The 72,089-nt window shown below is 44.4% G+C and overlaps 2 long non-coding RNA genes across 2 annotated transcripts; one reads left to right on the top strand and one right to left on the bottom strand.

Annotated features, from left to right (window-relative positions):
• Window positions 1–28,599: 28,599 nt before the first annotated feature.
• On the bottom strand, window positions 28,600–31,262 carry LOC119866137. The gene is made up of 3 exons (XR_005379103.1): window positions 31,164–31,262; window positions 30,339–30,411; window positions 28,600–28,946 (listed from the first exon to the last, which is right to left on the bottom strand). It is a non-coding gene; the product is annotated as an uncharacterized LOC119866137 (long non-coding RNA).
• A 16,575-nt stretch (window positions 31,263–47,837) lies between these two features.
• Window positions 47,838–61,101, top strand: LOC119866138. Its single transcript, XR_005379104.1, has 2 exons — window positions 47,838–47,932; window positions 60,238–61,101. It is a non-coding gene; the product is annotated as an uncharacterized LOC119866138 (long non-coding RNA).
• Window positions 61,102–72,089: the final 10,988 nt, after the last annotated feature.

Here is a 72,089-nt window from a genome sequence, read left to right as displayed (position 1 = left end):
GACACATGAGTCAAGCAGAGTTTTATGCCCATCGAACCATTCTGGAAAGGGCCATGGGTGCTGCTTATGTCCCAGGGACAGAAGAGCTCCAGGGGCAACAAGCTGGCCTCCGTCCATGACCCTAGAGGAGGAAGTTTGTCTGGGTATGAAGGGGAGGCAGAGCGTGCAGGCTTTTCAGTGTCCTCTGGGAGCGGGTTGCACCTTGGGGATTCTCAACACATGGCTGAGGGATATAAATGTGGGACAATGTCAGAGATGCTTTTCAAGGTGCTGGTTTCTCTCCTGGTAGCATCTGAAGGACCTCATCTCCTGGTGACTCCTTCATTGTAAGACTGAAGAGAGATGGATAGGTCCCTGTGTAGTTAAATTGGGTTTGAACCTTTGTGATTTTATGTCATGAACGTGGAAGTGATGTGGCTCCCGTGGTGGATCTCAAGTTTTTGACAAGTGAATGCAAGGAAATGATAAGCAACCCTTTATTGTCATGCCCCTTCTCCTAGCTCTGTAGCTCCTGGGGTCCAAGGGAAACCAGCTAAGCCTAGGCAAGGGGTGTGGTCCATGACAAGCAACATGTTGGGGGTGTCTATGTCCTAGAGCAGCATTCTGTGGAGTGGACTGAAAGCCAGTTGGTGGAGGGAAGCAGAAGGAAAACACACAAACTCCTGTTGCTGTATTTTGTATCATATCATTATGAAATTTTAATTTTTCATGTGCTTGTAGGACACATGATATATGCCATAGCAGCCCATGTGTTGTATATATACACACACAGAGAGACACATAGACAGTCAGATACACACACAGAGACGTATGCACACACAGATAAACACAGACACACAGACATACACACAGACACACATGGACAGACACACACAGATACACACACATAGATACACAGCACAGATATACAGATGTACACATACGCAGAAACACACAGACACACAGACACGCAGACACACACACACACACACACCCCGCGATGGTAGAGGCGGGCGCTCAGAACTCCCTTTAAGAAAGCCCATGTTCGGCTGCCAGGAGGACAGGGATCTGACACCTTCCATCTGTAATATGTGCCTTGAGGTTCATCCCAGTGTCAGAGCAGAGGCAGCCTACATCCAATGGTGAGCATGTCAGGGACACAGGGCCTGGCCGTCTCTACCTGGCATGGGACCTCCTGGCGGAGGGGGCAGCAGGGGAATTGGCAGGGGCCTCCCATCTGCATGGGAGCTTGTGCTCTGGCCCAGCCCTACCACCTGTCCCCATATCCTTCACAGCATTGCCCCCAGCAAACCTCTTGCCTCCTAATGCCATCTGTGGTCTGCTTCCTGGAGGATCCAGATGACAGTACAAATCAGTTCTCCTAGGGACACATGGTTGAAACTGCTGGGAGGCCCCGTGGCAGAAGGGACAGTGGAACAGTTTGTGAGGGAGGGCCGGGTGTGGAAAAGAATTTCTGGTTCCCAGGCGGCCTCATTTATTCTCCGTGGCACACCCAGGTAGGGCGAGGAGATGCATTCTCTCCTGCTTTCCAGATGGAAAAACTGAGAGCTCAGAGATTTTGCTGATTTGGCGTTGTACTGGCTGGGAGGCAGGGAGCCCACCTTGGATTTCAGACTTGGGGAATTAGTGAACGAAAGAGCAGACTGGCTGGTTTCCAAAATGGAAATTATTATTTTTTTGTAGACCAGGGTCCCCAAAAGGATGTCAGCAGGCAGAGGAAAAGGACTCTCTGTGTTTCCATTCCCCTCTGGTGGCCCTGTGCCCCTGCCTTTGCAGGAGCCACAGCGCAATGTAAAAGCCTTAGGCAAAGACTGGTTCTGCTCCATTTGCAAAGGTGTGCAGGGGGCCAGCTGCCCCTGAGAAAAGCTTTTTGAAATGACTGCCCTCCCCAACTCACACCTGAATTGCTTTTCCTTTTAAAAATCTCCACTCTTCATCTTCTGTTTTAGAAGTTCATATGAGGCCAGTCAAAGGGTCAGAAGAGCCAGTCTTCTATTCCCTTCCTTTCTGGCTTTTTCCCCGTGTGGTAATGCAGACCTTTCATGTGATTTCTGAACCTTCTGTGCTACATGAGCCCTTGGCTTCATCCCTTTCATCAGTGATAGCAACAGGCCTCCTCTGAAGAGCCAGGAGGTCAGTTAAACATCATTCCATCGTTCCCCTGGGACACTGCCCTGGGTGTCCCCAGAACGCTGTATGAGCTCTGATCCCTGACACCATGCTATAACCCAAACCCACTCCCCAGTCAAAGTTCCCTCATTAATAGCCATGATTTCTTCCTCCTTGCTAATCCCCAAATCCCTATTTTGTGAGGTTGGCCAGTGTCCAGCCCCAAGATGAATCCTGAGTGGTGGGTAAAGACACCAGCTGGGTGTCCTCCAGTGGAACTCAATTCTGACACTGTCTACCAGGAGAGACTATCAGGAACCATGGGTCAGGGCCTCCAGCCCACAAGACTGTCCTCTCCCCGACCTTCAGATGCCAGTCACAAGTCCAGATTGTCACTTGTGGTCTGGGCTCCTGGCTATATCGATTGGAGATTCCAATGATCCCTTCATTGGGTTTGAGTAATTTGCCAGAACAGCTCACAGATCTCAGAGAAACATTTTTCTTATTAGATTACTGATTTACTACATAGGATATAATTCAGGATCAGCACAGGGCGGTGGAGAAGGGGGCAGAAGGGCATGGGGCTTCTGTGCTCTCCAAGCATCCATTCTCCCTGCATCTCTTTGTGTTCACCAATCTGGGGGCTCTCCTAAACCTGAACACCAACTTTTTGCGTTTTTCTGGAGGCTTCATTACACAGGCATGATTGATTCAATGGATTCAACCTCTAGCCCCTCTCTTCTCCCTGGAGATTTGTGGGGTAGGACTGGGAGTTCCAGCCTTCACATCATGGCACCGCTGCTTCCCCTGGCAACCAGCCCCAACCTAAAGGACTTTCAAAAAGTCACCTCATTAACATAACAAAGGTCACTTTTATGGCTCTTATCACTTAGCAAATTCCAAGGGTTTCAGGAACTCAGTGCCAGGAACAGGGATGAAGACCAAATATGTGTGTGTGAAAGCTGAATCCCAGTCCTGCTCTAACAGGATGGGTAGACTTTGGCATATGATTTACTTACCTCCTGTGGACTCAGGTTCTTTTCAAGTGGAAAAATATTTGCCCTAGCATCATGTAAATACCAACTCCAGGTTAGAAAGTTCACTTCAAGTCAGAGATCCCCTCACCCCCCACCCCCACCCCTAACGCCCATCTCTGGTTGGGAGTCCATTCACAGAGTAGATTCTGCAGTCCTGCTTTTTTGTTAAGAATCCTTAACAGAAGATCTGAAATAGAGAGATTGCCAGGATGCCTGCCCTCCAGAAGAGTCGTGTATACTATAGATTCGTCCCTCCCAGGGGCACCTGGGTGGCTCAGTGGTTGAGCATCTGCCTTCCCTCAGGTTGCACTCCCGGGATTGGGCTCCCCGCAGGGAGTCTGCTTCTCCCTCTGCCCAAGGCTCTGCCTCTCTCTCTGTCTCTCATGAATAAATAAAATCTTTAAAATAAAAAAGATTCGGGATCCCTGGGTGGCGCAGAGGTTTGGCGCCTGCCTTTGGCCCAGGGCGCGATCCTGGAGACCCTGGATCGAATCCCACGTCAGGCTCCCGGTGCATGGAGCCTGCTTCTCCCTCTGCCTGTGTCTCTGCCTCTCTCTCTCTCTCTCTGTGACTATCATAAATAAATAAAAATTAAAAAAAAAAAACTTTAAAGATAAATAAATAAATAAATAAATAAATAAAATAAAATAAAATAAAATAAAATAAAATAAAATAAAATAAAAAAGATTCTTCCCTCCCAGCCCTAAAAGTCACTGTCCCCAGCACCAGGAGGCCAAAAGGAGACAAGTTTTCAGCTTAGAGGGGCAAATAGAGGGAGAGCTTGCTGGCAAGAGAGTAGCCTTGAGTAAAAACCCTTCTCTCAGCAAAGCAAATGCAGATTACAGAGGAAGAGAGAAGAGCACCACACGGCCTACGGTGACCGAGGAAATAGAATGGAAAGTGCTCCCGTGATCCTTCAATTGAGAATAAAACTGATCTGTCCACATTCTTTCTCATCCTCTCCCTTGGTACATATTTCCTGCACAGACAACTTCAGGAGGGATTTCCTGTGGAGGCTATTTTTTCAAAGCCTCGATGTCTCTGGCTCCAAGACGAGGCTGGTGACATGATCGTTATTGAAAGCGTCACCAGGGGGCAGCCAAGTACAACATTCGAAACAGGGGTCCTTGGCTCTTCAACAGGCAGAACTTCCTCTGAAGAGTCCTCTCTTTGTTTTTTCTGGGATGGAGAAGTTTCCTGTAAGACATTGGCCTATTTTATGATCCATTTTCCATTTGCCAGGAGTAAAGAGTGGAAAAATATAATGAATTGTGGATAGAAGTGGAACATAGGTATAAATGTCAATGATGGGGTTTTATAGGCACATGGAAATCTCCCCTTTACAAACCATTGTGACTATTTTTAGAATTAGAATTGTTCTCAGGGTGGCCCGAGAGAGAAAATGGAAAAAGGACATCCCAACTTCTACTTTATAGTTCAAGCCAGTGGTATGTTTGCCTTCCTTGATTCAACAAATAAATATGTTGACCACCTGCCATATATGAGTTGGAGCAGATGCCATGAGGGATACTAAAGTGACATAGTCAGAGCCTGTGCCCAAGAGATTTGCATCTGATTAGTGGGTGGGTGACTGATTCACAAAGGGTTGTGATGGGAAGCCCAGCCTGTCAGTCGCCTGGAAAGCACATGCAGAGTGTGAAGAGGGAGAGATGGCATTCTTTTGTGGGGGGCTGGGGAGTCAGGAGATACTTCATCGAGTTGGTTCAGCCAGTGACACATATCACTTTGACATGTAGATGGTTGGCCAAAGCAAGTCACGTGGCCAAAGCTGTCATCAACTGGGCAAGAAAATACAGCCCTCACTCAAGGAGAGACAACAGACATTTCAGAGCAATGATATAGTTTGCCACGTTGGTGTGCAGAGAGAACTGATTATGTAGGTTGAGTTTCACCTGCTGTTTTGTAAGTGCCAGCTGACCTCCTCACCAGGGGCTTCTCAATGTCCTGGGGACACCCAGTCATAAGTTCACCAGGAAAGCAATGGGCAGACCTAGGGAAGGTACAGTGTAAATAAAAGTCAACAAAGGGATAGAAGAGAGGTTGTGGAGGTAGAATCTGTGAAACTGACCTACCTATGAGGACTTTAGGAACTTGACAAAATGATTCTGAACCTCATGAGGAAGAATAAATCAGTAAGAGTAACCAGGAATTTTTGATAACAGGAGTGAATAACGGAGGGGATCTACCCTACCAAATAGTGAACATATTAGAAAGCTATAATGATTAAAGAGAATGGCATTAAGTCAAGAATAAACCGGCAGAACAGAGAGCTCAATAATATATCACTTAATATGTTTAATTGCATTAAAGGAAGCACATCCACAAGATAGAAGGGATAGCTTGATTAATAAATAGTTAATAAATCATTTGGAGGAAAATTTGACCCTTAAAAAAATCAGTCAAGAGTCTCACTTCATCCTGTATTCCAAATAAATTTTAGTTGCATGAAGGAAATATGTATATGAGTAAAATCATGGATAGATTAGAAGAGCATATGAGTGATGCTATCTAGGTGCTCTCTGGATAAGTTCCTTCCTTCCAAGTGTAAAACAATAGGAAAAAAATCCGTGAGGAAAGAAATTCATAAATTGACCACTTAAACAATTTTAATTCCCCCATATATATTTTTTTTCCTACAGAAAATGAAAAGCCAAGGATGGGCTATGAAAATAAATACTTGTCTATATACATTAGAGTCATGTCCTTAAATGCACAGAATACTCACACTAACTAGTAAGGATGAGAGGAGGATCCTAAAAAGAAAAATGAGCAAAGATGCGGGCCAACGATTCAGGGAAGAGAAAATGTAATTGGACAATAAATAATTGCAAATGAAAAATTGAACAAATTGTCAACCTCAGCAAAACTAAAAGAAATGCAAGTGAGCAGCAAGAGGCAATGTGGTTTGACTTAATAAATGAGCAAGGGTTGGAAACATGCAAAGCCGGGAGTGGCGTGGTATAGGATACCCCTTGGCCTCTATGTTCATGCCTTCTACAGGTTCATAATCTTCTACAGGGATACTGGGTACCAGAGATGGAGCCTCTTTGATCCAGGAGTTCACTTTGAGAAATCTGTCTTGTGGGTCACTCTCAGCTCTTTTGCCTGAAGAAATAATCAGAGATGTGGTCAATGATCTGAGTACATAAAAGGTTGTTAGGACATTCTTCTCGGTGTCAACAATGTGGGAGCAGAGAAAAAGTCTAACACCTGCGATTTGATCAAATAAACTGGGGCCCAGTTAAGAAGAGAACGGTATATGGCACATGAAAAAAAATCATATTTTTAAAGAAAATATCTCCCAAAGTTTGCTTAGCAGTGAAGGGCAGGGTATATAGAATGCTGTACTTTGAATAGATACGCAGTTCAAGAATTAATCATTTCCCCCCAATACAGTACAGAGTCGGTCTCTGCCCCTCCCCTATCCCCAGCCCCCCTAACCTTTCAAGAGGCAACCAACACATCCATGTTTTTATCACCCTTCCAGAGATATTCTATGCCAGACTATTAGCTTGACAGGAAATCTAGGTCAAGAGATGTGATTCCTGGATAGAAAAGGTTCGAGGATGTTCTCAGGGGAACGAGAGAGGTTGAAGAGAAAAGAGAGGGATCATCCATGGCAGTCCACCCAGGAGAAGGGAGAAGATAGTGTTGCAATTGTTACTGCTTTTAGGTTGGTGATGGAGGCAGTGTGGGGAGAAGATGCAGAGGAAGTTAACCATAAGGAGGCTGATAATGACGCTGTGTCACAAGGTTAACATGAGAGTGGCTCTGCACACAGCAGGGCATCCAGGTAGAACCTGAAATACTACCCAACAATAAGAAGGAGCACACACTGATACCCACAACAACCTGGCTGATCCACCAGAGAATTAAACTGAGTTTACATACTGTATGATTCCATTTATGGAACATGGTTGAAGTGGTGAAGTTGTGGAAATGGAGAAGAGGCTGGTGGTTTCCCAGGTGAAGGAGGGGATAGGAGTGGGAGGGAAGAGGGGTGAGCAGGGGGTCCTTGGGTGTCAGAAAGATTCTGTGTGTTGATTGCATCAATGTCAATGTCCTGGTTGTGATATCTTACTATTGCTTTGCAAGAAATTACCATAGGGGAACTGGATAAAGGGCATAAGAGATCTCTGCATTAGTTCTAATGCACTTGAATCTACAATGACCTCAAAATAGAAAGCTTAACTCAAAGATTTAGATGTCAAATCAAGGCAGATTCTTATACCAGTTTTGACGTTGGAAGCTTATGTATTGATTGTTTTTTCATCACAAGGTTATCTCCTTTCCTTGGGGGACATTTTTCAAAGGACTGGGTTCTTTATCCTTTAATAGTAGTGGCCCTAGAGAAAAGTGTTTCTATTCTTTTCTTCTGTTGGCAGGAATACCATGAGCCCCTGCTATCCCAAGGAAATGCAAGTCCTTGAGAACAAATGAAATCCTGTTCACAGAGGGTTTCCCATCTTTTTTCTACTCTTTTACTTTTAAGACACAGATGTTGAAACATGATAGGGTAGAAACAGAACATGAGTGTCAGGATATGAGAATCTGGGTTTGTTGCTGATTTTTTACTTAACTAACTGAACAGTGTTCACCTCCCCAAGTCTTGGTTTCCTCATCTGTAAAATGGGGTTAAATGTAGTGCCTACCTACCCATCATTGAGAGGATCTAAATTAGGGGTTGGCCAGTGGTGGTCTTTGGGCCAAATCCAGCCTGCCCCCCTGTTTTGTGGATGCAGTTTCATTGACACAGAATCTGTGGCTGCTCTCACACCACAAGGATGGAGTTGAATAGTTGTGACAGTGACTGTCCCACAGAGCCTTTTAATGTCTGTCCCTGTACAGGAAAAATTTGCCAGCCCTGATCGAAATGATATAACATGTGTGAACATGTTTAAAAATAGTAAAGTGCTGAGTACAGTTGCTATTATACACCTTTAACAATAGACCTTTGTTTCCCTGAAAAGACAAATCAGATAGACTGGCCTACATTGTCAGTGAGAACAGGTGGATCTTAGCACTTGGATAGCATGACCCCTGAAAAATCTCATGCCAGATGTTATTAGTAGTTTTCTTTGCAGTAAATAGAATTTTATATATATTTTAAATTTATTTATATGTGTGTATATATGCATATATGAGAGTGGAGAATGTTACACAATGCTGCTGAGGAGGGGGCTGCAGATGGATGGGCTCTGGAACAGTCTCTCACCTTGACATCCTTGCTTGGAGCACCTTTTGGTTTCAAACTGGACCTAGGAAAAGCCCCTCCCTCTGCTCTGGACCTTCCCTTTTCCATCATCCAGTGTTTTCACTACTACCACTTTTAGGATGAGGACTTCTGACTCCCCTTCACTTTCAGAGGGCTTATGCAGATCAATGATCTTGGTCTGCATGTGAAGAGAAGCTACCCAGGCCAGTGGGAGAGTTTGGGATCTCTCTCCAAGCTCCCCTGTCTTTTCTTTTTTCTTCTTTTTTTAAATCTTTTTTTTAAAAAAAGATTTTATTTATTCATGAGTGACACAGAGAGACAGGCAGAGGGAGAAGCAGGCTTCTTGCGGGGAGCCCAATGTGGGACTCTATCCCAGGACCGCAAGATCGTGCCCTGAGCCAAAGGCAGATGCTCAACCCCTGAGCCACCAGGTGTCCCTCCCCTCTCTTTTCTGTTGCCATGTTTGTCTTTGGTCACTGTGTTTTCCTGTTTAGAAGTTTGCCTTTGGGTTCTTCTCTTATGTTAATTAAACATTCCAGGAGATTTAGGGATGGTTCCAGGAGGGAACCCTTGGATATCCGATGGTCTTGTCAACAGTGGGGAACATCTAACATTATTTATTTGAAATCTTATAACACACAGAATTAGCATTGCATATTTTGAAGAAAAAAAAATCTTGAACATTTTGAGCAAGAAAATGAGGAGATTTTTGGCTCAGTGTGCTGAGCCCAAAGCCCCTGCACTTCCTGCAGCCAATAGTCACTCCCTCCTTCCTAGAAGTCCCCAGCTGAACTGGTTTCCAGCCAGGGGGGTGATCTTGAAATAGACCTTTAGGTGTAACATAGAAGGAAAAAGCTGAATTTCTGGGAACTTTGGAAGCACAAGGGAATGCTATCTTGATTGAAACAATTACAGAGGGATGGAGAGAAAGCAGAGCAAGGATATCCGAGTGGCCCAGGGCTGTGCATCCCAGAAGCATTAGTCTTTGCACAGCCAGAACTCATGAGGTTACACACAACTCAGAGAAAGAGCCAGATTTTAAAATTTATTATTATTATTATTATTATTATTATTATTATTATTACTAGTATATTTCTTTCAGATGCCTTGCTACCTAAGAATCTGGAGCACTTTTACATATTTTGTAGCAACACCCATGTTTCTGTGATTACAGTAACAAAAGTATTCTTCACCAAAAACATAGCCCATTTTCCAACTTGGACTCTCGGCACTCCTGCCTTTCCTTCTGTCTCCCTCCTAACATCTCTCAGGTCAGCATCCCCTTCTCAGTAGCCATGCTCCATCCCTCAGACTAGGGAAATCCCCCTGATCTGGAAGCATCTACAACCCGTGACAAGTTGCAAAGTTGCCATTGAATGTCTGTCTGTCCTCCTGGCGTAAACTCTGGGAGCAAACATCGACGATATCCCTGGGCCTCCCAGTCTGCCTGGCAAAGAACAGCTGAGCTCACTTCAGGACTATTTCAATGAATGCACAAGACTGGAAGGGTTAGAGATGCACCAAGACTTCCTCATGGAAATGAGCCAAGAATATGGGCAGATCCTTGATCAAGGAGGCAAACATAAACCCTGGAAAATAGGGAAAATTGATCAACTGGAATTGACTCTAAGAAATGCAAATTAAAATAACCTTTCCCCCCATCAGATCTGCAGAGAAGAAAATCAAAACATATGCAATGCTGATGCCATGAAGGAGATTCTAGTGGAAGCCTGCATTTGTTATAAATCCTGGAAATAATTTAGCAGTGGGGTATGGGAGCAGTGGTGAGGCTAACAGCCATGATGATAACGTTTGCACTCATAATAGTTCACTTTTACTGAGGTTCTACTCTGTTACTGTAACATTTCATATATATTGTCTCATTCAGTCCTCACAATCTAACAATCCTATGAGTAGGCCTGTTTTTATCATTTCCTAAATATAAATCTAAGTAAAGATTCCTGCTGCACACATAGATACATAGAAGCACTATTTATCTGAGATATCTATTCCACGGATTATTTTGTTGTCATTTAAAAGCTGTTTATGATGGACACAAAATACCATGAAGAATGTTTTTGATGAAATTTTATGTGGTAACAAACTCAAGCTCATGCCTCATAGGACCTCAAATGGCACGCCAGCCACCCTGGTCATAAAACTTAATCTGAAAGCTATAATGTTAAGGGAAAAGAGCTAGATCCAAAATTAAATGCACAGCACGACCAGATAGGTGTGAGAATCCTACACAACGATGCCTAGAAAAGACTGGAAGGAAACCCACCAAAATGGTAACAGTGATTTGGCTTGGGTACTGAAGCAGTGGGCAGTTTCCATTTCTTCATAGTACTTTTCCATAAGTCTCTGTTTCTTTCGCAAACATCATTACTTTTATCAATTTTAAAACATTTTTTTAAATCAAGGGAAACAAGGTTTGTATGAGGAGCCGTGGTTGAGGGGAAGCAGGAAGGAAGTATCTCCTTGGAAGAAAATGGATTTATGGATTTTTTCAAACTACGTTGAGATCCAAAGAGGTTGAGAAGAGGGTGGTCTCACTGAAACATGGCTCCAGAAAGAGATTCGGGTCCCATCACCTGCACAGGCCTTTGTGTCTTGAGCATTTTACCTTCTGGCTGATGGCTCACTGCTGTGTCCAGGAGGACTGACGCTTGGGAGAAATACCCCAACAGTGAGAAAAGCCAGGAAAAACTTCTTCCCTCTATGCCATAACTCCCTCCCTCCATCATTTTCCTTGTTCCCTTTCTAGCCTTGATTTGGAACATATTCGGGATGGCTAAGTGTCCTCTTCCTAAGATATGCCCACGCCTCTGGGACCATGCAGTAGAGGTGTGATTGTGGGGAGGCAGATGCTGGGATGCCTCAGTGTTCCCTAACCATCTTCACACTGGATGAATCACACTGTCACCTCTTCGACAAAGTGTCCCGAGTCATCTCCCACTTAGAGATGCCTTCCTTGTGTTTCTCTTGGTCTTCTTCACCCCTTTTTATACCCTGGTTGTATTGCACCAGAATCGGACACATGCTCACTGTCTATGCATGTCCAGGTTTGGTGCCATTCATCTAGGTTTTATGTGGAAAACACTCCATACATGCTTGTAGCAGAATGACTAAGTAGGTGAAATCAGCTAGCAAAGGAGGCTAGCCCCTGGCAGGGAGCTTGTGGATAGCAGCATTTTCTGGTGACTCAGAGGCTCCAGAATTGGGATTCTTTCTGATACTGTTAGATCCATTTTAGAGGTATATCAGTGGAGGTTTAGCTTTCATGGAAAGGGTATTCTGTGTTTACTCTGTTATGCTCCACAGATTGTGGTAGTGTTTGATTGCAAAACCTACAGCATAGGAAACCTGTCTCTAAGTATGATTTTTCAGAAAAGAAAGATGTATTAGTTATTTATTGCCATAACTAGTGCTGTGTAACAAATAGCCCCCAACCCCCTGTGGCTTAAGACAATTAACACTTATGTAGCTCATGGGTCTGTAGGTCAGTGGGATGGTTTTATTGGCCCTTGGCTGGGCTGGCTCATGTGCCTGAGGGTTGGCTAACTGTTAGCGGGTCTGGGAGGGTGCCAGCTGGAGTGCTTGGGACACTGCTCTGCTTTATGTATTTTTTTTGCCTTCTAGCAGGCTAGCCCAGGCATGTTCTCATGGCAAGGAAGAGGTGTAAAGGCAAGCAGAAATGCCAAGCACTTTTTCAAGCCTCTACATGTGTCAAGTCTGCCAACATCTCATTGGCCAAAGTGAGGCACTTGGCCATGGGCAGAGGCTGGGTGGGAGGGTTCTGGAAGGTTACAGAACTGAGCATGGATGCTGAGCAAGCAGTGAGGTTATTACTACATCCATCTACTAGAGAAAGGAAGTCAAACTTGCAATATATACTTTAAACTGCAGCCTTATTGGCATTTAAGCTCTGATGGAGCTCACGGAGCTATCTCAGCCTGATTTCCTCTTTTTTATTTATAAAGATTTTCCTCCTTGGACATGCCAAGAGGGGCAAACAGACCACTTCAGAAGGCTGATATTTTGGAAGACTGTTAACCCTGTTAATAGTTAATAAAGAAAGGTGTCTCATGTGTCCCCTCCTATAACCCCCCACATGCAGGAGAGAGATAGATTTATCCAGGAAAATGTAATACAATATGGCAAGAGCCATTACAGACATTGTTCAGAGAAGATTATTATTTTTTTTTAAAGATTTTATTTATTCATTCATGAGAAAGAGAGAGGCAGACATAGGCAGAGGGAGAAGCAGGCTCCATGCACCGGGAGCCCGACGTGGGACTCGATCCCGGGTCTCCAGGATCGCGCCCTGGGCCAAAGGCAGGCGCCAAACCGCTGCGCCACCCAGGGATCCCAGAAGATTATTTTTTTAATATGCAGGGCATGGTATTGTCATTGAAGTCTTCAAGTGGTCTTAACAGACAATTGGGCCCTCCCTGTAATTCTTTCCAGAATACATCAGGGTAGCATTTAAACTTTTTTTTTTTTTTAAGCCAGTGCTTTTAACTTTGGTAGATATTGTTCAACTTTTAACAGGCTAATGAATACTCCCCTAGAGTAGGTCATGTGAGTTAATGCATTCATTGTATAATTTGTAAGTTGTCTTGGGAGGGCACATGGCTTGTTTGGGTTCCCCAAACACAGATGCTGAGACAGGCATTTGGAGGCAGGTAGTTTATCCATAGCCTGATACTGGGAAACACAGGTAAGGGAGAGTGGGAAATGTGAGCTGGAAAGGGAGAAAATTCAAAAACTGTGGGCAGCTGTGGCTCCATCCCATCAAGGGTGCCCTTTAGAATTATATGGACCAGGGCAGCCCCGGGTGGCTCAGCAGTTTAGCACCGCCTTCAGCCTGGGGTGTGATCCTGGACACCCGGGATTGAATGTCACATCGGGCTCCCTGCATGGATCCTGCTTCTCCCTCTGCCTGTGTCTCTGCCTCTCTCTCTGTGTGTGTCTCTCATGAATAAATAAATAAATAAAATCTTAAAAAAAAAAGAAGCAGAGGCAGGCATCTGAAAAGACGAGTCTTCTGTGTGTACAGAAAGTACTCACTGCAGCTGTCAGCAAACTGGGGCAGGCCAAGGGGCTCATGGGCAGGACCTCAGGAACACGGTGATCCTTCATAGGGAAGCATATACCTCCGTGCTGAGCTGTATACCAGGGATTTGTTGAGACATTGGGTTTGGATGTGTGGACCTTAAGAAATTTCTAGGCTAAAATTAGTGTGGCTATCCTCAGTGAAACAGATGTGAGCTTTACAGGGCTCGTTGATCTGTGCTGAGTGGGATGCTAAGTTATTTTTTAAGGATAAACTTGGCACTTCTCAGCAGAGCAGAGTTTTCCTATGCAGGCACCTGTCCTTGTCAGGGATTCTCAAGGTCAACCCACAATGTTGGCTCAGGCATGTGATTCCATTTATAACTGTCAGTGTCGAACAGTGCATGCCAGGTACTTGCCAGGAAGTATAATCTTAAACTCACTCCTGCACCACATCTATCGGGAACTTGGCTGAGAACAGTCTTTATGGAAGGCTGACCTGAAGGGCATGCAGCCCTTCCCTTCTTCTAGACCAGGATTTCATGCTTTTGCTATAAAGAACCAGATGGTAATTATTTTAGGCTTTTTGAGCCAGATAGTCTGTTGCATCTACTCAACTCCACTGCTGTAGCTCAAAAGCAGCCACAGACAATACATTAAGGAATGGGCATGGCTGAGTGCCAATAAAACTTTATTTATAAAAATGGGATATGGGCTGGATTTGGGCCATGGGCCACAGATTGCAGACTCCTTGCTCTAGAAGGTCTAAAATCTTTCTTTCAGTTTAAATTTTAGTTAGTAAATATACACTGCAATATTGGTTTCTGGAGTGAAATTCAGTGATTCATCACTTACATATAACATCACAACAGGTGCCTTCCTGGGCAGCCCTGGTGGCTCAGCGGTTAAGCGCCACCTTCAGCCCAGGGCGTGATCCTGGAGACCCAGGATCGAGTCCCGGGCCAGGCTCCCTGCATGGGGCCTGCTTTTCTCTCTGCCTGTGTCTCTGCCTCTGTGTCTCTCATGAATAAACAAATAAAATCTTAAAAAAAAACAAAAACAAAAACAGGTGCCTTCCTTAATGCCCATCCCCCATCTAGCCCATCCCCTACCCACCTCCCTCCATCAACCCTCAGTTTGTTCTCTGTCATTAGGAGTCTCTTATGGTTTATTTCCCTCAGTCCTTTTCTTCCCCCTTCCCATATGTTCATCTGTTGTCTTTCTTAAATTCTACATTTGTGTAAGATCATATGGTATTTGTCTTTCTCTATTTCACTTAGCATAATATACTAACTCCATCCATGTTGTTGCAAATGGCAAGATTTCGCTCTTTTTGATGGCTGAGTAATATATTTATATTTATACATATGTGTGATATATATATATCTCACATCTTTGTCCATTCATCAGTTGGTGGACATTTGGGCTCACTCCATAGTTTGGCTATTGTTGATAATGCTACTATAAGCATTGAGGTGCATGTACTCCTTCAAATCTGTATTTTTGTATCCTTTGGATAAATACCTAGTTAGTGCAATTACTGGATGTAGGGTAGTTCTATTTTTAACTTTTTGAGGAACCTCTATACTTTTCTTCAGAGTGGCTGTACCAGTTTGCATTTCCCTTTCTCCACATCCTTGCCAAAATAGAAAGTCTAAAATCTAACACTGGGTAGATTAACACAACAGCACAGAGTGCCGGCCCAGGACTGTGGTGTGTCAGACCCTGTAGAATTAACTCACGTCACCTAGTGCAGAGGTTACTATTTGTTAACCTGTAATTAGTTGTCTTGACTGAATTGCAAGGAGCAACATGCACTGGACAATGATGGGATTGATAGAGAAACTGCCTTGTCAAAGTCGCCCTTGTGTCCAACTTTAGGATATTTTGGGAGATGTCAAGCTTGACATCTGAGCAATCAGCTCATATTTTGCTGGGGACACTCTGCTTCCAGCTGTATATCCAGATTTTCATTTTCACTGTGGCTTCTAGAGAACTCTGAGTCACATATGACAGGGCAGTTTGGTCTTAAAGGAGCCTCATCCTTGGACAGGGTCTCTTTTTTATCTTCTGATAACCCATCATGATGAATTATAAGTCTTCTCATAAGCTGCTTCAAATCCCTTTTGGAACAAGGCAGGGAAGAAAATGAGAGAAGGGAGGGGGAGGGCCAAGGCATGACTGAGTTTCTGGGCTCGGATTCTGTTTCTCTCAGGTGTCTACATCGCCACAGTTTGAGTCCTATTTGCTTTACCTGGGAAATCTCTTTTACTTGCTTCCTCATCCTACCTATTTCTGGGAATTTCCAAGGAGTGTTCTTAAGTGCTACCAATCCTTCCCTGCGGACTCTGGGTCTCCCTCCAAACTGGGGCTCTGGTCTGTAGCAGTCTGCTTCTTGCCATCTCCTGACCAACAGGACCTACAGGCCCATCTTTCGATGCCCCAGAGCCCTGCTAAGACCAGGTGATAGTTTATAACAAAACTTTACCTCAGATCTGGGGGTAGTGAGGGAACCACAATGCAGGAAGTTCAGACTAGCTTGAGGACACTTTGAAGAGCTTTCCATGATAGATTGGCAAACCAAGGCTTGTGGGACAAGTCTGGCCCCTGCCTGTTTTTGAACAACTCTGCAAACTAAAAATAATAGGGATGATGGGGGGATCAAAAGAATAATCTTTTATAACATGTGAACATTGCATGAAATTCAAATTTCAGTGTCTAGGAATAAAGTTTTATTAACACACAGGCATGCCCATTCATTTACATATTGTCTGTGGCTGCTTTGCCCTGCAATGGCAAAGATTAGTTTCCAGGGAGACCATTCACCTACAAAGCCTAAAATATTTCTTACTTGGCCCTTTACAGAAAATATTTGCTGACCCCTACCCTACACCAGGGTCTTCTCCTGAGTATCTCTCTTATTACCTGGTGGTTTCTATTTCTAGGGCAGGAGCTGTTTTAAGTTCCTACCCTGTTTGCACCTGCTGTTCCCTCTGCCTGGAGGGCCCTTCCCTCCTGCCTCTCCAATCTGCTCATCATCTGCACATGTTCTTGACCTTCTCGACTGGGTTAACTTCTCATCTTGGCTTCATAGCCCTTGTCACCTTCTCAATTTTATGCTTGTCTGGGCAAGAATTTGATTAGCATCTGTCCTGCCTCTAGACAGTATGCTCCATTCTCCGAAGCAACGTAAGGCAGTTTAGAGGGAAACATAAAATACTGCATAATAAAAATGCAGGTGTCTGTTTTTGCTCAGGGTGCCCTCAGCTCCTCACCAGGATCTGGTACCTGGAAGATGCTCAACAAGTGTATGTGGGCTGACCGAATGGAAAGATTGGATGTGAAAAAGAAGGAAGATGAAACAACAGCTCAAAGGGGATTCAGGGTCAAGAAGAGGGCAGATGGGGGGTACTGGAGATGCAGTCTGTATACACTGCTCAGACCTGGAGGCTAATGGTGGGATTTGGATTTTTGGCTCTGTCACTAACTAGCTGTGTGATACTGGGCAAATTATTTAACCTCTCTGGGCTTCATATGTAAGATGGGGATCATAACAGTACTTTCCTCAGAGATGTTGTGTGAGATCTAAACAGATGAAGTGCTTATCATAGAGTCTGGTCCATAGAAAGTGTGCATTGTTTGTTGTGAATTGTGTTTCTCAAAAGATATGTTCAAGGCCCAACCTCTGGTAGCTGTGAATATGACCTTACTTGGAAACAGGACCTCTGCAGATGTAATCGAGTTGAGATCATACTGGATTAAGGTGGGTTCCAATCCAGTGACTGCTGTCCTTATGAAAAGAAGGAAATCTGGACATTGACACACAGGGGAGAGGCCACATGAAGCCAGAGGTAGAGGCAAAGTGTGGTGTCCAAGGACTGTTGGCAACCAAGCTTGGAGAGGGTCATGGAACAGCTCCTCCCCTACAGCCTCTAGAGGGAGCACAGCCTTACCGACACATTGGTTTTGGACCTCTAGCCTCCAGAACGGTGAGGGAATAAAAGGCTATTATCTCAAGCCCCATAGTTTGTGGTCACTTGTTATGGCAGCCCCAGGATACCAGTACAGTGCTCCCTAATCCTTAGGCCATCATTGTTCAAGGGGAGAGCTTATGGCAAGGGAGAGGATGGTGGATATTGTAGGCGCCACCTGGATTTTCTTGGGCTTTTAAGTCCATGCATGGATGGCACTTGACTGTGGGCCCCTGTGATATCCTGCCTGAGAGCTTCCTTCTCCACCGTTGGGACAATTATCCACTGAGGTGTATATGGCAAGCCAAAGAGCTGGTGCCCCAGCTGCACCTCAGCCAGTAACGGATGGGGTTTGGTGGGTGAATGTCCCGACTTCCTCGCTCCTTGGTTGGCTCTGGGGGACATGGCTTCCTAGGATGCCCCAGCTTGGAAATCCTTTATGGGCTGGCCTCTGCATCCTGTCTCATTTCTCTGCTCCCCATCCAGTGCTTCCTGGGGGCGCTTTCCAAATACACCAGTTCCGGTCACCTGCTGGTCTCAGCCTCTGCTTCTAGGGGAGCATATGCTGAGAGGGAGTTTGTAGGTGGTAAGTAGAGAAGGCTCATCTGATGGAGTAAGGCCCCAGGAAGGGCTGGAGGAGGTTTGGGGTCAAGGGCAGGTGGGCGAGTTGCCTTCCCTTGAGGAAGACAGGGGATGCTGGAAGTTGGAGAACACAATGTAAAGATGGTTGTAGATGGTAGTAACTTCAGTAAATGAGAAAACTGAGCTAAGAACCCATAAGGAAAGAAATCCAATGGGATTGACTTCTTTACCCTCTTCTAAAAAATTGCTATCAAAGCAATGTATGTGCATAATTTTAAAAAAATCAAATAGTGTAGAATAGTGTTCTAGGGGTGAATGACAGCTCCTTGCCGCATCCCCCTCACCTCCCTGCTCCTGGCCCTGGAGCCAACCTCGATTGACCAGTTTTAGATTTTAGCTCTGGTGGGTACCCCACACCTCCAAAAGACAGGCTGATATGGTTGATTTTAGGTTTACCCACTTCAGGCATTTCCTGTTTGCTTGTGGCTCTGCAGGATGGTAGAGTGTGGGCAGAATTACAAGATGGCCCCAGGATTCCAGCCCCTGGGTACACACACCTTCTCCCAGTCATTCAATTTAACACTATTCTGTGGTGGGGGGGTGGAGGTATGAGGGAGTGGAGCTGATATAATTAAGGTTTATATATAATAAATAAATAATTTGACCTCAAGATGGGGAGATATCTGGGGGGTGGGGTTCTGACCTAAACACAGGAGCCCTTTATATCTGGGTCTGGGGGTCAGAGACAGGAAGTCAGAGATTCAAGGGACAAGGGAGATTTGATGTTTGAGAAATATTCCACTGCTGGCTTGAAGATAGGGCCACATGGCAAGGAAACCCAGGTGGCCTCTGGGACCTAAAGCTAGTCTTCAGCTGGCAGCCACATAAGGACCTCAGTCCTACAACCTCAAGGGACTGAATTCTGACATAGCCGTGTGACCTCAGTAGAGGTCCCTAAGCTCAGATGACAGCGTGGTTTTCATTTCAGCTTGGTGAGATGCCAAGCACAGAACCCAGTGACACTGTGCCCAGACTCTGACCTGCAGAGCTTTGAGCTAATAAACATTGTCATAAGCCACTAAGTTGTGGTAAAGTTTTACACAGCATAGATAGCGAGTACAGCCAGTGTGAGGTGGCGTGAGGATTGAAGCTATGTCGCACCACTCGTCACCATCCTGTGCCTTCTGTCAACTTGCCTTCACTGCCTTAGACTCTCCACTGACCACCTGAGCAACTCCAAACTATGACCTTCCATGGCTTTCCTTACTCCAGCCACCACAGACAGTACCATCTTGGCTCCCTATTTTGTAAGCTGCAGACATTTTCAGCTTTGTGGACCATGTGGTCTCTCACAGCTACTCTGCCATCATAGCGAGAAAGCAGGCACAGACAATATGTAGAGAAACAAGTGTGGCTGTGCCAATAAAACTTTATTTACAAAAGTAGGCTGTGGGTCCATCTGCCCTGCAGACCTCATTCCATCTCCCATTCTCTGTCCAATGGCTCACTCCTCTCACTGGATCAAGGCTCCTAACTTTGGCATTCTCTTGGCCCAATCCTTAGGAGTGTATTTTCAATTTCTAAAAAGCAGCTTGATGTGTAGTAATGGGAAGTCTTGGGAATATCCAGGCTTATCTCTGCTTGTCAGTGACTTTTAAAACAGTTTGCTTCTATCCAATTCCATTCAAGTGAAAGGAAGAGACCCCATCAAGGATGAAGATGGAGACCCAGATCCATCCTTTATAAACAAGTTGAGGCCTGTACAGCCCATGCTTTGCAAGTCAGGGGTCACAGCTGGAAGCATTTTCCTGGGAAATTCAAAGTTGTCAAAGGCATTTATCCGGTATTTTATTGTAATTGGTTAATTTATGCTTTATTTACCTTTTGGATATGATCTGAAAGTTAATGCTGGGGTAACCGCTGCCTTTTTCTGTTCTGTGTTGTCAGGAAAATGTATGTCTCTTTAGCTTAACATTTTTAAAAAATGAGAAATGGAGCTTTGGAATAAATTTTCCACCACTCATGACGAGGAGCCTCCAGGCACCATGGTCTGTGTTCTTTTAAGTCAAATAGAACTAGTTTCAGCGGAGAACATTCAAATGTTTCACTGTAGGCTGCAGAATTTGGAACTAATCTTCCAGGATGAGCGTTGCTGGAAGTCCATCCAGGAGCGATTGGTTGGAAAACGCAGATTCCTAGGAGGAAAATAATCGAGAAACCCAGTAGCATGGCTGCCTTGCTGACCGCCTGCGCCCAGGCCTGCACTTCTCCCTGCACGTGGGTGCACATATGGGATATGCATCCCGTCCCGCCTCAGTCAGGCAGCTGCCAAGTAGAATTCACATTTAAAGCTGCTCATCATTTCCAATTGTTCTCCAAATAAAACAGGCCCCAGAGCTGAGGCAAATGCCTTCGAAGGCATTTTTCTACTGGATATGGGTCCGGAATAGGTAATAAAGAGAAATCTGCACCTCCAAGCACATCTTGGAGATAGCTTTTGATTCAGACCAGTCGGAAGCCACTGATACGCACAAAATAGAGCAGGCTGGACCAAAAACAAAGTTGGTGTGCTGCCTCGGCTAGCTTTACCAAGGATAGTCCTCTCCTGAATTTGTCATTTGCCACCTGGTGATAGAATGCAATGGCTCTCTTTTTCCTCTCTCTCCTCCTCCCCAGCTCTCAAGCTCTCTCTCTCCTCCCTCCTTTCCTCCTTCCCTCTTTCCCCCCTCATTCAGCTACAAGCCTTTACCTTAAAAAAAAAAACCAAAAAACTTCTTATCTTGTAATGATTGTAGACTCTACAGTAGGTTGCAAGAAATAGCATAGCTAGTCCTCTGGACTGTGCACTCAGCTTCCCCCGAGTTAGTCTTACACAACAGTGGTACAGCAACAAAACCAGAAGTCCACCAGGCATAGCGTGTGTCCAGTCCTATGTTGTTAAGTCCTTCATCTTTGAATGCTCCCTTTTTTGTATACATTTATTACATTTTTGGCATTCACAACTTGCTCAAAGAACACACACCAAGTATTTTTATGATTCCAGAGAAGGGCCCGCTCTCTTCTCCATCAGCTCCCTCCCATAGCATCTGAGTGGACCTAGGGCCCCCTGCCAGGCATGCCCACCGGGGAAGGGGTTGTCTGGAGCCCGGCTTCCTGACCTTGCTGGCCATCTTGGGAGGGGCTTTCACGCATCTCATCTCATTCAGTCTCCACTTATTTTCATTTAATAAGCAGAAAGAGATGAAACCTAAATGAGCCCACCTTGCTCCTGGTGAAAAGCTCTGGTTACAGATTTGATGAGAAAGCCGTTCAAACCCTGGCCTGAAATGAGTTTTGTGGGCAATGTGCGCATGTCAGTCAGGCGGGCAGTCTCCCGTGACATGGGTAATTGCAGTCAGGGGAAGCTCAGACCGGCCCTGGGGTCAGAGGGGGATGTGCTTGGAAGCCAGGAGGTGGCCGTGCGCTCTCAGCACTCACACTGAACATGCCCGTGATCAGATGTGTGTGGGCTTTCCTGCCACCGAGCAACTCTCAGATGGCAGCTGGGGGTCCTACGACTTTTTTTTTTTTTTTTTAAGATTTTATTATTCATGAGAGACACAGAGAGAGAGGCAGAGACACAGGCAGAGGGAGAAGCAGGCCCCCTGCAGGAGCCCGATGTGGGCCTCGATCCCAGGACCCCCAAGATCATGACCTGAGCTGAAGGCAGATGCTCAACCACTGAGCCATGGGTCCTACGATTGAATTGAATTCTGACACTGGCTTCCTGGAGGTAATGTCACCCCCACAGGTTAAGGGCTCAGCCACCCAAAAGGCTGTTGCCACTTCAGACACTGGTCACAGGTCCACACTGTCCCCTGTGCTTCTGACCCACAGGCCATAAACCAGAGGTTGCCACGACCTCCTCCTTGGGTTCAGTTAATTTGCTAGAACAGCTCACAGAACTTGGGAAAATAGTTTCTTGACCAGATCACTGGTTTCTTATAGAAGGCTATAACTCAAGAACAACCAGAGGGAAGAGAAGCAGAGGGTGAAGGCTGTGGGAAGAGATGCAGAGCTTCCAGGCCTTTCTTGGATGTGCCACCCTCCTGGCACCTCTGTGTGTTTACCAGCCTTGAAGCTTTCTGAATGCCATCTGTTATGTATTTTTATAGAGGCCTTGCGTTGTAGCCACAACTGATTAAATCATTGGCCAGTAGCGATTAATTCAACCTCCAGCCCCTCTCCCATCCCGGCGGGGTCAGTACTGGGGTTGGCCACACTGGTACCCAGCCCTGTCCTTAGGGCCTTTCCAAAAGTCGTCATGTTCACAGACACTCAGATGTGGTTTAAAGGGCTTGCTAGGAATTGCAAGAGACACCTTTATCTCTCTTACCACCTAAGAAATTCCAAGGGTTTTAGGGGCTGTGAGTCAGGAACTGGGATGAAGACCAAATATATATTTCTTATTGTAAATCATAATATCATGCGATAGAATCCACCTCTTACATTCTGGTGAGGAAAAGGTGGGTCTGTGAGTGCTCAGGAATCTGAGTGAGTGGGCAGCTTCTGGCTCTTTTGACCTATAGCACTGAATCTGCTTCCAATTCCTCATGTTGGAATGAGGTGTGGGGCCGTTGGTGAGGTGACCCAGACTCAGGACTGGACCTGTCAGTCACGGGGATTCAGGGAAGGTGCTGGGCTGCTCTCGGCTCTCTTTCCACCATCTCTGTGGTTTTCACAGAATTAGCTGGAATTAGCAGGGCATGAGAGGAGCGCATCTTTCATCCATCTCTCTGCAGCTCAGGGGGCTTCTGAGCAGATGGGCAAGGATGGTCTGGAGAAGACTACAGGACTGTATTTGTCCCAAATTAACCTTTCTGGAACATTTGGATGCAGTGGGTGAATGGACTTGAGGTTTTCTTTCTCTGGAACAGACATATATGAAAATGGAGGAACTTGGCTGCTAGGTGCTTAATGATCTGAAAACAAGCCTTGGTGTTTTTCTTGGCTGGGGTAGAGAGAATGGTTACCTTGATTGGAGCTGGACTTTCTGAGGCACATTTCAAGTAAGACTGCCTTTGTTGAGGTGAGGCAAAGTTCTGGAGGACAAATTTTTTTTAATTAAGTTTCTATTCTTAATTCTAGTAGGGTAAACATACAGTGTTATAGTAGTTTCAGGTTTATTTTGTAAATAATAAATCCTTCTGTACATCACCTGGTGCTCATCACAATGGGTGCACTCTATATCCCTATCACCTATTTCCCACATCCTCCCAACTCCCCTCTGGAACCATCAGTGTGTTCCCTATAGTTAAGAGTCTGTTTCTTCAAACAATCCAATCATGAAATGGGCAAAAGACATGAACAGAAATCTCACAGAGGAAGACATAGACATGGCCAACACGCACATGAGAAAATGCTCCGCATCACTTGCCATCAGGGAAATACAAATCAGAACCACAATGAGATCCCACCTCACACCAGTGAGAATGGGGAAAATTAACAAGGCAGGAAACAACAAATGTTGGAGAGGATGCGGAGAAAGGGGAACCCTCTTACACTGTTGGTGGGAATGTGAACTGGTGCAGCCACTCTGGAAAACTGTGTGGAGGTTCCTCAAAGAGTTAAAAATAGACCTGCCCTACGACCCAGCAGTTGCCCTGCTGGGGATTTACCTCAAAGATACAGATGCAGTGAAACGCCGGGACACCTGCACCCCGATGTTTATAGCAGCAATGTCCACAATAGCCACACTGTGGAAGGAGCCTTGGTGTCCATCGACAGATGAATGGATAAGGAATATACTGGAATATTACTCAGCCATTAGAAACGACAAATACCCACCATTTGCTTCTACATGGATGGAACTGGAGGTTATTATGCTGAGTGAAATAAGTCAATCGGAGAAGGACAAACATTATATGGCCTCATTCATTAGGGGAATATAAAAAATAGTGAAAGGGAATAAAGGGGAAAGGAGAAAAAATGAGTGGGAAATATCAGAAAGGGAGACAGAACATGAGAGACTCCTAACTCTGGGAAACGAACAAGGGGTGGTGGAAAGGGAGGTGGGCGGGGGGTGGGAGGGACTGGGTGACGAGCACTTAGGGGGGCACTTGACGGGATGAGCACTGGGTGTTATGCTATAGTTGGCAAATTGAACTCCAATAAAAAAAAATTTTAAAAAAAGAGTCTGTTTCTTAGGGATGCTTGAACATCTGCCTTTGGCTCAGGATGTGATCCCAGGCTCCAGGATGGAGTCCCGCATTGGGCTCTCTGCATGGAGCCTGCTTCTCCCTCTGCCTATGTCTCTGCCCCTCTCTTTTGGTCTCTCATGAATAAATAAATAAGTCTAAAAAAAAAAAAAAGAGTCTATTTCTTGGTTTGTCTCTCTCTCTTTTCCCTTAGTTCATTTGTTTTGTTTCTTAAATTCCACATATGAGTGAACTCATATGGTATTTGTTTTTCTCTGAATGGTTTACTTCACTTAGCATAATACTATCTCCATTCATGTTGTTGCAAATGGCAAGACTTCATTCTTTTTATGGCTGAGTAATATTCCATTGTATATATAAACCACATCTTTTTTTTTTAAATATTTTATTTATTTACTCATGAGAGACACACAGAGAGAGGCAGAGACAAAGGCAGAGGGAGAAGCAGGCTCCCCACAGGGAGTCTGACGCAGGACTCGATCCCAGGACCCCGGGACCAGGACCTAAGCTGAAGGCAGATGCTCAACCACTGAGCCACCCAGGCGTCCCAAACCACATCTTTATCCATTCATCTATCAAAGGACACTTGAGCTGCTTCCATCTTTTGGCTGGATATGCAAATCTAGTAAGTAACAGCTGTGAACAAGCCTGGGGTCTGGAAGGAAAAGTTCTGGCTAGTGGCTAGAGTCTAAGACCACAGAGCCTGTATCAGAGGAGTGACAGACTTGAAAATACATCAAAGATTCAAAGTCAGTGGGATCTACAGCTCTGTGACCTTGCATGAGTTACTTAACCTCTCTCTTTCCTCATCTGAAATGGGGTATGAGAGGCAGAGTAATCCCCCACCCCAGATGCTTATGTCCTAATCCCTGGAATTTGTGACCATGTTAGATAACATGGTGAAGAGGAGTTAAAATCACAGCTAATTTGAAGATAGATTATCCTGGATTATCTGCATGGACCCAATGAAGAAGGAGTCAGAAAAAGAGATTGGAAAGAATGATGCGGAAAGAAATCAACCCCCTGTGGCTGGCTTTGAAGATGGAAGAAGAGGCCATAAACTAAAGAATTCAAGTCTCATCTTGAAGCTTGAAGGCAATGATATGAATTCTCTCCTGGAGGCTCTAGGAAGGGATGCATTCTGCAGACACTTTTTAAAAAAAGGTTTGTTTATTTATCTGAGAGAGAGAGAGAGAGAGAGAATGAGCGGGAGGGGTAGAGGGAGAAAGAGAGAGAGAATCTGAAGCAGATTCTGCACTGAGTGCAGAGCTGGATGCAGGGCTCAATGGCAAAACCCTGAGATCATGACCTCAGGTGAGACCAAGAGTCAGACGCTTAACTATGTCACCCAGGAACCCCTCCACAGACACCTTGATTTTACCCCAGAGAGACCCATGCCAAGCTTCTAACTTACAGAACTATAAGATAATACATTTCTGTTGTCTTAAGCTACAAGTTCATGACAATTTGTTACAGCAGCAAAAGGAAACTAATACATGGGGACAACATAACACCTACCTCCTGGGGCAGCTTCAGAGAGTGGAGAATTATTACGTGACAAGTACTTAGAGCAGTGTATGGCTCAATACGATGATGATGATGATGATGCAGAAGAAGATTGTTACTACCATCATTGACAAGAATATGCTTATCTTGAGTGATGCCCAGATTTGGAATGTTAAGAGGAAGGGAGACCAGAGCAGGAAGAGGGGTGCAAATGGAGATCCAAAGGATGCAGGGTCTGGAGCACGGGAGGGAGAGCAGACAGTGGTGGTGACTGCCATCCCCCCCCCAAGGTCAAGGGGTGTAGAAGGCAGGATAACAGAGACTGGAAAAGCACCTCTCAGCTCAGCATGGTGGAGAGAGCCCTCCCTGGACCGGGACTGGAGCCATGCTGCAGCTCTAAAGCTGGGCTGATCAGCCTGGCAGCCACCAGCCAGCCACAGGTGGCTATGGATCCCTGGGGATGAGGCTAGTCTGAATCTGATGGGCTGCACTGCAAAGACACACTGGATTTCCAACACTCAGGACACAAAAAGAATGTAGATGACTCATGAATAATGGATATATTTTTAAAAGATTTTATTTATTTATTCATGAGAGGCACAGAATGAGAGAGGCAGAGACAGAAGCAGGCTCCATGCAGGGAGCCTGATGTGGGACTCAATCCTGGGTCTCCAGGATCACACCCTGGGCTGAAGGTGGCACTAAACCGCTGAGCTACCCAGGCATCCCAAATAATAGATATTGATTCCATGTTGAGCTGGTAAGATTTTGGATAGCCCGAGGTACAACAATTTGTTAGATTATTTAGATTAATGTTAGATTAATCTAATCTAACATCTAACTAATGTTAGATTTGTTAGATTAATCTCACCTATTTCTTTTTACTTTTTAAAGATGCAGCTACTAGGAAGTTTAAAACTGCATCTGTGGTTCGTAGTAATGCTATGTGTGTGGGTGTCCCCTCTGGGTTGCTGGCACCTGTTTATAAAGCCAGGTGACCTCCAGGGACTGCTTAGGGCATCTGGGGTTTGGGGACCAGAAAATTGCAGGGAGCACAGATAAAGCTATGTCATCAGAAAGGCACATTGTAAGAAGGGGCATCCGGACGGAAGCCAAGGCCAGGACTGCCTTTTGGGGAAAGTAAGCAATGCAAGCCAGGAGGGCGATGGGGCTCAGGATCATTATTCATGTTCTCACAGAGACTCGGGCAATTTATAATCCAAGGAGAGGGAACTAATGTAGAGGGAGAAATGAGATCGACAGCAGAGAGGGTGAATTGATGGAGGAGCCCTCATCAAGGGAGGCGAGAAGAAGATTTAAGAGCTGGGCAGGAGTTGACCTTGGAGGAGCCAGGAGAGGACAAACAGGTGAGAGATAAATTAAACAATCAGCACACTTAACCAGAACTGTGCCTCGCAGCGCAAGTGAAATCGAGTGAAATAGATTTGGATGAGACCACTCACTGGGGCTGTGAAAAGTCAGGAAGGAGATGGAGGAGGGGAGTATTTGCTGCAGGAGGGAACACCAGCTGGTGAAGGAAAACCCGTGCGGTCGGGCAGGGCACACAAAGGAGTGGGATGTACAGGCCCTATGCACTAGGAAAGGTCTAGAAAAAGTCACCGCAATCCCAACTCCAAAGAAATGCAAATCAAAGACAAAAATAAGCATGTCTTGCTCTCTGATAGTAACCAACCTATTTCTCCAGGGTTTGCCCTGCTGATGCAGCAAGGATTCATGCCCTCTTCATTCTCCCCTGAATCTCTGGGGGCTGGAGCAAGTCCTGATTCCAATACCAGGCAGGAGAGGTACACCAGAATCCAACCCCCAGCCAACACATGGAGAGAGATTTGGGTCTCCTCTTTGAAACCTTACATCCAGGGATGCCTGGGTAGCTCAGTCCGTTAAGTGTCTGCCTTTGGCTCAGGTCATGGTCTCAGAGTCCTGGGATGAAGTCCTACATTGAGCTTCTTGCTCAGCAGGGAGTCTGCTTCTCTCTCTCCCTCTGCCTCTCCTCCTGCTTTGCTCTCTCTCTCTTTCTCTCAAATAAATAAAATCTTTAGAAAGAAAGAAAAAACCTTACATCCTGCCTCACCTCTTAAGTGTGCCCTGAGAAATCATTTCTCCTTTGTCGTCTCAGCTTCAGACAGAAGCTGGGACACATTGCCTTCCTATTTTTTTGACTGCATGATCTGCTTCTCATGAAAACAGGTGTCTGCAGCCCACCTGGAGGGAGGAGGGGCTACGCCCTTAAACCTTGGGTTTATCTAATGGGATAAACTGGAGGCCGCACAACCTCAAGTGACTGGCTCTCCCATCCTCCAAAGTCTGTCTCGGATCCCCTTCCAGCCTGCCGGTTGTTCCCCTTCATATGCCCATCATTCCCAGCCTCAAGTCCATCCTGCCTTCCTCCACCAAGAAAGACAGCAAGGAGGCAAGAAACACCAGCCCTCTTTCTTTCTGCTCTTCAAAAATCCAAACCCCATCTTTCTCCTGTTGCCACCAAATCGGGGACAGTCTGTGTTCTCTTTCTGATTTCTGGCCCATACCTCTGGCAAAGATCTTGGCATTCCAGGGGCCAGACATGGGAGGTTTCTTTTCCCCACCTCCCCACCACCAACTTAAAAAAAAAAAAAGTCAGTCTCCGAAGTGTTGATTTTCCTGCTATTTTTAAGTTCAATCAGATTGGATTTCATGACAGGAAATACCTTCCCATTTTCTCCCTCTCTCCCCACTGTCTGCGCTGCACTACAGAGGTCCACAGTCTAACTGAAACAATATAGGATTTGGAGCCAAGCGTCTAGAATGAGGACGTTTGAGCACAGGCTCTTCTCTCTCCAAATAAACCTCAGTGCCCCCAAATGGAAAAACCCAGCTCTCAGAACACAAGCTGTTGGCAGCTCATCTGAGTGAATAAAAGGACGTCTTTTATTTTGCAAAGACCACATTCTCTTAGAGGGTGACTCTATCCTCCTGTGGGGCCACTGTTTTTAGTTGGATGCTGGGGGAACAAAGGACAATCCTAGCAGCAACACCTGCATTTGTAATTGTAATTGTCCATGGGTTATCTCAAAGGCTCTGATGTGCCTTAACCCCTTGAATCCTAAGACTGCAAGGAAGCTGGGCCAGGGAGAGGTTAAATGCACAGCCTCACAAGATGGCAGGTGGCAGCCAGCCATGGCCTTGGAGCTCAGGGCTTCTGGTCTGTGGCTCACGTGCACACTTCCTCCACCAGCCAGGGCCACCTCAACTCCTGCATTGGAGAGGAAGAAAGGAGAACATCTTAGAGACCCGGCGTGTGGAATCTGGGCTGAACACTCGGGCCCAGATTCCCCCGGTAGTTCACTTAATCATATTTTGGTACTGCTAAACTCCAGTTTAGCCCAGAGGCATCAACAGGCAGGGATTGCCAACTGGCCTTTGCAATGTTTGCTTTCCCCTCCTTAGTTGCTGGCTCTGTGTATGGGTGGGATATCCATTTTAGATCTTGGCTCTGGCTCTCTGATGTGAGGATAAATCTAGTGTGTTTTTATCTTTACAGGAGGGATAGGGCTGCGTTCTTCTTACCAACTGGCCAGGGCTTTACTTAGGAATAAAGCACGTTGAGCATCTGATAAACCCCCTACATAATGTGCAAGGCACCCTGTGCTTCTCTGTAGGAGGTGAGGTGTTTATACTCCAGAACTGCTGACCCATCGCTGCAAATTTCCCATGTCCTGCTGCATTGAGGCCCTTTCTCCTCCGACCATCTGCTTGAATCAAATCTTGTCCTTGCTAATGAAGCCAAAGGAAGTCCCATATTTCTCATCTGTCTGCTTCTTCCGAATGGCTGATTCTGGACAGTTCTGGAATGTGGACTGTGCCAGTGCTCTGGGCCTCCTTGCAGCTCACTGTCCTCCATACCCACCTTCTCCCAGGACAAATACGCCTGACTCTTTGCCAACCTCCCCTTCTCTTTGCCACATGACCTTGCCTTCAGGATAAATATCTCTGGATGACAAAAGACTGATGCCTCTATAAAGACTTCCCATAGCTCACATGATGTCTCCTTTGTGGGAAGTCGTGTTCTACCTCAGGGCAAGGCTCATTGAAACTATACTGCTCCTTGTTGAGACAATAGTCCCCCAACCACCCCAAAGCTTTCAAGAAATCAGGAATTCTGAGCTGCTGGTTGTGCCTGCTTTCCCACTGAGTTTCTGCTCCGAGCTGGCTGCCACTGAAGGCTGCTTGGACTGAGTCCAGATTGGGGCCCAGATCTTGGGCATGCCAGCTCCTTATGAAAGGGTATCCCTAGAAAGGCTCTACAAGGCACAGTCCCTGATTTCCTAATTCGGAGTCAGGAACCCCCACCCCATTAGCCTCAACTCTACTTAAACTTCCAATGACACACACAGATTGGACAGGTTGGTCTGCCATCATGTAGCCTGGTCCTTAACATCCAGACAGGGAGTTGGGGCCATCGTGTCTCCATTTTTCTCTGGAAAATGTCTGATGTACGTTTCACCTTACAGACTATCAGAAAATTCCCTGAGGGCCTTTGTGATACTGAAGGACCAATTGTATGGGCAGGGGAAAGGTGCCACCCTAGTGCTGGGACGGGCATTGGGGCTCAGAGATAAGATGCAAGAGAGCAGAAAATACTCACCAAATTCCTCCGCTTGCCTGAAGTGTCCTTTGGGAGCTGGATTCCGTAGGAAAGCAGACTCTGCTTCCACCCCCTGAAATATTACATGTCCCTGATCAGTTGTATAATCATTTCCTGATTACAAAGCTCATATGTGCTCATTGCAGAAAATTCAAAGAGCAGAATGGAAGGGAGAGAATGATAAAACGCAGCTAGAAGTTCCCCATCTATCGCCCCTCCCCTTAGCGATACCCACTATTAATTTTTTTTCAATCAAAGGGAAATTCACATGACATAAAATTAACCATTTGAAAGTGAACAATTCAGTGGCATTTTGCACATGTCCAGCGTTTGCAACTGACACCCCTATCTAGTTCAAGAACATTTCCATCACCCCAAAATAAAACCTTGTACTATTAATACTGATATATTTCCTTCTGGCATTTTTCTACTTTAATACAGTATTTCCAAATTGTACCCTAATTTTGTCCCTTGGTTAAATTTTATTTTATTTTATTTTATTTTTTTTTTTTTAATTTTTATTTATTTATGATAGTCACACAGAGAGAGAGAAAGAGAGAGAGGCAGAGACACAGGCAGAGGGAGAAGCAGGCTCCATGCACTGGGAGCCTGACGTGGGACTCGATCCCGGGTCTCCAGGATCACACCCTGGGCCAAAGGCAGGCGCCAAACTGCTGCGCCACCCAGGGATCCCCTAAATTTTATTTTATATCAACATTACTGGACTATAATGTACATACAATAAGATATCTAACTTAGATGTGCAGGGTGATGGGTTTTGACAAATGTGTATGTTACAAATGTATACACCTATGTAATCTCTACCCCAGTCAAGATGTAGAGTATTTCTAGCACTCTAGAAAGTTCCCTCGAACCCTTTGGGAGGGTCGTATTCTCCTTTCTCCATCATAGGCAACCACTGTGTTCATTTCCATTTCTATTAATTCTGAAGTTCTAGAGCTTCACATAAATGGAATCATCCAGTGTGTTTTCTTTCCTACCATCTTTTCAGTCAGCACTACCTTTCTTAAAAAATATTTTATTTAGAAAAGAAAAAAAAAGAAAGAAAGAAAAAAAAAGAAAAAATTTTTTTATTTAAATTCAATTTGTCAACATACAGTACAACAACCAGTGCTCATCCCATCAAGTGCCTTCCTTAGCAACCGTCACTCAGTTACCTCATCCCCCCACCCATCTCACCTTCTTCAACCCTTTGTTTGTTTCCCAGAGTTAGGAGTCTTTCATGGTTTGTCTCCCTCTCTAATTTTTCTTCACTCAGTTCCCTTCCTTTCCCTTATAATCCCTTTCATTATTTCTTATATTCCACATATGAATGAAATCATATGATAATTGTCCTTCTCCAATTTACTTATTTCACTCAGCATGATACCCTCCAGTTCCATTCATGTTGAAGTAAATGGTAGGTATTCGACCTTTCTGATGGCTAAGTAATATTCCATTGTGTGTGTATATATAATATATATATGTTACATCTTCTTTACCCATTCATCTGTTGAAGGCCATCGTGGCTCCTTCCACAGTGTGGCTATTATGGACACTGCTTCTATGAACACTGGGGTGCAAGTGTCCTATTGTTTCACTACATCTATATCTTTGGGGTAAATACCCAGTAGTACAATTGCTGGGTCGTAGGGTAGCTCTATTTTTAACTTCTTGAGGAACCACCACACTGTTTTCCAGAGTGGCTGCACCAGCTTTCATTCCCACCAATAGTGCAAGAGGGTTCCCCTTTCTCCAAGCACTATGTTTTTGAGATTCATCCATGCTGCTGCATGAATCAGCAAATTTATTCTTTACTGTTGCTAAGAATAACTCAAGTGTATGAATAAATAACCAATATGAATATAAAATTTTAAACAAATAAGCAAATAAACAGTTCATTCACTTGTTGTCTTGATGGATATTCCATTGAGTTCTATGACAAATCTTCTCCATGTTTTTAATAACTTCACAAACAACTTTCAACACCTACCTCATGTCATTAGTTGGGTCTAACAATTTAACTGAGCTGCCTATTATTCATGGGCAGCTAGGTTTTGTCTATTGTGATGAACATCCTCATATACAAAGTTTTGTCCAGTGCTTGCTTGGAAGCAAATGATGAAATCTGAGTTAAGAACATTTTAAAGGTTAAAAAAAAAAAAAAAAAAAAAAAAAAGGAACATTTTAAAGGTTCAAGACACATGGCTACATTTTTCTCTATACCCCACAGTCAAAATGAAGAGCGCATGTATAGGGTGATCATATGACTCAGTTCTGGCTAGTGAGCCCTAAGTGGAAATCCAATGGAGACTTTTGGGATGGCTTTGCTTTCCTTATATATGTACCACTCTCCTTTTCTTTCTTGCTTCAGCCAGGCACAGAAGGCTGGATGTGGAGCAGCCATCTTGTGACCTGGATATACCCCATTAAAGATGGAGAAGTAGAACAACCTATCAGAGAGGCTGAGCATATTCTACTGGCTTCAGAAGCTAGATTTGGGACCAACAATTTGAAACTTCAGAGAAGAAGATATTAAGTTATTCCAATTTTAGTAGTCAGTGAAATTCTTGTCAACAGAGGTAGTCAAACAGAATGGAAAGCCTATTTAGGGGAATGTGGAAGGCAGAACAAGCATAGGATAGGGTAGCCTGTGAGAGAGATGATTGTATGATTCAACTCTAATGGGCACATTTTTGCCTTTTGATTCTGTCCAAGGAAGGTGGCCATATGACTCCATGTGTCCCTCTTCATCTTAACAAGGATGTTAGAATCCATCTTATTCTTTTAAAAAATATTTTATTCATTTATTAGAGAAAACATGAGCAGGGTGAGGAGCAGAGAGAGAAGCAGGCTCCCCACTAAGGAGCTCAATAGGGCTCTGGGATCATGACTGGATCCGAAGGCAGATTCTTAAACTACTGAGCCACCCAGGCACCCCCATCTTATTCTTTATAAGATTCCAGAAAGCTGGTTGATGTATCCTTTAAAACTATGCTCAGATCCTCTACTCTCAGGTACACACTCATCAATCTTCTTCTGTGGTTTTATTAAAAAGTCTTTCATGTGTATTAAAAATGCAAAATACCTATCTACCTATCGCCAAATTCCAGAAATGCACAAATATGAAAAGGTGTGGTTTTTAATTTTTTTTGATTACCGCTGCCACAGTGGTCATTAATATGTAAATTCCATTGGCTAAGGAGGTTGACTTTTAGTCATAAATTGCCTCTTTCCTCTTGATAATCCTGTCTGACTCTACAGCTGTCTAGACAATGGAAAAATTAACACCATGAAACAGAGTAGTTTAACAACCTTTGGAGCCAAATACTTTCTTTTTTTTTTTTTAAATAAAAATCCATGGTGAGAAATGTGAGACCAATTAGTTAATTATGCAAGGAATCCCTCTGGAGTACCAACCTTGAATAATAATAAGACCTTTCATTTGAATAACATTTTAATACTTCGAAAAAGTACTTTTCCATGCATTATCCTCTTTGATCCCTTGGAATGTGTGATTTTATTTCTATGACCATGCTCCAAGGTTGTAAAGACCACCAAAATGCAACACCTAAACTCTGTAGCATTACTATCACATTCTCTTCTTTAGCAAATTAATTCCTTGTGAGAAAATGCAAGCTCAGCTCATTCAGATAGGTCAATAGTGACTTAGTTGAGAAAAAAGAAAATTACTTATAAATCCTTAAAAAAAAAACTTTTAAAATCCTTCACTGACTTTCCATTGCTTTGAGATCAAAACCCCCCAAATTTTACCAGGATCACCAAGACTGGCCATGATTTTGCCACGGTTAACCTCTTCCCAATCTCATGTCTTGCTAATTTCTCTCCAGCTTTCTTCCCTCTGTCCAAACTGAGCTTTTTAAAGTTCTTCCAACACATGATGCCACTCTTCAAGCACTCCTTCACCTGGTTAGTACCTAGTGATTCAAAAGTTACTTTCTCAGAGAAAGACAACCCCCACATTTTCTCCATATATTAAAGCAGATCAAATGTCTTTGTAATACATCTTCAGAGAACAATGTTTCTTACCTTTAGAAGTAGAGGTAAATAAACTACAGCCCTAGAACCAAATCTGGACCTCCCCCCTGTTTTTACAAATAAAGTTTTATGTGTACAAGGCCACATTCATTTTTTATGTATTGTCTATAGCTGTTTTCTTATTTTAAATTTTTTCCAGCTTTACTGAGGTGTGAAAAACCATATATACTTAGGTTCACAGCATGATGTTTTGATAGATGTATACATTGTGAAATGATCACCACAACCAAGCTAATTAGCCTACCTATCATCTCAGAGTCAATCTTGTGTATGCGTGTGTGTGTGTGTGTGTGTGTGGTGAAAATACTTAAGATCCACTCTCTTAGCAGATTTCAAGTATTATTATTAACTGTAGTCATCATGCTGTCCATTAAAGCTCCAGAACTTATTCATATTCTAACTCAAAGTTTGTACTCTGACCAATATCTGCTTTTCTCCTATCTCCTGGTCTCTGGTAACCATCATTCTGCTCTCTGTTACTATGAGTTTGACCTTTTTTGTTTTTTAGGCTTTTTTTTAAAGATTATAGATATAAATGAGATTGTGCAGTCTTTATTTTTCTGTGTCTGGCTTATTTTACTTCGCATAATGTCCTCCAGATTCCTCCTTATTGTTGCAAATGACAAACTTTCCTTCTTTTTAAAGGTTGAGTACTATGCTACTGTATTGTGTGTGTGTGTGTGTGTGTGTGTGTGTACTATACATATGTGGGATATACACACCATATTTTCTTTATCCATTCATCCATTGATGCACACTTTTGCTGTTTCCATGTCTTGGCTACTGTGAGTAACGTTCATGGCTGTTTTCTTGCTACAATGGCAGAGCTGAGTGGTTGCAACTGAGACCATATGGCCCACATAACCTAAAATACTGACTATCTGGCCCTTTATGCAAGAGTTTGTTGATCCTTGCTGCAGAGCATTGATCTTAGTTTGCAATGATACATTGGTCATTAAGATGATGTGACTATCTGTTACCAATTCTAGACTGTGGGCTCAGAACTTGTCAGTAGTTCAATAAATATTGTTGAATGAAAGGAAAAATGAATGGGAAAAACAAAGAAGTCACACACAAAAAAAAAAAATTAAAGGAAGAGAGAGAAAAAAGGAACCATGCTTGGGCATTATGATTTCTATGATGTTAAGAATTCTGATCTTTTTTTTTTAAGATTTTATTTATTCATGAGAGATACAAGAGAGAGGCAGAGACATAGACAGAAGCAGGCTTCTCACAGGGAGCCCAATGTGGGACTCAATCCCTAGACCCAGGATCATCCCCTGGGCAGAAGGCAGATAGATGCTCAACTGCTGAGCCACCCAGGTATCCCAAGAATTCTGATCTTTTGAGTTGAGTAGACATGCTCTGTTTTCATGAACTCTCACCCAGAGTTTCTGGCTCTTTTCTGAGCTTGATACAAAGCAGATAAAAGGATAGAGTGAGGCCAGAGATGGAATTATACACCAACATCTGGGGCACCTGGGTGGCTCAGTGATTGAACATCTGCCTTCAGCTCAGGTTGTGACCCTAGGATCCTGGGATTGAGTCCTACATCAGGCTTTCCAGCAGGGAGCCTGCTTCTCCCTCTGCCTATGTCTTTGCTCTCTCTATGTGTCTTTCATGAATAAATAAATAAAAATCTTTAAAAAAAAACCCAACCAAACACCAACATCTGAGTCTTGGACTGAGCATGGGACAACTGCTACCCATCTTGGTGGGGCCTATTTTCAGGAACCAACTTACCCATCACACAGATTTTTCAGGGATTTAGCTTATCGTGTATTTCTTCCACCTGGAAAACTATAAAAAATATTCAGACTGGGCTGTGGTGTGCTAGGTGAATGTCGTCTTATCTCCCTGAAAGACTTGCTCTTAGTTTGTAGAACTTCCAACCCATAATGAGCAACAGAAGATGGTTAACACTGTGGGCTGCTTTTATTTTTTTTAGTATTTTATTTATTTATTTATTCATGAGAGAGAGAGAGAGAGAGAGAGAGAGAGAGAGAGGCAGAGGGAAAAGCAGGCTCTATGCAGAGATCCCAAAGTGGGACTTGATCCCGGGACTCCGGGATCACGCCCTGGGCAGAAGGCAGGTGCTAAACTGCTGAGCCACTCAGGGATCCCCTGTAGGCTGGTTTTAAAACATCCAAAATGCTCTGACCCTCTTCCCATTGAGAGAGGCGGTCCATAACTATGGTGAAAATGACTCCATATGATTTCCAAGGCTAGGTCATAAAAGGACATGAAACATCTACTTTCGTCACTGGAACTTTGGAGACTAGAGCCTTCGTGAAAGGAATGTAATTATCCTGAGCCTGCCATGCTGGAGAGGCCTCAAGTGATTCTCCCCTTGACAACTCTCTGAACCCAGCCTTCCAAGGTACTGGACATATAAGCAAGGCCATCTTGGACTCTCTGTGCTAGCCTATCAGCCAGCTGAGTACTACCGAATGATCTCTGTGGACACTGTAGAGAACGGAAGAATCACCAGGCCACACTCTGCCTGGACTGCTGATCACAGCATTACAAGTTATAATAAAATGGCTCTTACTCTAAGTTATTATGCTTTGGATTTGGTTGTTACACAGCAGCAGCAGCAGCTTACCAGAAAACACTACAACTGAGAGAGTGAAAAAAGGTATTTCATTAAGGTGGGTAGTATATGGTAAGTCACTGAAATTGCCCAGTTCTGGGCAAACATTTTTATGCTCAGTTTTCCAGATGAGGAATCAACACAGGTTGAATCACTTCAACAAATGTGTAGAGGACTTACAACTAATGCATTGTTTTGTCACTATAAGAACTACAGTGGTGGGGAGAACATCCAGAGGGTGGGTCAAATGAATCTTTTAAAATCTGTCTTGGGGTGCCTGGGTAGCTCAGGTCATGATCCTAGGGTCCTTGGATCAAGCCCTAAGTCGGGCTCCCTGCTCAGCGGGGAGTCTGCTTCTCCCTCTCCCTCTGCCCCTCCGCCTGCTTTTGCATTCATGCACTCTCTCTCTCTCTCAAATAAATAAATAAAATCTTAAAAAAAAAAAAAAAAAAGATCTGTCTCTGTCCAGGCCAGGAAATTTGTAACTTGCTAACATTCAAGTAGAACACTGAGGGTGTTTTAAATGAAGTTTCCAAAGACGGCACAGGACTGTATTCCTGGCAGTGGCTGCCAGGGAAAGCTTGATGTGGAGAAGGTTGAGTTTGACAAATATATGGAACAACATTAAGGAGCCAAGCTTCTGTTCCAGAAAATGGCAATCGTCAGTATGGGTCCAGGTTCCACCCTGACCTTCCCTGCCTCCACCTCTTTCTTCCCTCCAAAAAGACTGTTTTCCTATGTTGTATTTTTAAGGAGGAAATGTTTGGCATGAAAAGAATTAAGTCTTTTCCATTGTACACTTGTCTTCTGAGGAGGAGGAGCCAGGATTCATTACATAGACATCTTCTTATTGAGATACTCTGGATGGGTGGATGTGGGGGTGGGGGGTGGGCCATGAGGGCCAGTGATTGGTGGTCTATGGGGTGAAGACTGGGGTTTTCATAAGGGAATGTGTTTGGAGGTTTATGAAGTGTGCTCTATGGCCTCATGGTGTGAAGCAAATGTAATAATTCACCTTGGGGTGTCCATATTTCCTGTTCTTCCCCTAAAACATAGCACCCTTGACATAATTGATTCTGGATCCCTGGCCCACCAAGGGACAAATGTGTATATAGTCCCTGGAACCCTGGACATCTCCATAGGAATACACCTTAGGCCTATAAATTGTGTGGAAGACATGTTACCATAGGCATACAAGCAACAACTGAAGCATCTGATGGAAGACTATTGAAAGGTGCAGGCATTGTGAATTCCAAACAGAAGGATGATTTTGCCTTCAGTTTGGAGCCTGAAGGAAAAAAAGAAAAGAAAGAGCTGGAGTTCAATGCATGGGGAGTTGGCAGGAATGAAAGCATAAAAATTCAACCAGAAAAGGCCACTGGAGTTTTCCAGCCAGAGAGAGATTCAAAACTGGAATGAATGAACCAGAACTAAAAGTCTCCATTTCCTCCCCGCGTTGTAGGAAAATTGAAAATCTTAGTCCTCTCCGGATTCCAGTGGAAATAACTGCTCCCTTAATAATGGCAAAGCAAAGATCTGGGCCATATTATGCCAGCGTGTTTCTCTTCTGTGTCTTCCTGTCTGCTCATGGTGGTCGGTTCCAGCCCAAAGGTTACCCCCACCCCCGTTGTAATCACCCTCCTTTTTCACTGTCACAGGGCAATTTTGTTTTGAATCCTGTGAAAGTGACTTTAGTATTTGGCTTGGAAAAATGGCTTCTTTAACTCAATTTGTGCCTTCCCCAGGACAGCCCATTAAGAAGTGCCAAAGGCAGCTGAGGCCTCTGTCTCGGCTCCCCCAAGCAGCACAGTCCTGCCCCCCTCAGATACAATAGTGTGGGCTAGAATCTAGACCCACGGGACGTGAGATCTGGGGTCCTCTCTTCTGACTGTTGTGTAGGTAAATAAGGTTGATAGGCAGAGGAGTGAGCTTCACATTCTCAGGAAGGACAGAATTTTACAAACCCAACATGCCGTCGTTAGCTGCATTAAGGCAGGAACAATGCACAACAGACATCACCCCTGCTCCCATCCCTTCCTCCTGAGAATGTGAGGCCCTGTCAGACCAAAGCTGCAGAGGGCTCCTTCCCAGCTGTCTAAAAAGTCTTGGGACGACTGGTCAGAGGCACTAGAGAAGCAGATCCCTGAAAACAGACTGGGGTAGAAAAGGTTATAATGCTTCTCCCGGACTGTTAATGAAGCCCTGGAAAACACAGTGTGCCCCTTGCTTCTGAAGCCGGCTGTGACAGAAGCAGCTGAGACTCTATTTTTCCAAGTAGCAGGAAACCGCTGTGCCCCATGTGCCTGGTTCTGAAAAGCACTGTTTGGGAGACCAAAGGGAGGGCTGCTTCTGCCCAGGGAACTAAAAATAAAGCTCCTGGAAGGGGTATTTTGGGGATGCTGTGGGGGCAGGGATTGACATGTGTACTTTAGGGCTGTGGTTTCCAAACTATGTTTTATGAGGGCCCTAGGGAGGAGGATGGCGGTGCCTGGGGGCCCAGCAAGGGCCCAGCAAGGCTGCCCCAGGCCTCTGCTTTAGCCAGCCTGCCCTGGCTGTGCCCCAAGTCAGGGAGTCCACCTGGTGAGAAGATGTGTCCATCTAGTGCTTACAGTGGCCTCAGTAGGCCCACAGGTGGTATCAGGGAGCCCGAGGGGCAAAATTTAAGGAGGGGCCACTTTCAGCGGACAGAGCGAAGGGGTGGGCCTGAGGGTGAGCTCCCCTGTCCCTAGGCAACTTCTGGTACCTGAGACCCCAGAATCCCCTGCTAAAAGCGCCGAGCCTGGGAGAGACCACCTTGCTGGCGTGTGTCCCCCCAGATCCGAGGGTGCCCAAGAGGCAGCTTTAAGGCGCCGTGGGTGGGGCTAGATTTGCAGGCTGGGGGTCAGTCTGAGCATGCACAAGGCTCCCGGCAGTGCAGGGCGCACGGTGTCCACTTAGCCCCAGTGCAGGGAGGGGCACGCTGTGTGCGGTGTACCTGCGCCCTACACGTGTCCACACACGTGACCACACGCAGCCCTGAGGTGTGCCAGTTTCTCTTCACAGCCCCCAACATCACCCATGAGGCCACCCTGGAGGCGGCATCTGAGAGCCCATCTCATCCCCTTCCTCCTTTAGGGCCTGGGGTCCGGGGGGCCCCTGACTCCCACCCGGAATCCCTCAGGACCCCTTAGGCCACACTACGCGGCCGAGCACCATCGCAGTAGCAGCTTTTAATCTGCTATGGCGCCGCGTCGCTCACTTCCTAGACAGACTGGTTTGTGTCTCCTTTAGTTGGAAGCGACAGAAACCCCAACTGGGTTAAGCACTAAAAATAATTTATTGTCTCATTTGACCACAATTGCCGAGTCCCAGTATAGGTGGGATGGATATGGGCATCTGCACGTCATCAAGATGCAGTTTCTAGGGACGCCTGGGTGGCTCGGTGGTTAAGCGCCTGCCTTTGGCTCAGGGCATGATCCTGGGGTCGTGGGATGGAGTCCCACATCGGGCTCCCTGCGTGGAGCCTGCTTCTGCCTCTCTCTGTGTCTCTCATTAAAAAAAAAAAAAAAAAAAAGATGCAGTTTCTAGCTGAGTCCCTTCCTGGCCTCTTCCTGGAAGCCACTGGTTGGACCACGCTTGCTCCTCGGGCTTGAAAGATGGCAGCGCCCAGACTTTAGAGAAAAGCCGGCCAGTTCCTTGTTCCCAGCATGCCTATCAAAATTCTGTGGCCTCTCATTGGCTCTTGCTGAGCCACATGACAAACATGAACCAATCGCTGTGGCCCTGGGGTCCCTGGAGCCCTGCTGCCCTGGTGGATCCTGGTCAGAGCCAGTCTCAAGGTTACGTGGGGAGGCTGCCCAGAGGGCGGCTGAGCTCCCCTTCTAGAAGAAACTAAATGAATGCCAAGACTTGTTATCTATATAAAAAAGAAAGAAGGGGCACCTGGGTGGCTCAGTGGTTGAGCATCTGCCTTCGGCTCAGGTCATGATCCCAGAGTCCTGGGATCGAGTCCCGCGTCCGGCTCCCCACAGGGAGCCTGCTTCTCCCTCTGCCTATGTCTCTGCCTCTCTCTCTCTCTCTGTGTGTGTGACTATCATAAATAAATAAAAAATTAAAAAAATATATTTATAAAAAGTTTTTAAAAAAAGAAAAAGTGAACGGATGCTGGGCAGGGAGACCAACAGATGCCTGCTTGGTCAGCAGATCTTATTGAGATACAATAAGGATACTAAAGACTCTGAAATTCCTCTAAAACCGGAGGTACATCTGTGGGAGTGGGAGGACCCCGTTTTTTCTAGGGCCATAGGTTGCTCCCCTGTCTCCACATTCTTTGAAATTTATAAAACCTTTTCACATCCAGGGTGTGGCTCAAGGGTGAAAGAAAAGAAGAAAAAGAAAAAAGAAAAAGAAAAAGAAAGAGTTGCTCTTTAATTAAATAAATTACTTAATACTCTAAAGCTTTGTGATGATGTAAAGTGCAAGTTTTATATACAGGGCACAAGAGGTTTTAATAGATTCCACTTGTGTTCCAAATTAAAACAATGTTAAAAGCCTTAGTAACCCTAGCAGAGAAGAAAAGAAAAAAGGAGGGGGAAAACCCACCCCTCTTATTTCCAAATCACTACCAGTGGAATTTTAAAAATTATTTACACACTTCTCCGTGAGTCCCTTTATACATGACAGGTTTGGCAGGAAACCCTGAGGCAATAATTTAAAACAGAGGTTGGGAGTGTTTAAAGAACTCCCCCCACCCCTCTTTTCCAAAATAAATGTACCATCAGATCCTCAAAAGTGGTGACTTTTCCTAAGAAAAGGCTGTAGCGTTAGGAGCTGGGGGCCTGTGGGTGCCATATGAGGTGAACTGACAGTACAACGTGGTTACTTTCTGTGGATTCTAGAACATACTGAGCCATACGGTCCTTGAAACCTGGTGGAAAGAAAGACCAGTTCCTTGACACAGATCATTACATTCCGATTTAGGTCGAACTTCTTTGCTCAAATGGAATTATGAATGCATGACAGTGTGTTTTGGTTTTGGGTTTTGTTTTTCTAAATTCACCAGTCATCATCTACTAAACTCTGTATGGAGTTTTGTTCAAAGTAATACCAGGAAGACTCCACTCCTCACCTGCTAATGTGGACATTCCAAAGGTGACAAAGAAAGCATCATTAGGGTGAGGGATAAATCACCAGGTCCCGCCCAGCAAGGGAAGGGGTCATTGTTGAACAGTTGCAGTATATGTGGGTTATGTGGAAATGCATTTGGAAAGGCTCTGCCAGTGGGGAAGGAAGAGATGAAAACTAATCCCAAAGCCTCTCAAATGTTGCTCAGCTGCCTTTCAGAGGGAGCACTGGGAGATGATGCTGGTGTCGGGACCCCCCTCTTGAATTTCTCGGGTGGTCATTATCTCCACTCAGCTTCCAATCACCACAGCCTGAAGCCTTTTTGGAGGCCACTTTGGCCACCCAGGCAGGCAAGAAGTGCCAGGGATTGATTACCACTCACCCACCAAACCCTCAACCAGTGGCTCTGGGCAATTGTCTAAATCTCCAGTTCACTAACCTCTTTGGGGACCTAATTCCTCTATCAAAAAGTAAATTTCTAAATTTTGGAATAATTTTAGACTTACAGAAGAGTTGCAGAATAGCATATAGAATTCCCAGGCACCCTCCCCTCAGTTTCCCCCGATGATGTAATCTGACACATCCAAAGGACAATGATCGAAACTAGGAAATTGACATCGATGTGAAACTAGGAACTAAACAACAAAGCCTTATTCGAATTTCACAAGTTTTTCCATTAATGTCCTGCTGCAGGGGCCCATGGTGCAGTTAGCTGTCACGTCTCTGGTTTGCTCTCATCTGTGGCAGTTTCTCTGCATTTCCTTGTCTGTCCTCCATCACCCTGACGTTTTTAAAGAGCACTGGTCAGTGACTTCTGAGAATGACTTTAAATCTGGGTTTGTCCGATGTTTCCCCATTTTTAAATGAACTTATATATTTCTGGCAAGAATGCCCCAGGGTGATGTCGGACTTTTGTTTTGATGACATTGTAGCAGGAGGCACATGCTGTCCATAGGGCCTTCTTCCTGGTGATGTTGACCTTGATCCCTTGGTTAAGGAAATGCCTGCCAACTTTCTCCTTTGTAATAGTGACATTTTTCACTTTGCAGTTACCGCCCTTGGGGAAGATCCTTTGAAACCTTGCAAATATCCCATTTCTCCTCATACTTTGGCTCTCTGATTTCAGTCTCCAGTGGTGGGTCTTATCTGCCTCTATGCATAGTGTGCTGTTTGCTTAATGGTGATTTTATATCTCTCTCCAGTATTTATTTGGAATTTACTAATATAGCTTACTTATATTTATTTACGTAGTTATTTCTTATGTAACTTATTACAGTTATTAATTAGAATGTCACTTTAAGGAAGAGCTAACCCTGTTGGGTGGGGTTGTTCTGGGGCACATGCTTTGCTCCATTGCCTGGAAGGTTACTGAGAGGGTGGGCTCCATTGCCCACAGTCACAGCGGGAAGTGACGGATACTTCCCTGGCTTCCTTCCTTTTCCTGCCTCACTTTCTACTCCCTGGTACTGCCTGCTGCAGCTTCCAAGTAGTGTTCCTATACTTAAATCCTGACTGAAGGTCTGCTTTTGCAGGACCCCAAAGTAAGACAGCTTCTCTCATGGAAAAAGAATTTCCTCCCTACTTAATAGGGCAGGTGTAAAGACAGGTGACCCCAGGGTGCGCTGTGGTTACATGAACAGCTCTGAGGTAAAATCAATTGGGGTAAACTTATAAACTCTGAATAAAACTCTGAGCTCTACTTATTCCCCAGTAGCCCATTTTTTTCTCCAAATAATCTGGTTAACTCAACTTTTCCTTGTATTTTGCTTAAATGAATGCAACCTAACAGATTATATTTTAGAACCTTTGAAAGACACCCAACAGAATGTTCCAAAGGAACAGGATTATTTTTGCACAGCCAAATGGTAACATAAATTCAACTTCCTGTGGCCAGCCCCAGGTTCCCACACAACCCGAGGCTAGGCTGTTTTCTAGAAGAATCAAGGGTGTCCAGCAGAGACAGATGGCATTGGGAATAGCCAGAAATGCCACCTTCTGTTACATTTTGGGCAGTCAAGTGGCTGACAGAACTAAGGCTTTGGAGCTAAGTGGTGGCAGCAAGGCCCTGTGGCTGGCTGGAGGACCAATGGGTTTACCAGATTTCAGAATCAGGCCTCTACTGCTGGTGTTGGGAGACACGTGGCGTCTTCAGTTCTGGTTTCCAGGAAACCTGGCATGGAGGAAATGAGTATGACAAGTGTCGAAGATTGTTTGGTTTGGTCGTCAACACAGATGACACTGACTCAGAGAGCCCCCCACCCAGCAAGCTCCTTGAGTTGGTGACAGCTTAGGTCAGGCTCCTCACTAGAAAGGGGTGCAGGGTACGGATAAAACACCAGCTGACCCAGACTTCCCATTGTACCTTTTACCAATTTTGAAACACACATCATTTTAAACTACAAATGTTATTATTATTCTTAAATATTTTATTTATTTATTCATGAGAGACACAGAGAGAGAGGCAGAGACACAGGCAGAGGGAGAAGCAGGCTCGAAGCAGGCTCCATGCAGGGAGCCTGACGTGGAACTCAATCCCAGGTCTCCAGGGTCAGGTCCTGGGCTGAAGGCGGCGCTAAACCGCTGAGCCCCCTGGCTGCCCTAAACTACAAATATTATTGAGGGGATATTATTTGTTCAATTTTAGGTTGCTAGGAGAACAAAGAGAAGGAAAAGGAAGATGTGATGGGAAATGCAAATCTAGTGCAAATTCACAATCTATTGTTTAAAACCTTTTTTGTTACCCAAAATCAAGTGTGTTGAAGGAGTCAGAATATTTTTGGAATTTTGACAAGTAATCTGTTGTAGATACTACGTGTTACGGAACACCTTGTGGAGTTTAGGGGAGAGCTCTGGGCTGACACATTATTTTCTGTGGGAAATTGTAGGAATATTCACACTAAAATGGATAAGCAAGGACTTTGTCACCTCACAGCCAGTCAGTCCAGGTTTTGCTGCCAAATGAATGATGAGAAAGCTTCACCAAGCAGAATCTGGTACAAATGTGCTGCTCTGTTTTTTGGAAACAAAGCTGTGCTTTGGGGAGAGAAGCAGAATGCAGATGACCACATGAGGACTTTGTGGTAGAAGTTGATGGTGAACAGGAGAGGCATGTAATAGAAAATCGTGGCTTTGCCCTCCCTCCTCCCCAAGGTCCCACCGGATTCCTGGGGGCTGGCTACAACCCCCACCCCCGCCCCGCCCCTTTGTCATCCCTCAGGATCTGTGGCATTCAAGACACCCGAAAACAGCCCTGTTTCCTTGGCGGTGCCTCATAAAAGGAGAAAAGTTTGGCAGAGAAGGAGATAGTGCACTGGAAGGGAAAATGTACACGCACTGGCAGTTTATTTCCATTTAGGCCCACCGTCTTCCCGGGGTTGGAGGGGGCATGGAGGACTAGAAATTTGCTCTGCACCATTTAGAGAAGTACTGAATTGAAACGTGTGAGTAGGGCTTTGAAAGCATAATGGAATGCAGATCCTATTCTTAAAAAAAAAAAAAAAAAAAAGACATTTTAAATAAGAAGTCTTTCAGGCTCCTCCCTTCCCTCCCTATGATTTATAGGTTTGCAATTAACCATGGCATTGACCAGTCAGATCCAAAGCCTGTACTGCTGGGGTTCACCGGGGCCAGGCACCCGCAATCCTTTCACAGAATCAGCAAGTCAGTGCTTGTACTCATTTCCTGTTTCTGTTATAACAAATTGCCACAAACTCAGTGGCTTCAAACAGCACAAATTTATTATTTTGCTCTTCTGAGGTCCCAGGCCTAAAGCGGGTCTCACTGGGGTAAAGTCAAGGTGTTGGCAGGATTGCGTCCTTCTGGAGGCTCTAGGGGAGAGTCCTTTCCTTGTCTCTCCAGCTTTCAGAGACCACCCCTCTCCTTGGCTCATGGTCCCTTCCTCCATGTTCAAAGCAAACAGTGGCCATTCGTGTCTTTCTCAGGCTGCAGCTCTCTGACATTCTCTTTTCCAGCTCTTACCAACTTTTGTGATTACATGAGGCCCACCTGGATAATCTGAAATAACTTCAGTCGATTAGCAACTTTATTGTACATGTAACCTTAAATCCCCCCTTTGCCATGTAACCTAACATACTTATAGGTTCCAGGGGTTAGAATGTGGACATCTTTGAGGTGGGGGCTGTTATTCGGCCTCCCACAGAGCTGATTCCCAAGGTGGAGTGAGCTAGTCACACAAGAGGAAATGGAAGATGTGGGCAGGAGGAGACTACTGTGGGTTAAATAAAAGTAATCATAATAGCAGCTTTTATTACATGTTTACCATGAACTTGGCCCATTACATTACTTTACCTCATTTTATTCTATGAGGTAGATCCTATTAGTATGCTAATGATATAAGGGAGGAGAAACAGGAGCTTCTACAAGTTAATTAATTAATTAATTCAATTATTATTATCATTTAGAGAAAGAGAGAGTGCAAGTGGGGTTGGGGAGGGGCAGAAGTTGAGGGAGAGAATCTTAAGCAGGTTCCACGCTCAGTGTGGAGCCCAATACAAGGCTCAATCTCATGACCCTGAGATCATGACCTAAGCCAAAATCAGGAGTTGGATGCTTAACCGATTGGGCCACCCAAGCGCCCCAATTAATTCAATTTTAACAATCACCTGTGGCAATAGGCTACCATAATGAACAACACAGTTCTGTTAACTAAAATTAACAGTTAAGATTAGTTATTAATTAGTTGAGATGTGGGATAGCTAACATTTCAAGTGTTCAGTACACAGGTGGCCAGTGGTGACCATGTTGTACAGCACAGATACAGACCATTTCTACCATTGCAGAGAGTTCTGTTGGACAGTGCTGTGGTAGGGGATAATATCTTTCCCAACATCACACCGTTAGAAAGTGAGAGAGTCATGGTTTGAACCCAGTGCTTTGGTTTGAGAATCTAAACTTGGAACCACCATATTATATAGATGTCCCTGAACATCTACTTCTCTAACTAGGTCTAGGGGCATTGAAATATAGCTCATGTTGGTAAAACCATTCTACATCTTGGTCACATTTTCCTCATTTTAACCCCTTTTTAGGAAACACATGGGTTCTGGTTCTCATGTTCCTCTGACATTTGCATTTAGCATTTCAGTGCTTGTACCTTGAGCCACAAGCAGAAACCAGATGCTGGTCCCCTAAGCCCTTCTGCCTCCCGTTAGCTGCATGGCACCAAATGGACATGACTGTATTGCGCCTGCTCTTTCATTTGCCTCCCAAGGGTGGGTGGAAGCCCCCAAGTCATCCAAACAAGTAAGAAGGGGAAGGAGATAGAGAGCCATGAGTAGTCAAATCAAAGAAAAGGGCACGTGTTTATCAAATAGTTTCCTTGTGCTGCAGGGTTAGGTAGATCAGAGACGCTGGTCTACTGATCCCAACATGGAAATGCATCCGATTTTCCTCTGACTTTTTCTGCTGAAGATGGCCAGCTTAACTTTAATGATGGTGACAGCAGCTACATTTTCAACCCCCAGGACATGCCATTGTTCTAACCACTCCCGTGTATTAGCCCATTACCCTCTGAGGCAAGGACTATTGTTCCATCTCCAGTTCACAGTTGAAGATGCAGAACATTTCAGCCCTTCCCTCGGGCCACCCAGCCAGGAATGGTGGGGCAGGATGTGAACCCAGCAGCCTGACTCTGGGTTCTGGGCTCTTTACCTCATGCAATCTCTCCTCCTCTGTGTCTTGAATGCCAACCCAAGGGTCATTTTCTTTCCTTTTTCAATTGCCTGTGTCACTTGCTGATGGAACTAGAAGGCCAGCCTGCCTGGTGTTAGAGAGAGAGCCTTCCCCATGAAGGTAAGCCGGGCTACAGAAGGTGTAGCAGGTGAGTATAGGCTTGTGTGCTGTCCCAAGAATGATCCCCAACCCGTCTCTGCTGGGTCTCAGCCCTGGGCCCCTCGAGGTCTGGCAGGAGTAGCCTAGTCTGTGCCAAGCTCCGACTTCTAGGGAATGGAAAAGAAGTGTTTTTGGAACCAAAAAGGGAAACCAGAGAGAGGAGAAGTGTGAGAAAACCAGACTATGTCCCACCTAGGCCTGATTATCCTCAGAACTGTGGACAGATTGGGCTCAGGTATATGCAGACCTCACCAGGGAGCTCCCCAGGCTGGGTCAGCTCAACCCCAGGGCTACCCTGAACATAGCCCTGCACTTTCATTACTTAGATGACAGGCATGTTAGCAGGCACCTCACGCTGTTTTGGCTACTGGCTTCATTACCGGTCACCTGTTCTCCAGGGCCTTCTGGATATTTCTCTTCAATCTGAGAAAGCTCCTTTTGTGCGGCTGTGAAATCCCAAATGCAAAGGGCAGTGTACAGAGCAAACAAACCTGCTAGAGGCAGACAGAACTTTCCAGAATTCCTGGCCTGGCAAAACCAGCCTCCTCCTGAGCAGTTTGATGTGTGACACATTTCACAGTTTACAGAATGACTTAAAAATTTTTTCTTTTTTAAAATTTTCATAAGGAAATTTTTCCAAGGAAGCTTTGAGAAAGATAAATGATGCTCTTGTGCAGGGACTTGACATTAAATGTTCACTCAACTTTCTCAATGGACCCTTGGGGGTCAAATGTGGGCCGGCAAGTCCCAGCCTGTAGAAGGACAGTCGTCCAACCTGCAAGGGAAAGTTTCCAGTTGCCTGTGGGGGACCAAAATGCTGCAAGGACAGAGCAAATATTTATTTTCAGCCTTGGGCAAAAATTTTAAATTCATAAATGTATGAATTACAAGAGTCACTGAAGCAAAGTGTAAATCATTCAGGACTGTCTGCATTCTGTGAATTGATGGTGCATTAAGAATGTGAAAACCAGAATGATAGGAATGAGAGATATTTAGTTTATCATAGAAGTGTAATGCTAAAAAAAGCCCCAAACACGGAGAACATTCAGGGCTGGTTGAAATAAAACACAGCGTTCCACCATGCAGGCCACCTGATATTTACTCCCACTTTGGTTTCTGCTTCTCGCTCTTGCCACATTTTGGCTCAGCATCGATTTCTGGTATTTTCTTTCAATTTATTTGCTGTTCAAACAGCCCTGGATCTTCAGGTTATTTTCCACATTTGACTTTAACCCTTTCTTTCCTCCCATCCAACAGACAGAAAAGTGCTTCCTTATTGTCCTTTTCCATTTATATTCAGCTGAATTTGTAAATCTTTAACAAATATATTTAGCATGTCAGGAGATTTTTATGAATTGCAAAAAACTAAGAAGAAAATGGATCAACAAAGATGGTTGATATCTCGTATAATCCCTACTTACAGGGGGTTGGGGGTGAGTGGGTGACGGGCACTGAGGGGGATACTTGACTGGATGAGCACTGGGTGTTATTCTGTATGTTTGTAAATTGAACACCAATAAAAATTATTTTATTAAAAAAAAAATCCCGGGATCCCTGGGTGGCGCTGCGGTTTAGCGCCTCCCTTTGGCCCAGGGCGCGATCCTGGAGGCCCCCGGATCGAATCCCATGTCCGGCTCCCGGTGCATGGAGCCTGCTTCTCCCTCTGCCTGTGTCTCTGCCTCTCTCTCTCTCTCTCTCTCTCTCTCTGTGTGACTATCATAAATAAATAAAAATTTATTTAAAAAAATCCCTACTTATAAACCCTAAATCTTTTAACACTTGGAAATTCAAACAGTACAGAAAAGTACAATGCAGAAAATGAATTCCCTTTCCTACAGACCCTCCTTTTTAGGGCTGCCACATTTAGCAAATTAAAATATAAGGTGTCCAGTTAAATTTGAATTTTAGCTAAACGAAAACATTTTTTTTTTGGTGTAACTATGTCCCACATGTTGCAGGGATATACTTATACTAACTACTATATCTCTATCTCTATCTCTATCTATCTATACATATATATATATATATATATATATATATATATATATGCATTGTTTAATCTGAAATTCACATTTAACTGGTGTTCCCTGTTGTGCCTGGCAATCCTACCCTTTCCCCACCTGGGTTCTCTCCCCAAAAGTAACCACTGTAAGTACATCTGTAGGATAAATCCCCAGTGGTAGGATCGAGGATCAGAAGAATCTAGCTGAATTTAGACTGGGTTGGAGGAATTTACCGGAGTAAATAAAACACTATAGTAAGCTCCATACCACCGGTCTTCTTGAGGAGCATTTTTTAAAGTGCTGGCAAAAGGTGGATCCTCACAACAAAGGAAATGATCAACAAAATGAAAAGACAGTTTATGGAATGGAAGAAAATATTTGCAAACCCTCTGTCTGATAAAGGGTTAATATACTGACTATATGAAGAACTGCTGTGACCCAATAGCAATATTAAAAAAAAAACAACCTGATTTAGAAACGGGCAAAGGACCTATAGACATTTTTCCAAAAAAGACAAACAAATGACCAACAGGTACATGAGAAGATACTCAATATTGCTCATCATCAGGGAACTGCAATTCAAAAGCTGATATCTCACCGCAGTGAGATATCACCTCGTACCCATTAGAATGTCTTTTATTTAAAAAACAAATGTTGGTGAGTGCGTGGAGAAAAGGGAACACTTTTTTTTTTTTAAAGATTTTATTTATTTATTCATGATAGTCACAGAGAGAGAGAGAGAGAGGCAGAGACACAGGCAGAGGGAGAAGCGGGCTCCATGCAGGGAGCCCGATGTGGAATTCGATCCCGGGTCCCCAGGATCGCGCCCTGGGCCAAAGGCAGGCGCCAAACCGCTGCGCCACCCAGGGATCCCAAAAAGGGAACACTTTTGCACTGTTTATAGGAATGTCTGTTGGTGCAGTCACTATGGAAAGCAGTATGGAGGTTCCTTACAAATTGAAAACAAAACTACCATATGATCCAACAAGCCCATGTCTGGGTGTATATATCCAAAGCAATTAAAAGCAGGCTCTTGAAGAGGTATCTGCACTCCTATGTTCACTGCAACATTATTCACAATAGCCAAGATATGGAAGCAATTTAAGTGTCTGTGCAAAAGAAAATATGGTGTACACACATACACATACACACAATGGAATATTATTCAGCTTTAAAAAGGAAGGAAATTCTCCCTTATGGGACAGCACAGATGAACCTGGAGGATATAACACTGAGTGAAATAAGCCAGATTCAGAAGGACAAATACTAAATGATGCCACTTATATGAAGAATCTAAGAGTCAAACTCAGAAGCAGAGAGTGGAATGGTGGCTGCCAGGGGCTCAGGGGTGAGGGAGGGAAAAATGGAAAGGAATAGAGGGTACAAAGTTTGGGTTACACATAGTAAATAAGTCCTAGAGATCTACTGTGCCTATAGTTAACTACATTGTATTGTATACTTAAACATTTGCTAAGAAGGTAGATCTTATGTCAAGTGTTCTTATAACACACACTAAATAATAATAAATAAGAGTGTAGGAGGAAACTTTAGAGGTGATGGATACATTTATGACGTAGATTGTGGTCATGGTTTCATGGGTGTATACTTATTTCCAAACCCATCAAATCGTGGACATGAAATATGTACAGCTTTTTAAAAAAAGAGAGATGGATTTTTGATCTCCTGCCTAACTGGGCTTCTGGGGATTGAGACCGAGCCAGTGAAACGGGAAGATGGAGAGTCACAAGATGGGCAGTGTTTCAGGAATGGATTTCACTCAGAATTGAAGGTTTGAATGACACTGGCCACTTTGAATTCATGAAATGACCAGCTCTTGTTGAATCGTCCTTGAAAACACAGGGTTTGCTTGTTATTGAGCACTTGAAGAACTGATATATGAAAATTTCTCATCAGTACTGGATTTTGGTCATGTTGACAAGGCCAGTAGCTTTTCTTTTCTTTCCTTCTTTCACATTTCTTTCTAAGCACAGATCATCTCTGGACTTTAGCCAGAAGTTGGACGTCATTATCGTCCCATTTGATCTTGTGTCCTCACCACCTGCTCTTCCAATGGTAGGTTCAGTGTGTGTATTTACACACCTCCCACTGTTTGTTTTCAAACCAAATATGTGAGAAGGAAGCAAAGGCCACTCCTTGTTTGCTTTGCCTTGCAAAGCCAGCATGGGTGAATGGGATCAGCTCATGTGCCCAGTGTAACCACCCTAACCTCCCATTACCAAGACTGCTGAGAACTCTTGGTCCATAATGGTGCTTTTCAAACGTTATACATAATTTCAGTATATTTTAGCATTCTAATACATTACACTTACACACATGTACGTAGGTGAGAGTCAAATATTTAACATCTGGTCAGGCCAGGAGGCTGATGATCAGAATTTGGTCTTAAAACTGAGCCAGGTCTTGGAAACTTCTGGCTGTGTCAGAAATTAACCCTTTTGATGATAAGGGTGCGTGTGTGTGTGTGTGTGTGTGTGTGTGTTGTCCCAAGGCAGCAGGAGGGCATGTGCATAGGCAGCAGCTATCTACCAACCAGTAGAAATTGCACTTTGGTATTTTAACAATTATAGTTGTAATTGTTGAATGCCAGCTGAACTAAGTTTGCATATGTACACAGAAACAAAAACTTCATAAAACAATACTTATCTTTTCTGCTGTGATGCATTCTGAGTTGTTCTGTTTTGTTTCATTTCATCCATCCCTATCCATTCTTTCATTTAAAAAAAAATGCTGACCCAGACCTTCTGAGTTGATTTCATGATGTACCAATTGGCAGTGAACCTCGGTATGAAACACAGTTCTATTCTGGTAGTTCTCAAACTTCCTCATGCCTACGAACTATTTGGGAAGCCTGTTAAAAATGCAAATTCCCCATTCTAGTTCTGATGGCCTGCAAACTATATTTTGGAAGTCCTTGATGCAAGTGGTTAAAGAACCTTTCTTGCAGAAACACCCATTGACCCCAGGATATGAAGCACACATATGTGCATGCACACACACATCCTTATCCCTTTTTGGATGCTGTACACTGTCGCGTTTATCTATGTGTGCAATCTGTATTGAAGCAGGAAAGATACTTGCAGTTGTAAACAACTGAAAATTCAAATTAAACTGATTGAATACAACACAATGAATTTACTGACTTGTAACTGAGAAGTACAGGGCCACTGGCTTCAAACAAGGCAGGACCCAGCAGCCCAGATGACAATAAGGACCTACTTTAATCAACTTGGTCTTCTGAGTTGTTAGTGCCACCTTGGTCATATCCAACAAGAAAAAGAGGGAATCTATAACCAAAGCATTCCAAAATTAGGTCTTGTCCTTCTTTGACCTGATTTGAACCCAGACATGGGGTGGTCAGATGGACCTGTTGACTGGCTTGTCCATAAGATCCCACCCTAGAGGTAAGGATGAGGTCAATCCTATGTAAATCCTGGCTATTCGGGTGCTCTTTGGCAGTGGCAAGGGGAGGTAAGATGCTGGCAATGGCAAGGAATCAACAACTCTACCTCCGTGTACTAAGACCACCCTTCCTTAATGATCATAGTTTTGAAAAGCCATGAAATTGTGTAAAAAACCAGCAATGAGATGAATTTTAGAATCAGCTTTTCAAGTTAAATTAAAACCCCTCTTAGAAGCTTGTTTGGAATTGCATGGCAATTCTGGATTAATAAGGTGAGGGTGAAGTCAACATCATTACAATATTGAACTTTCTTACCTGAAAAAAACAAGATAATTCCATTGATTCAGGTCTACTCATGTTCTCCAATAAAATTTTGTGTCATCACATAGGTTTTTGGCATTTCTTATAACTTTACGCCTCAGTATTTTCTGGTTTGTTGTTGTTGTTGTTCTTAATATAGTTGGGTCTTTTTGTCTCCGACCTGGTGTAGTTGATTGAGGCTACTATAAAGGAAAGCTACTGGTATTTGTGTATTTATCTTGTATCTGGCCACCCTACTAAACCTTTTTTTTTTTTTGTTTTGTTTTGTTTTTAATATTTTATTTATTTATTCATGAGAGACACAGAGAGAGAGAGAGAGGCAGAGACACAGGCAGAGGGAGAAGCAGGCTCCATGCAAGGAGCCCCACATGGGACTCGATCCCCGGTCTCCAGAATCAACCCTGGGCTGAAGGTGGTGCTAAACTGCTGAGCCACCTGGGCTGCCCTTTTTTTTTTTTTTTTAATATTTTATTTATTTATTCATGAGAGACACAGAGAGAGAGAGAAGCAGAGACACAGGCAGAGGGAGAAGCAACCTTTTTATTAGTTCTAACATACCACGTGGTTCTCCTCCAGGGAATCTTTGCTTCCTTTCCCTCCTCAGAGGCCCTGTAGTTTGTCTCACTCTCTCAAGGGTCATAGGTAGTTTCTTAATTGTCAGTTCCCTCAATCTTTTCTTAGAGTTTATCCCTCTTTATTTTCCTTGGTCATCCTACACTATCCACACCCTACCAGAGCTCTTCTATTTCATGAGTCAAAAACATATTCAACATCTTCAGGTTTAGCATGTAGTACGAAGTGGACACATTTCCCTAGACTTTCCTTAATGTATAAAATTCTTTGTGGAAGGTTATTATTTATAGAATTCCAGACTTTATTTTTTTTAAGATTTTATTTATTTATTTATGAGAGAGAGAGAGAGAGAGAGAGAGAGAGAGAGAGAGGCAGAGACATAGGAAGAGGGAGAAGCAGGCTCCATGCAGGAAGCTCAACATGGGACTCGATCCTGGGACTCCAGGATAACGCCCTGAGCCAAAGTCAGATGCTCAACCGCTGAGCCACCCAGGCATCCCTAGAATTCCAGATTTTAGGGTAATACTAGGTACCATACTTGGTATCCAGTTTAATTGACTAATGGGACCAGGGGAAATATCACCATGTTTCTGGAGAGGGATATTTTTTTCAGGGCTTGGAGGAGGGCATAATTTGGCCCTCCTTGTTTAAGTTCCAATAATATTTTCCTGCCAGTGATCTTGGAAATAAGGAAGCAAGTATTTTCCCCAAAATTTTATTAGATTTTTAAAAATTGCATATTTTGCTTCCTATAACAGATGAGATAGCATAGAAACAGGTTGTTCACTGCAGCAGTTCAAATGACAGAAATATACAGAAGATGTTAGTAATTCCTCTGTCACCCCTCAGGTCCCCTTGCTCCAGGTAACAAGTAGTAAGTTTATTGTGTGTCCTTCTATGCCATGCTCTATGTTTATAGTTTTTATTTTTTTTTAACAAATGAGAGTATACTATTCACAGTACAACTTGTTGCTCTTTTATTTATTTATTTATTTTTTTTTAAATTTTTTTTTTTATTTATTTATGATAGTTACAGAGAGAGAGAGAGAGGCAGAGACACAGGCAGAGGGAGAAGCAGGCTCCATGCACCGGGAGCCCGAAGTGGGATTCGATCCCGGGTCTCCAGGATCGTGCCCTGGGCCAAAGGCAGGCGCCAAACCGCTGCGCCACCCAGGGATCCCTTTGTTGCTCTTTTAAAAAATAAACCTTCAGGCACCTGGGTGGCTCAGTTAGTTAAGTGACTGACTCTTGATTTTGGCTCAGGTCATGATCTCAGGGTCATGATATCAAGCCCTGTGTCAGGCTCTATGCTCAGCCGGGAGTCTGCTTGAGATTCTCTCCCTTTCCCTCTGCCCTCTCCCCCTACTCATGCATGCCCGGTCTCTCCAAATTAAATAAATAAACCTTCTAAAAAAATAAACTTTCAATTTTAGAATAGTTTTCGATTTACAGAAAAGTTACAAAGATAGTACTGAGAGTTCTCATATACCCTTCACCCAGTTTCCTCTGTTGTACATTTGTCAAAACCAAGAAACCAGCCTTGGTAGGTTATTATTAACTCTACCCTTTGTTACCATGTCACTAGTTTTCCCCTAATATCTTTCTGCTGTTCTAGGACCTCATCCAGGATACCACATTGCATTCAGTTATTGTGTCTCCTTAGTCTCCTCTGGCGTGAGACAGATCCTTAGGGTTTCTATGTCTTTTATGACCTTGAAACTTCTGAAGAATATTGGTTCCTCTCAGGGACACCTGGGTGGCTCAGTGTTTGAACGTCTGCCTTTGGCTCAGGGCATGATCCCAGGTTCTGGGATCGAGTTCCACATCGGGCTCCCTGCATGGAGTCTGCTTCGCCCTCTGCCTGCCTTGATTTTGGCTCAGGTCATGATCTCAGGGTCATGATATCAAGCCCTGTGTCAGGCTCTATGCTCAGCCGGGAGTCTGCTTGAGATTCTCTCCCTTTCCCTCTGCCCTCTCCCCCTACTCATGCATGCCCTGTCTCTCCAAATTAAATAAATAAACCTTCTAAAAAAGGTCTCTCTCTGTGCCTCTCATGAATAAATAAATAAATAATTTTTAAAGTAAAAAAAACTAAAAAAAAAAAAAAAAAAAGAAAAGAATAGTGGTTCCTCTCAATTTGGGTTTGTCTAATATATTCCCCTTGCTTAGATTGGGCAATAGGTTTTAGGGAGGAAGACCACAGAGGCCATTCTCATCACATCACATTAATAGTACATACTACTGACATATTACTGATGATATTAACCTTGATCATATGAAGGTTGTTTTTGACTTATATCGGCTATCTCCTCAGGTTAACACACTGCCCTGGTGCATTCCTTCAATCAACTGCATAATGTTTATAGTGTCAGTAAAACAGAGTTCATTCAAGTATTCCAAAGTGCTCATATAAATGTGAAAATAATGTGAAAATTCTCAACTTGATACTTGGATAAGGGTGATTCTCAATATGTGTGTTGAACTAGAATGACACCAATAGGTTTACCATGGTGAGAGTTACATTTGGGAGACAGTGCAGGGGGTGGTGCCAGATGGTCGATGGTGCTTCAGGGAGTGGAGGATAAGTCAACACAGGCCAATGGAACCAAGTGAGAAACCTCCAGGAAGTAGATAAATGAGTGTAAGAATAATTGGGACTTTAGTACAGGTGAGGAAAGAAAGCGGTAGGATGTAGGAATATCAGGCGGAGTCAAGGAGGGCCATTTTAGGGATGTTAAGAAGGATCAGGTTAGAGTCCAGCTGGATCCAGGCACTTGAGATAATCTAGCGATTTCTTGGCTAAGGGGGCAAACAGAAGAAGGAGGCTTTGGGAGTTGGGAGTCTTGGGGCTCTGGCTTCTGTCACATGACCTGGGTACCATCTCCGAGGGGAGATGCCAGCCTGTTGGTTGTCCTGTTGGCCAATGCACATGCTGTTCCTGGTGGGGGAAGGGTAGGCCCTACAGAAATAACAAATCTGGATTTTTCCAGAACTTATTTGCTCATAATGGTTGGAGGAGGGATGGGACTCACCCTTCCCCTTCCACCAGATGAAGACTATCCTCCATAGGAAATCTGGAGTCTGCATTGCAGGATGGCTTTATCATTGAGATGTCAGCATTTTTATTCACACTGGATGGAGTCACTCAGCTTTAGAAAATGAAAAGTTCAGAGTCACTGCAATTTTTTCTTTCTTTTTCCATGAAAGAGGCGTCTTGAATGTTTGTGGCCAAGAACTCCCCACACTGGCCCTGTAACTGCAGCCTGATTTTCTTTCTTCTCCACCTGCCCTCACCCCTCCTGTCTCAAGCAGACAGAAACCAGATCCCACCCCCATCTTCCACAAAGAAATTTCTAATCAGGAACACATGAAGCTTTGTCTAAAAGGTGAGTGATATCAGAGACAGCACACTGCCAGTCGATTATCTCCATTCCTCCTGGAGGATGCAGCTTATTCTGGACCTAATGATTGTGTTTAGGGCTTACATTCTCATTTCACAGATGTTTCCCAGGAAGGGCACAGAGTCAGCTGGCCTTTGTGATATGTGGGTCATATCTTTCAGGGGTGGTGCTCTGCTGCTCCTCTGATCTGGTTCTGCAGAACTTTAGCCATCAGTAATGTACCCTGGTTTCTTAAAATGATGCTATGTGATTCAATCAGGCTACTCTGCACATAGCAATATGACTTTACCAAGACAGCCTGGTGCCTGAACAGTTACTAATACTAGCATCAGCAGCTCTTTGAGTATCATCACCTCACCGGTTGGAAGGAGAGTGGCTGGGCCCCTTTCAGATGTTTTGATGAGGATGTAATGATTATAAGGCCAGAATGACTGATTCCTTCTCCCTTCCTCTTCTCCTTCTCCTCTCCTCCTCCTTCTCCTCCTTCCTCTTCCTTTTCTTCTCCTCCACTTCCTGTTTTTCCTCCTTCTTCTTCCTCCACCTCCTCCTCCCTCCTTTTCTTCCTCCTTCTCTTTCACCTGCTCCACCTCCTTCTCCTCTTTCTTCTTCTCCCCTCCTCCTTCTCCTTCCTCCTCCTTCTCCTCTTCTTCTCCACCCCCTCCTTCTCCTCCTTCATCCTCCTCCTCTTCTCCTCATCCTCCTCTTCTTTCTTCTTCTTGTTCATCTTTTCTTTTTCTGAGGAGAATTCATATAACATAACCACTTTATTATTGTTTTTTAAGATTTTATTTATTTATTCATGAGAGACACACACACAGAGAGAGAGAGAGAGAGAGGCAGAGATATAGGCAGAGGTTGAAGCAGGCTCCATGCAGGGAGCCCAATGCAGGACTCGATCCCGGGTCTCCAGGATCACGACACCCTGGGCTGAAGGTGGCGCCAAACCGCTGAGCCACCTGGGCTGCCCTAATTAACCACTTTAAACTGAACAGTTCAGACATATAGTACATTCATGATGTTGTTTAACCACCACCTCTATCTTACTCCAATACAGTTTCTTCACTCCAAAAGAAGGCCCTATACCCATTAAATAGTTCCTCTCCATTCTCCCCCACCTCCATCCTCTGGCAACCACCAATCTGCTTTCTACTCTTTGAAGTTACCTGGACCTTTCATATCAATGGAGTTGCACAATATATGATCTTTTATCTGGCCTCTTTCATTCAACACCATGTTTCTGAGGTTCATTTACATGGTACATGTATCAGAACTCCAGTCCTTTTTATGGCTGAATAATATTCCACTGTGTGGATAGACGACAATTTATCTATTCATCTGTTGATGGACATGGAGTTTTAAAAATAAAAATAAAAATAATAATGCCATTAACCAGTCTCCAGAATAATCTTTGCTCCTTGCCACCACTATCCATGTTAATAAAATATTCCAGTGCTAGTTACATGGTTGGAATGGTCATAGAGGTGTGCATAGCTTAAAAGCAAACATAGTTATTGTTAGACAGATGGACTTCAGTTAAACTCCTGGCTCTGCCACTTACTAGCTAGGTAGCCTCACTACCTAGCTACCTCACTACCTAAGTCACTGAGCATCTCACCAAACTGATAATAGGTATCAGAAAATCAATCATTAAAAATAACAACCACCTCCCAGTATTCTTGGGAAGAGCAAATATGGTGACGAATATAAAATACTGAGTACAGTGAGTGTCTGACACATAATGAAAGCTCATCATGTGAGTGTTGTTTTCTTATTCTTATTTTGTACAGTCTCAAGTTGGGTGGTGGGATCCAAGCATACTGAGTTATATTCAGGCCTGGCTGTGAGATTTTGCACAAGTTGTTTGTGGTCTAGGATTTGGGACTAATTAGGGGATGAGATTGTAACATATTTGGGGATTCCATGAGATGTTCTGTGTCTTGAGAGTTGATCTGTCCCTTTCTTTGGAGCAATGTGTCTATATTGTTGCATTGCGATGGAGACAAAAGAAGAGTTCTCTCTCCATCTCTCTGTATCTTTCTGTTGCTCATCTGTCTCTCTCGGTCTCTCTTACTGACTATCTCTGGCTCCTTCTCTCTTTCAGAACCACTGCTCAATCAGCCTAAACTTTGTCTGACCCCATGTTGCTTATATGTGACACCAATCTTTTCTAAACACAGGCTGAGCTCAAAATCCATTATAGAAACACCCAGAAAGTCTGTACGTGGTTATCTCTGAATCGAGTTGAGCCAGGAATTTGGATCCGTTTTTATTTTAACCTTATCATTATTGGTGTTTGATCAGATACAGACTGGCAAGGCAAAGCTCTGTTTGTCAAGGCAAAAGACCAAAAGAATTGGAAAAAGATGACTTTCATATGTTTTGCATTTACAATAGGTAGTTTCCTTACCCTACAAAGAAGCTGACTATTGAACTCCTTGGCATGACAATGCTTTGTAAGGGTTGGGGTGGGGATGGATCAGAGCATGTCATTAAGGGAGATGCTTGAGGTAGAAAATATTGGTTTCCAACCTGACACCCATGTGCTCTCTTTCTTGCCCACCCCTCCTTGACCCAGATGTGGTAAATCCTGATTGGATGAAGCAAACATGCACCTCCATCACCCTTTGCCTGGTTCTGCTTAGACCTGTTCTGGCCGATGCAATGGGAGAGGTCTCCTGGGGGCTTCTGGGAAGGGGTTCTAGCTCCTATAAAAGAGACACAAGGAAAAGACTGACCCCTTTTCACCTCTGGATGCTGTGTATAGATGTTTTCTCAGAGCTGTGGCAGCCATCTTGAGATCACGAGGGGGTGACCCTGAGGATGTCAGTAAGAAAGGAAGAACCTTGATGCCATCGCTGGGCTACTGAATCAACCAGCCCTGGAGCTGCCCTACATCTGAATGTCTTGTTAGAGGTGATGATCAATGCCTTCATCATTGGAACACTTCTGTGTGGGCTTCCTGGGACTTCCAATGAAGCCCAGGCCAACTGATGCCAGGTCTGATGACTCCAAATCATGTCACCTGGAAGTAACAGATGGCACAGGTGGTTGGTCAGCAGAGTCTGGTTGAATCCCTTACTGATTAACCTGTTGTTGCCTGCTTCTTCAATCTGTGCCCATAAATGAGAAGATCTGCTGTCCTTTTTTTTACATCCAAATCACCATGGCCCAAGAAAGGAAATGAACTTCTTCACAAGGACTCCCTGGGGAGTTTCGAAAGGCTTTCCCCACAGAAACAGAACAGGAAGCAGTCACTCATCTCGGTCTCAGACCTTTTCATGTGAAAGCCACCTGCTCCCTTCCCTCGGTCTCGTGTATTCCATGGGGACCAGAGACCGCCTGCTGCAAGAGATAGTCTTGGGGGAGGAAGGAGCTGGCAGTTGTTCTTAGAATGGTGCTTAGGGCAGTACTGGTCACAAAATAAATCTGGGTAAACATAGCTCTTGGTGTCAGACTCAATTCTTCTTCTCTTTGATAGGCAGTGTCTTTAGCAGGGATGTGTTTAGCCTTAAATGCCACACAGGCCATCTGCCATCCCTTGAGGCGGCTCAAGGGATATCCTCTTAGAGGACTAAAGAACTGACAAAAAAGAAGAAGGAAATACCAGGACAGGGAGAAGAAGGAGGGAAAAAGCCGGTAAGGGAGTGAGGAGGGAGCAAGGGGAGGAAGAGAAAGTAGCCATGGTCAAGGGCTTGTGGTGCGGGTGCTCCGTGGCTATCCATGCCTTGGTTTGCAGGGGACGCTCCCAGGGGAGCTGGGTTTGTATGTGGGTGTCTTTCATTCCTGCTCAACTGGCCCCTCGCTGGGCTCCTGCACTAGAGGCAATCAGGTGTCCTCTAATTGGGAGCAGCTGAGACTCAGAGGCTTTTTGCAACATATATTGTTTCCAGAGCCTCCTTCTTCCTGTGGCTTCTGTTTTTCTTATTAAGCACTGCTTCTAAATTTGTAGCTAAAAGAGAGACAGCAAAACTACTGTAGAAAGCATGAGTCTTCCCAGCCCCGTGCTTGCACCCTACTAAGGGGAGAACAGTAGGTTTCGGTGTCCAGAGATGCTTTCTGGCGGTGTAGTTTACAGATTGTCTGGCAAGGGGAGCTGGGCCTTTCATCCAAGTGTCCAGATTAATGTTGCCTCTGAGTGCTCAAAGGAGCCACGAGGTCTGACTTACCCACAGCCCTTTCTTCCTGGCTGAACCCCGTAGGTCTGTTTCTGTTGTTATATTTATATCTGGGGAACTTCTCCACAGGAAGGGAGAAGACTGTTGTAAAAAATTCTGTGAATTGATGTCAGATCAGCAGTCTTGGAAAATATCGGGCCACACGAGTCACGTTCTGGGACCCCAACATCTATCCACCATTTCCTGAGCTGGGAAGTATAAGGGGACAGGAAGGAATGCACATTCTCTGCCAAAGCTAAGGGGCTGCAGTGAGGCAAACCGCAGGGTCCAGGTCAGGGGAGATGGCCCAGAGGCTGGATTTCCTCCTTGAGTCCTGGGGCTCATCCCCTGATAATCCAGAGCCCTGCAGGCTTTCCTGGGGTTAGTGCCATGAAACCCCAGTTTCAGCGTGTGGCTTTGGGGTTCCCGTAGGAGCTTGAAGCTGGTCTGTGAGGATTATGGAGTTCCAGCAGTGGCCATATGTAAGTGCATCAAATCAACATATCGCACCCTGGTGATGACATTGGGCTCACCCAGACAACCCAGGACCAACTCCCCATCTCAAGATCCTTAATTTGATCACACCTGCAAAGTCTTCTTTGCCACATAAGGTCCATTCACATGGCCAGATACAGGTTTCAGGGATTAGGATGTGGACATCTTTGGGGCCATTATATGTCTACCACACTCCTTGGCCTTCTTAAATCTTCACTCCAGTGTCACCTTCTCATTGAGGACTCTTCTAATCCTGCAGCTTGTCCCAACCACTCAGGCGTCCTGATACTCCTTTCCGTGCCCTACAGTTTCTAACATAGCATATAGTTTACTTAATGCCTTGTGTTTACTACCTGTTTCCCCCAGGGGGATGTCAGCAACAGAAGGGCAGGGGCCTTAGTCATTTTTTTCATGCTTCCTCTCTAGGGCAAACTAATGATGCAAAACAAAATGAACCAAGTCTTTTCAGCCTCCATATGAGCCCCACAAATGGAAAGTTTGCTCATCACGGTTAAATTCGGCCAGGGGAGTGATGAAGTTGACACATCCTTCCAGCCTTGGGTGTGGGAGAGTGAGGGTCCCCGGCTGCCACAGAGGTACAGAGATGGTGGACAGCATAGGCAACAGAGGCGTGGAGGAACTGAACGAGGGTGCTATTTATTGAAAGCCAACATGAGAGCAATTAACCAGTGTCACCCACAAGCACGCCTAGCTCAGTTCTGAGAAGGATGATTCCAGAACCAGATGGTCCTTTCGTGGTTCTCATTCGCACACTGGCCCTGGGTTCTGTAGGCTGGGGTGGCCAAGGGCGGCTGGCCCTGGGTTCCTGGCTGGCTCTGGTTCTGCTCTTCTGAACCTACAGCTTGTGGCTTGGGTCTTTCTCCACTTTCCCAATGATGGTACCAGCAAATTCGTTGTACTCCAGTGACTGCGTGCTACTTTCTTTCAAGAGAGAGCTATCAAAGACTCGGTGCTCCCAGCTTCTGCCATCTTGGGAGCATTTGGCCATCTTTTAAGATGAAATCTGTTTTATTAGTCTTAATCTTGTTCAGTTGTTTCTTCCAGCCCAGCACTAGACTGTCAGGGCATTCTACAAAGGTTTGGCATGACTTCTAGGGAAAGTGCCTGCTGATGATAGAATAATACAGTGCCCTGGCCAGCTGGATTCCCAAACATGCACCTTCTGACAGAGCTTCCCAGCCGCTGGCGGGCAGGCGCTAAGGGCTCAGCCTGCAGCTGAGGCTGGAGAAAGAAAAAAGAAACATGGGAGGGAGAGGGGAGTGTTCAGGGACAGCTTTTCTGCAGGGTTCCAGGAAGCCAGATTTGGGTGTATCTGAATTAGGCAGTTCTTGGTAAAATCAGGGGGAAACCCCCCAAAAAACCCACAATGGAAAAGCAATGAAAAGAGACAGCAAACTCTTCTAAAGAGAAACCCACAAACACCCTGGGATTAATTTCACTTTCCCCACTCCTTAGTTCATCTTTTCACTGGCTTTAACATTTGGGGGTGCAGTGAAAAATATCACAGGGCTGGGTGTTAGAGTATCCAAGTTTGAACTCAGCTCTGCCGGTGTGACTTTGGGAAAAATTGCTGACCCCTTCTGGAGTGTCATTTCCCTCATCTGTACAATTAGAGGGAAATAATTATTCTGACTTCTGAGGTTTTTGGGGAAAACTCAAATGCAATAATATGCAACGTTATGCTTATGATGATGATTATCAACATTGCTATCATTATCATCACCATTGTGATTCCAAGTTTAGAAACAGATACTTGGGGGTGGCTGGTGAGAGAACCCCCCCTCAAAGGCTGGCCTCCTAGGCCTTTGTCCTAAATGCCAGAAGTCTTGCTGCTTCCCTGTTTTAAAGGGATTTATCTAAGTTAAATTTAACTTAATACATTTAGGCCATTATTTAAAATTTGGAAAAGATTCACCAAAATAGAATTCTCATATCTAAATCAGATAATATTGACTTAAAAATAAATAAATAAATAAATAAAAATGTAGCTTCTCAGGAGCACAACTTCTGGCTTTGGGAGGGTCGTGTCTTTATTAAGACGCAGACCTTAGTTGTAGTTTGGATATTAAAAAAAAAAAAAAAAGGCTCTTGAACAGGGATATGTCCAAAATAGTGATGTTGACATGTCATAATGCATAGCTGATGCCTTTTTCAAAAAACAATAGGGGGTGGGAACAGGTCCTGCCTGGGAAAGTAGTATTTTCCTGCTGAGTAGCCCAGCTGGAATCCGAACCCCAGTCCATCCTCAGTATCCACACCCTTGGTGTGGCTTTGCATCCTCCCATAAAGGCAGCATTTACCATTTGGAAGTTTCTGCTCTCGGGTGAGGCACTTAACCACTTTGGAAATGTTTTCTCATCCATATGATGAGGATAATAAAGCCAACTCATAGCAGCATTATGAAGACTAGAGTAACACACATGAGTGCCCACAGAGGCCCCATGCGGCAGCCAGCCTCCAATATGGCTCTGGTGATCCTTGTCTGGCAAGATCCACTTCTCACATTGAATAAGGCTGGCCTGTGTTACCAACAGGACACTGCAGAAATGTCGGTGTGTGACTTCCAAAGCCAGGTCATCAAAGACATTGTGGCTTCTATCTTCTTCTCCCTTAGGTCACTGACTCTAGGAAAACCAGCTGCCAAATCATGAGCATGCTCAAACTGCCCCACGGGCTGGTCGGGGTGCTGAGAGACTGGGGCTTCCCATCAACAGTCAGCACTATTCTACTGGTCTCATGAGTGGGCCAACCTGAGAATGGACCCTCTGGCCCTGGTCAAACCTTCAGATGACCAGAGCCTTGACAACATCTTGACTGCAATCCCATGAGAGACTCTGAGCTAGACCCACCCAGCTAAGCCACTCTTCAATTCCTGACCCTCCAAAACTGTGTGAGACAACAAGTGTTTATTGTTTCAAGCTACTAAGTTATGGAGCAATTTGTTACATGGCAAGAAGTAACTAATATGCCCTGGCACATAGTATCACAAATTTATGTTTGTATCAAGAATGATAATGCCAACTGTTGTTTATTGAGTTTCCATTATGTGCCTCACAGTAAATTGGTGCTGAGGCTCGAGAAATGAACTATACATACATTGTCAATTTCCTCAAGGTATGTTTAGATTAGCGAGGGAGACATTATCAGGCAGCAGGATGGCCATAGGCAAGATAGGTACTGAAACCTACCCGTTAGAAATATTGTCAAAGGCAAGTCCTGGGATGCCTGGGTGGCTCAGTGGTTGAGCATCTGCCTTCGGCTCAGGGTGTGATCCCGGAACACCTCTGGATCGAGTCCCACATTGGACTCCCTCTGGGGAGCCTGCTTATCCCTCTGCTTATGCCTCTGCCTCTCTCTGTGTGTCTCTCATGAATAAATAAATAAAATCTTAAAAAAGAGGCAAACCCACTTAAAATCCCAAATATGGGAACTCCAACAGCCATATTTGTTTCCATGTCTTTATGCTATGTCCATTGCCTACCATCCCTGCTCTTACAGAAAAAAATTAAAACCAAAATTTACTTTTACTAGGCAAATCCTGAAATCCTGCAATCTGACCAGCCCAACACCCACTCACAGTAGGTGCTCAGCAGTGTGTGTTTGGGTTTCCCTTAGAGCCCGTGAGGCTGGTTTAAAGGATGAAATTGAGTTTGGATTATCACGGAGAATCGCAGTTAGGAATGTGCTCAGTATAACCTCTCTCACCACCAGGTGGTGCTGTGGAGGCTGTGGCTTCCTTTGGGGGAGACTGCTGTCCTGAGTGGCTCCCTGGGTGTGGATTGGGTTGACCGGTGGCTTGACCAGTGAGTCTCACTCAGTTTTCCAGGACTTGACTCTGTTGGCTTCTGGAGGCTCTAGTTCCAGAGGTTCCTCCAACCATGAAATTATTATTGTTATTATTACACAGCAAGAAGATAGGTATTGGTGGTCCAGGAAGCAGATTCTCAGCAAACATTGAATCTGCCAGAGCTCTGACCTTGCACTTCCAGCTTCCAGAACCGTGGGAAATAAATGTCTGTTGTTTGGGTCACTCAGTCTGTAGTATTTCATTATAGCAGCCCTCACAGAGCAAGACACTATTGTATATTTTATATATTTATAATATATAATTTATGTATTTATAATCTATGATAATATTATTCTATTAAGGTTTATTCATGTCCTTAAAGATTCTTTGGAAATTTATTTGCTATATAGTCTTCCAAATGTGAATGTACTGTACATTATTTGTTTACTCCCCCTTTTTGGGAGTATCGCATTGTTTATCCTTTTTTAAACATTAATATGTTACAGTATAATTCACCTACATGAACCTTTGCTTATGTCCCTGATTATATCCTGAGAATATATTTCTAGAAGTGAAATTATTACACCAAAGTGTGAGGACATTTTCAGGGCTTCTGCTGTTACCAGATATTTTTTTCTAGAAGAGAGGCCAATTTATAGCTCCACAGGATGAGTACCCATTTTTTTCTGTATCCTTACCAATACATTTTTTGTTTTTAGAAAAATTTTCTGTTTGGTAAACTTTTTAAAAATGGTGTTTTATTTGTATATCTTTGCACACCTTTAATTACACAGGTGAACCTTTTTTTTAAAAAAAAGATTTTATTTATTTATTCATGAGAGACATAGAGACAGAAGGAGAGGCAGAGACACAGGCAGAGGGAGGAGCAGGCTCCGTGCAGGAAGCCTGACGTGGACTCGATCCAGGGTCTCCAGGATCCCGCCCTGGTCTCCAGGATCCCACCCTGGACCGAAGGCAGTGCTAAACCACTGAGCCACTGGGGCTGCCCCACGTGAACCTTTTTTATACATTTATTAGATATGCTTCTGTTATACAAATGTCTTGTTCTCAGAGTGATTGCCTTTTTTATTCTTATTTGTTTTTAGGAGCTTTTTATATACGAAGAACAGTAATCATTGGTCAATCATCAGTGTTGTAGATATTCTTCCCTAGTGTGTTTGCTTTTAAATTTTGTTTGTGATAGTATCTGATGTTCAGAGGTTTTGCTTTCATATAGTCAAATCTGTCAATCTGTCAGATTTCTTTCATTATTTGGTGCTTAGAAAGCTCTGTCCGTTTCAGAAAAGAAATAAGTTTTTACCTCTATTTTTTTCTTGCTTGTTTTGGAGTGTTATTATTATTATTCTTTTACATTTACTTTTTAAATCCATCTGGATTTTATTTTGGATTTATGATGTTGAGAAGCCAACTTTATTTTTCCCGCCAAATAACTAACCAATTGTCCCAGCATCAATGACTAATTCCTTCTTTCCATATTGATTTGTAAAGCCACATTTATAGAATATTAAACTTTTATATGAGCAAGATCCTAAATACATATAAAATCTACCATTTTTGTACTATTTTTTCCTCCAGAGAGCTGTTTTTTTTTTTTTTAAAATTTTATTTATTTATGATAGTCACACACACACACACACACACAGAGAGAGAGAGAGAGAGAGAGAGAGAGACAGGCAGAGACATAGGCAGAGGGAGAAGCAGGCTCCATGCACCGGGAGCCCGACGTGGGATTCGATCCCGGGTCTCCAGGATCGCGCCCTGGGCCAAAGACAGGCGCCAAACTGCTGCGCCACCCAGGGATCCCCAGAGAGCTGTTTTCTAATAACACAGAGTGGTTCATGCCATGTTCCTGCTTAAAATCCTCAAGGACACATCTAGCTCACCTCAATTGGGATAAAATCCAGACTACCCGACCTTGGGGAGCTTTGTGGTCCCATCTGCCAGTCCACTAGCCTCCCCTGCTCTGTAGTTCTGGTCCCTCTAGGGGAGCCCAGTAGCTTCATAATCCACCTGTGTCCTCAAGCGTTTTCCTTTCCCACAACTCCCGGCTTCTGCCTCCCTCAGCCCCAACCTCCATAGGCAGCCACGCCCACACCCCACCTTTTCATAAACAAGCCTCACGTGTGTGCTTCCCCTGCTGAAAGCCCTCCCCAGGTGCTCTCCTAAACAGAGCTTGGCAGCAGCATCCTCAACAGGATGCCCTTCTCTGGCCACCTTCTCCCCTGGCTTCTTTCCATGACCATCCCCCAATGGTCACCCTTGCCACACTGTACTATCAACTCTTACCTCCTAACTCCTTACTTCCTTGTGCTCATTTTGGCAGCACATATACTCCTTACTTCCTTTACAGGAGGCATCTTCCCCAGCGTCCTCAGCCTGGCGTGCAATGGGCACTCCATGTTTGTTGAACTGAGTCAGAACCAAGAGTGGAAGGGCCATAAGCATTGCTACTGTTGACTGGGGGACACTCAGTGGTATAGATGCGCAGTCTGGGTCTACTTCCTTCAAAGGGGGACCCTGAGAGCTGATGACTGTAGCAGCTAACGTGTTTGAACCCTCCCCAGTGTGATCAATCTCTCACCTGCTTTATCTCCTCTCGTTCTCACGGCAACCTCAGGACGTACTTAGAAGTAACAGTCCTTTATACAGATGAGGAAAGTAAGGCACAGAGAGGTTGAGTAATTGGCTCAAAGCACACAGCTAGCTAACACACGTACCAGAGCTGGCATTCCCAAACTCTTCCTTTCCAAACAATGCAGGACACTTTAGTCATGTAGACCCAGCAAAGCAGAGAGAGAGGGAGAGAGAGAGAGAGAGAGAGAGAGAAATGCCACAAGGGCTTCAGAATTTATCCCAAAGTGCACTTTGAAGCTGGTGCAGCTTGAAGCTTCGAGGGTGGCACGCCACAGCCTTGTGGCTGAGTGGGGATCATAACCGTACCCACCTCACAGATCTGGGGCACATGTTCAGTATATGTTGCTACTAACTGTTGGCCACCATTGGCATGATTTTTATGAGATCAGATATGCTCTGGAGAGAACTTTCAATCAGAGGAGATGCTCTGAGATGATAATTTTGTCTTTACGAGTAAAATGAACCTCCATGAGTGTCCTTCCAGAGAGAAAACGCCCAGCTTCCTCCCCTAAATGCCTCTTTTCGGCCAGGTCCCTGCATAAAATCTTTGTTTTCTTTCCTTTACACTTTGCACATGAGCAATCCCACCTTCCCTCGCTGGCTAATTCAGGCCCTGGTTCAAACTGCTTTGATTCCACATTCCACAGCAGTATTTCTTGATATTCATTTCATCCAGCAGGGTCTGTCTAGCCCCGGGATTACTGAGAATCAAGAGGCAACCCTGAGTGTTTTTTGTGTTTTTTTTTTTACCTTCCCCTGAAAACCTCACAGATTTTTCCCACGTGCTTTTGTTTAGCATTCAACTCTGGCTCCCTCCCGTATGTTTGGGGAGAACCTTCTGAAGAAAAGTCGTTGGGGTTTCTTTCTCTTTGTTCCCTTCTCAGAAAGCGGTTTGAAATCCAATCTGAATCTCAAGTATGTTTTGAGTTGTGTTCAACTTTTAATGTTCTGTGAAAATTTGGATTTAATTAATTTCTCTTGCATTCTGAAATAGTGTGATACTTTTATTTTTTTATATTTTGTTTCCTGGACCAAAGCCTTGCCACATTAATGGAAAAATTGAAGGGGGAGGAGTATTTTCTCATAAGAATTAACGTAACATGGATTGAAATTGTCGCTTAAGGGGAAATGGCTGATTTCTAGCCTTGAGACTGTGTCTGTGAGTGCAGGGTGATGTGTCTCCACCAGCAATCTGTTTTTTTTTTTTTTTTTTTAAATTTTTATTTATTTATGATAGTCACAGAGAGAGAGAGAGAGGCAGAGACACAGGCAGAGGGAGAAGCAGGCTCCATGCACCGGGAGCCTGATGTGGGATTCGATCCCGGGTCTCCAGGATCGCGCCCTGGGCCAAAGGCAGGCGCCAAACCGCTGCGCCACCCAGGGATCCCCTTTTTTCTTTTTTTTTTTTTTTTTTTTTTAAATTAGCAATCTGATGGTGAATTTGACTGGAAACATTTCGATACCAAAGTGGCACTTGTCATGTCATCCAGCATAGCTGACACTGGCGTTCTGCTTCTCGGGTCAGTTGCACACAAGACATGGCCCTGTGCCGAGGAGACCTGGCCAGTGGAAGTGGGAGAGTGTCACTGAGTTGTATCTGTAATGCCATGTGTATGAGTTTCCCGTTGCTGTTGTAACAAATGTCCACAAACTAGTGGCTTAAAGCACATTTGTTTTCTTACAGTTCAGCAGCCCCAGTGACCAGACTGGGTATTATAGGGCTCAAATCAGTGTGTCAGCAGGGCTGTGTTCCTTCTGCTAGCAGAGAATGTGTCTCTTGACTCAGGTTCTGGGGATTCAGGTGCAAACATCTTGGGGGGCTGTATTTCAGTCTGCCACACCTCGCTTGCCACTTCCCAGGGCCCAAACATCCCAGCGATTGCTGTCAACAATTGGAGGTGGGGCCTTTCCCTACCCACAATTTTAATTCACAGCCTCATTTCTAGGGTGACTGTCTTTTGGGACAGAAATGATACTTGAGGACATTTCCAAAGTATTTCTAGAATAAAGGGAGGAAGCTGCCATGTCCAGATCTGGTATCATTTCCTGGAAGAGGAGGACCCTGGGGTCTTCTAAGGTTAAGAGACTACTGGTTCAATCTCAACAGGTAATTCACCGGAATGCCACTGAGCTTTGGGTTCTCCAAGTGTAAGACATGGATGTTAGGCTCTCTCAGGGCACTTGAGTGAATTCATGGAGATGAACGTGAATATACTAAAGCATCTCATATAGGTATTATAATCATGATATCACTATCAAAGAATAATGAAAATTGAGATATGAAGGAATTGGTTGACATTACTTCATAATGAGATAATCAACTTTCTAGATTCTAGTTAAACAAAACAAAACAAACACTAGCAATCCCTCTGAAGAAACTGTCACCCAGGAAGGAAAAGCAAGAATTCTCTACTTCCCTCAGCCCTTGGTGGGGTTTGGGCACCTTTGCAGAATATGCCTGTATAGAATAGATTTTCAGGACATGAAGGGTTAGTTTTAAAACTGTCATGGAATATTGGGTGAGAAATTTCCACCTGGCTCAGTGGCCAAGAGTGATGTTTTGACTCAGGCAAAGATCTGAAAATCTCAGTGGTTGGTTTATTTGAACCTTTGCCTTCACTTTTTTCATCTCTTTTCTCCAAAACCATCTACCTTAGTGAGCTTAGGTGGCTCAGGGTAAGAGCTCTGGCTTCAGCATCACATACCCCTGGGTTCAAATCCCAGCCCTATTGCTTATCAGCTGTGTGACTTCGGGCCAGTTACTCAACCTCTCTGATCTTCTGAGTCCTGATTTGTAGGAAATGAGAACAGATAGGAAAATGCTTATTGGAGTTCCTAGGACTTGGAAGGTGGCCAGTGAGAGTCTGCTTCCTTCCCTCCTATTGGGAGGTGTCTCCTTTATTCAGCAAAGTCTTACTGGAGTTGAGTCATGGTGGTCCAGGAAAATGAGTCCTGTTAGTAATAGTGGGAATGTGCATTCCTATCCTTGATCTAGAGGCTGGAAGTCCAAGATCAAAGTACTGGAAAATTAGTTCTGGTGAGGTTTGGTCAGTAGACAGCAGCTTTCTTGCTGCGTGCTCATATGGCCTGCCCGAGCGGGGAAGGGTCAGGGAAGAGGAGGGAGAGACAGAGACAGAGACTAATTTCTCTCCCTCCCTCTTCTTAGAAGGCCACTGATCCCTTCATGGGGGACCCACCATTATGACTTCGACTATCCCAGTTACCTCTTCATACCGTAAGATTGAGGATTAGGGCTTCAGCATATGAATTTTGGGTGGGGAACAAACATTTGACCCACAACTGACCTCATAAGTA

This window comes from Canis lupus, chromosome 26 (assembly GCF_011100685.1).
Source record: "Canis lupus familiaris isolate Mischka breed German Shepherd chromosome 26, alternate assembly UU_Cfam_GSD_1.0, whole genome shotgun sequence".
NCBI classification, from domain to species: domain Eukaryota; kingdom Metazoa; phylum Chordata; class Mammalia; order Carnivora; family Canidae; genus Canis; species Canis lupus.
The sequence above is the reverse complement of the archived record's forward strand: the minus strand, read 5'-3'. Positions and strand labels throughout refer to the sequence as shown.